General features: G+C 28.5%; 2 protein-coding genes across 2 annotated transcripts; one reads left to right on the top strand and one right to left on the bottom strand.

Annotated features, from left to right (window-relative positions):
- Positions 1 to 28,383: 28,383 nt before the first annotated feature.
- LOC132919378 (protein lozenge-like) lies at positions 28,384 to 56,901 on the bottom strand. Its single transcript, XM_060980956.1, has 3 exons — positions 55,823 to 56,901; positions 37,027 to 37,440; positions 28,384 to 32,028 (listed from the first exon to the last, which is right to left on the bottom strand). Exons 1-3 carry the CDS (start codon positions 56,175 to 56,177, stop codon positions 30,719 to 30,721), a joined length of 2,079 nt encoding a protein of 692 aa, XP_060836939.1. The 5' UTR covers positions 56,178 to 56,901; the 3' UTR covers positions 28,384 to 30,718.
- LOC132922914 (uncharacterized) lies at positions 46,416 to 47,871 on the top strand. Its single transcript, XM_060986660.1, has 2 exons — positions 46,416 to 46,851; positions 47,282 to 47,871. The coding sequence occupies exons 1-2, from the start codon at positions 46,485 to 46,487 to the stop codon at positions 47,539 to 47,541; spliced, it is 627 nt and encodes a 208-aa protein (XP_060842643.1). The 5' UTR covers positions 46,416 to 46,484; the 3' UTR covers positions 47,542 to 47,871.
- Positions 56,902 to 72,089: the final 15,188 nt, after the last annotated feature.

The following is a 72,089-nucleotide window of genomic DNA, read 5'->3' as shown; positions in this document are numbered from 1 at the left end:
TTCGAGTGTAATTGCAGATGTACCTCATATTTCTATATCATCATTTTTAGTAAATGATTATGACATGGTTTATTATTAATTATTTCTAACATTATTTTTAAAAGCTAGTTCAACCTAGTTACCTTTGGTTTTTTGTTTCATTAAGCTTACTTTTATATATATTGTAAGCTTAAAAATGAGAAAATGAGTTTATTGGCAAAAGGCTACTCTTTCTGATGGGGTAGCTCCTTTGCGAACTACTTATATTATTTTTCCAAACGGCCGGCTGTTTTTCAGGCTTATTGCAGATAAATTAAGAGCAGTTAGGACTTTTAAAAACTAGAATTATTATATAGTAATTGTATTATTTGTAGACAAAATAACAAAAGAATTATAATAAACTTTATAATTAACAATTATATTTATTTAGTAAAGCTGTGCATTATAAATAGTACAGTTTTTGACTATTATAATATTATTATTAATATTTATTTATATTTATAGTATAAACAAAGTAATAAGCATATTACCAATGTCACTAAATAATTAATAAGAAAAAAAATACATAAATAAATTTATATTTACTTTCTGTTACATGTTGTTTTTTTGTGGTATTTTGAGTTACACTAGTACACGACACATTGTTTTTCCAACAAGCGCATCTATTTGTTTAGTACGATGTTTTTCAAAACATTTTTAATAAATAAAATTAATAGTATAATAGTCAAAAACTATACAATAATATTCAACTTTATTAAATAAATATAATAGGCACTTGTACATACAATAAATATATTTTTTATTTGTACAAGTAATAAATTACTATACAATTATTATATAATAATTATAGTTTTTAAAAGGCCTAAATACTATTAACCTGTTTGCAATAAGACTTAAAAACAGCCGGTAGTTTAGATAAACAATAAGTAGTTTGCAAACGGGATCACCCTATTGGAAAGGGCTTAGTCTTTTTACAAAAAGACTAATTTTCTAAATGACTTACGACATATTTATATTATTTATTATGCATACAATACATAGTCTATACATTTTGTATAACTACTAAAATATTGTAATTGTATGTATCGTGTGCCATTATATAGTATTAAAATATTGCTATACTTATAATCAATAATTTTTGTTATATTTCATAAAGCGTAAAATTATAATTATTGTTCTTAATCTTATTCTCCTAGATACGATGTAATTAATTTTTAGTAAAAAGGAAAAAATTATGTACATGCAATATTTTTCGGTTCATATAAAAAAAAAACATACTTCGCCATTCGTAGAGATTTCTATTCAAGGGTAACATTATCCCTTCCAGGGTTGTTCATTCATAAATGTTATTTAAGGATCAATAACTGCTGGCATTCACGTCATCAAATCGTGGTTACCATGGGTACTTGTTGCGTGTCTCTTGACGTCAATGGTATCATCATTTACGTCACTTGCAAGTGGAGACAATTATGAACGAACCTATAATCTTTATTTAATTTGAATTCAGATTTACAACAATAATTAAAACATTTTTTTTTTCAAATAATTTTAGTATAAAATTTACCTATTGATGTAAAATAATTGCGCATTATTGTGAATTGTAATAAAATACGTGAAACGATGGGAAGAATTATAGTTAACAAAATATTCGAAAATCAATTTTTTAGTAATTAAAAAAAAAAATAAATAATGTTTATTAATAAGATAAATAGTGTTTAAAGATCTGTTTAAAGAATCTTGTACATTCAGTCCATGCACATGATTTATTCGTGGAGGGGATCATAAAAAAGTATTTAATTTATATTAATTTGTTTAGTTAAATACAAATTAAAAAGTGTTTACTAAAGTGTTTATTAATTATGGTTATTCTATTATACATTATACTTCAAGAGTCTTGCAGAAGTAAACTTCCTTTTTATTCGATAACACTAATAGCTGTTAATGACTTAGATGTAAAACAGGCATTGGGGAGTTTGACCGCATACCCATTGCGCACGGACTTGAGTACATTAACTAAAAACGAGGGAAAGTAGGTAACCACTTTGTTGTACAGTAGGTGTCGATTATACCTCGTCATTGAGGAGTAAGTCACAGTTATGTAAGTCTATTACATTTTAATTCAATGAAAAATGTCATTGCATTATACAGAAAATCAATTATAAAGACGATCTGTCAGCTTATATTATACTTTATACTATCTGCAATATATTTTATTATATATTTATATTGCTATATTAAAAGTATATTTTTTCTTTAATATTAGTATAGTATACGGTAGGTTGAATTAATTTTTGCCGAGAATATATTGCATTTGTAAATTTCATTAAAACCAATATAAAATATAATAATATATTTTAAACGTTTCAAAAATCCAACAAATAGTATTTTTAAATTACAACAAAATAACTAAAATTATTATTCTTCATTTAAATTTCAAGTTAAAATGTTAATAAAATAAATTGCGCTTATATATAATATTTTCGAATTGAATTGTTGGTTACAGTATTAACTATTTTTGAGACATCTATTATTAAATTTTCAAGAATTTATCAAGAGTACAAACATTTATTTTGAAAATAAAAACAAAATAAAAATGTCGAATATTTATAAATAGTTCAAAAAGAATTAAAATATTTCGAAAATTATACCATGTGTATAAAAGTATAATATAAATCTCTGGGAAAATTTTAAGTATTTATGGTTAAGATTTTGAATATTGTAGATAACTTGTTTTATTTTTTTAATGATAAATCGTTGTTTTACGCTTACATATCCATCTATAACATTTATCATCTAAATTTAAACCACATTATACACTTATAAAAATTATTTGTAGAATCACGATTAACTTTTTTTTTAAATTCCAACAATAAAACTTATAATTAGAGATAGGATGTTTATGACCTAATAAGTATAAAAATGGCCTTAAAATGATAGAAAATGACCAAAAAAAAAAAAAAATATGAAAATGACATAAATTTTATTTTATAATTTTCGTACAGAAAATTTAGTGAACATTTATATTTTAACTTTTAAGTTTAATTTACAGTAAAAAAAATATATAAAATTATTAAAAATAAATTAAAAAGTAAAATATGAATAAATATGTCAGTTTTCATTCAACTAATAAGTAATAAAGTAATAATACTTGTTACAATAAAAACCTAATAAAATTATTTTTTTGAACAATTCATCAGAATCATAAACATTCAAAAATTATTTTGTAAGTAAAACTCATACAATTTTTAATTTTATCACTCAAGGTTTTGAATATATAATACAAGATTTCTTATAAATTTATATAACTGAAAAAAAAATAAAGTTTATTGTGAAGCCACATAAATTTGGACAAAATTGAATACTTAAACGTATAATAATGATTTATTCGTAACCATTTTTATTATTTTGTTATCATTCAGAAAATAATAATCATATAAACTCAAAACATTTTAAAATACTTAAATTATCATTTTAGATTATTTATATAGAATATAGATAATTGAAATTTATTTTATAACTTTTCCAACTTGACCTCCTAAACAATAAATTAAAAATATATTTACGAAAAAAATTTTTTTTACTTAATCTACCCTATTTGATATTCACGATGAAGTATAGTATAACACATGATTCGTATTTATTCAAATTTGCATATTTATACTTAATGTTTTAATTTTAAGATTATAAATTGTACATATATTTATTTATTAAGAAAAAAAAAATAATAATTTTATGGTAAAAATATAAAAAACTTAAATTTGAATACCTGCAAGACCTAATTTTTAATAAGTACTTTTTTTTTACAGATACTTAAAAATCTAAAATATTGATATGCAGAATTTTAGATTCTGATCGGAGTGATGAATGTGTTGCTTTTACAATGATTTATTTTTTTTGTGTATGTATATTGTATACATAAGGTTCTTCATAAGTTTTCCAATTTGTATTAAAAATAAAATTTCTACCGAAAGAACAAATTAGTTTTTTATGAGTGTTTAAAGTTAAAATTTTACGTCATTATACATATATTTACCAACAAATAACATTTCTTCTCAAAGAAGTTATTTTTTAATAATCGATTTAGTTCTTTACTATTGTGTTAATTCTACAGGAACATTGATAATTTTTTCCTTATAATAATTTTTAGTGGTATATAAATACTTTGGTCAGATGCTTTTCTTTTTGTTGAATTTAAAATTATTTTCGAGGTAAATTAAGTGGTTAATGGTTATTCATGGATATATATTATTTCACATCGAAACATTATTCGCGTTAACTAATATGGCATTAACAAACCAATATAATGCTATTAAATACTTCGTTACGTTTGTAAACAAGATTCGTAAAAACATTTTTATCGTAAATTTAACGTTTATTTTTTAAAATACCTTTGTTAAAACCTTTTTTGTACGAGAGCTTTTCAATAAATGCAATTCAATCATTTATTTTAGTTAAAAGTGCAGTTCGTGTTAAAATGCTTGAAAGTTTAATGCTAAATTCCACATAAGTTGTTTTTACATATAGGTATAGATAAAAATATTTAAAATACATTTACACAATTTATTTTTTATAAGTGTTTGAAGTTAAAATTCGAAACTTGTTTTGCAGTTCAAAATTTATAAAATACGTAATTTTTATAATTAAAACTCAAAAACTAAAAGCAAAATTTCTCATAAGTAGTTCATACTTAAACTAAAAATTCTAAAAAATATATAAATATAAATTTTTTTTATAAATATTATATAAGTTTAAATTTGGACCAAATCGCATATTTAAACTACAAATAACGCACGACATTCATTATTTTATTATAATTCAAAAACATTATTCGTGTGGTCAAAAAATTTATATAGCGTTTATAATTATCTTTTAAATAAACAATGAAATTATCAAATCTAATTTTTCCGATAAAAATTAATTCAACTTACTGTAATATGAATAGTAAAATACTAAAATGAATTATTTCAAGAGCAATATCAAAAAATATAACATGAAATATACTTAGTGATATAATACGCTGGTATTACTGTCTTGGCTTAGAATCATTTTTCATATACAATTATATGTATATATATATATATATATATTATCGAATTCAAATTTAACATCACAGTGACCCACTTTACATCTAACGTAGGTATTTGCCTATTTATTTCATAATGAACCGATTATCGCGATTATGCGATTATGGCTTCTACAAGGCCCGGGATCGAGGCATACCAGTTGCTAGTGTGTTTATAAATGATTAAAATTTTTAATTCAACAATTATTAATTTTTTTTTTAATTTTTGAAAAATTGCCTACTTAATACCCCTTAAAAATGTACATGAAATCAGATAAAAATTATTATAATACTATATAAATTTCGTACTTTTGCTTATATTGGTATATATCTAGTATTTAATCAAATATATTGTTATGTTTTTTGATATTCCTATATTAGGCCAAGTAATTTATTTTATTGATAGTATTACAGCGTGAGTTGATTAATTTTTTCCGAAAATATTGCATTTGAAAATATTTGTATTTTGTTTAAAATCTAATAATAATTTAATAAACACACAATTTTTATATCTCTACGAATAATATTTTTGAACTATAACAAAATAATGAATATCATTATTCTTAGTAATATATTATGTTATTTCGTTTAAATTTAAATTTAAACTTAGTGTATAAAAAAAAATTATGTTAATATATTTCTTAGATTTTTTTTTTGGTTTCAATATAAGCTACTTAAGCGGAACTTAGTGTTGAATTTTTAAAAATTTTCAACTACAAAATAATTTCAAAATGTTGTCATAATATGATCAAATGCTTAAATAATAGAATTATTGGTGATAATAGTTTAAAATGATTTAATTTTAATTGATTTTATGACACTATAATTGAAGCTATTAAAATGAAAGTTAATCCTAGTTTATTTTAAATTAAAAATAGTCATATTTTATCATTATAAAGGAATATAATATAGTCAGCATATTAAACATACGTGATTAGTAGTCAATCATTTAGATTTTAAGGCGTTAATTTTTTTTAGATACATAATTTATGATTTTTATTAATTTATGCTTTATTTCACTATCGAATTCATTTTTTCAAGTAAATATTATTTTTATTAGACAAAATCTTATTTTAATATTTTTTTTAATTTCGTATTGCATATTATTATAAAACAATATATATTTATTTTTTTTTTGTTCATTATTTTAACAAAAATGAATTAATTAATTTATTGATTGATTCCTGATATTTTGCGATAACTTAATATAACTTAAAATAGCAATTATTGATTTTTAAAATGATAGGATGCATACGCATACTATATGTATACAAAGTTGCTTATTAGTGGACGCGTATATATCTATGGTAGTGAAAATCATTAAAATATTAATTTTCGACATTGATAATTAGTTAGGTATCGATATTATGTTTTTGATTAATTTTAAAACATAATGTGTTGTACATAAATAAATATATATAAATATATTTTTATTATTATTATTTTTTTAAATCAAGACAAACCATTTAATGTGGGTTTAAACTATATTTATGCATACAATGGACAATAAGAATACTTGATCTACGATTTTAACAGTCATGATTTGCTTGATTAAAGAACTCATCCATTAATGAAACTTCAATGTTGATTTACAAAGTATCATTGTCATAATATTAAAGTAGGGATTGACATTATCAAAATCGTTTTCTCCTTAATCTCTATACAGCACATACTTAACAATATAAATTTATAATTTTAAAGTTAAAGAATTTATTTATTTTTATTTTATCACGAAATTATTTTAACATAACTATTTACGTAATTTTTTATTAATTACTACTTTAAAATTGTTGAAATTAATGATTTTTTATAAAAGCGACCAGTTGCGAAGGATAAGCTGTTGATATTATTATGTTAAAAACATTAAGAATTCAAACATAGAAAAACGATTCTTTTATATAATATATTCGTGGGAAAGATGACAGTCAAAGCTAATGTATAAAAAAATACTAAATAATAAAACTATATTAAAAATTCAATTAGGTGGTCCCGTCGTTATTATCGTGACTAATTATCGACGTCTTTGAAGGAGGTCTATTGTTATCCATTTGAATTTTGGCCTACCGAAAATTGTTTATTGTTGGCTGGTCCACGAGGGCGGTCCGATAAGGCCTCTTACGAATCTAGATTTCTTCGTTCTCACGATTCTCTATTATATTATGACAAATCAGTGTACAAGATCAAAACTTTTTTTTTAGTCTTTAATCAATTAAAGAATTTACAAAACAAAACAATTTACACGGAAAAACAAATCAAAAATTAGAATTACCTATTTTAATATATTATTAGTTAAATTAAATTATGAACTAAGAGAATACGTACATATTTATCAATCACCATTAAAAGGTTAAAATAAAATATATATTTATTTCAGAAATAATTGCTCTGTATCATAATACGATTCAAAACGTGATTTATTTCCGTACGCCTGTGAACAATATGTCACTGTATCACTGCATTATCGCACGCATAAAAAAATTGTTGTCTCCTGATGGACAAGAGATGGCAGATAGATATATTTTTAAATGATGACCTTTGTAATACTATTAACAATACAAACAACAAACCTATAGGTTCAAGTTCACCTACAGAATCTGATCTAAACTAAAACTATTATTGACACTGATTTAAACAGATATAGATTAGGTACATTATATTTTATGAGACGAAAAAAATTTCGCAACTGGTTCGCATAACCGATGAATGCCTAATATTATATTGATTAATTACCTGACAAAATTCCACGCCCATTTGCCACCTTCTGTTATTTTAACAATTTTCAATGTTGACCAAAATTGTTTTTATTTACAACCGTTTGAAATTGTTGTATGGTAGTACAATAGTCGTTTTTTGGCTACTCTTGTCTTTTAACCAACGATAAATTAAATAGAAAATAAAATGACCGAGAAATAAAACCACTGTGATGTGAGCCATACAGTGAACACACTTTTATGACCCATTGTGACAGGCTGACACGAAACAAATGGGTACTGTAAACTGTTTGTATTTGTCGACTTTGTGTTCTGAGAGAGTGATATATGACATGTCTGTTAGAAATAAAATAAAAAAGGAAAAAGGCTTTAATCCAGGCATAAAAAAAATATAATAAAATTGTATACCTAGATAACAAAAAAAAAAAAAAAAATTATGATTAGAATAGGTAGGTGCAGGTATTCAAAAAGAGAACAGCATAATGACAGTAACATTCAATTAATGCTAGAAACGAATAAGGAATTCAAATTTAAAAATGGTTTATAATTTATCTTTTAGAATCGTATAGAACTTTTAAAAAATATATACAAATAAATACCAATAAATATATTCATATATATATATATATATATATATATATATATATATATATATATATATTAAACTAATTTGTCCAAGAAACGACTTATTGAATATTTTTATCAATAATGAGTTCTAATTTATTCATTTTCGACAATATTTAAAATACCAACTTAAAAATATGTAAATTGGTTATATTTATGAATACCTAAAAACAAATTTAGTTTAAACGTGATTAATGTAAGCATCTTTTTTTTTTTTAATTTGTCCTTGTTTTTCTTCCCAAATTTAATATATATCTAAATATTATATTCTGATTTTAGATTTTAGTCTACATATATATAAGAATATTGTAAAATAAAATTTATTATAGTTTTAATGTTTTGTACATTTATTCAGTAATATGATACATTTTAGGAATACTTGAATACATTTAAAAAAAATACGGGATCTAAAATTGTTAATGATTACTTAATTTTATTATTTTGTTGTGTTTATTACATATTACTAAAATATTAGAGATTGAAAGCAATGTTACCTTAAGTTTTAGTAATCATTTAAATAAGTATGGTCTATTATTTTTATCTAGCTAAAAGTCTTAAAATATATTTATTATAATTTATTAGTTATTACCATGATTCTAAACGACATTTTAAACTTATTGTAGTTAATAATATTCTTTGAAAGTATTCTTTATTGTAATATTTATTATATATTTAATCTTTAAATTTAAGAAATCTGTAATTATTTTTATTTAAAAAAAAACAGTGAATAATATAATATCATAATATATTTATCAAGTTATTTAATAATTGATAAAAAACAAATACTATTAACACATCAAGTGTTAAACTTTAATATGTATACTATTATAATTCTTAAAATGTTCTATAGTATATACATCATACATGTATAGAACATTTCCTTAAATTAAGTACGTACTACGTTTATATAAATTTAAACGTTTATAGTAATATGCTATATTACTATAATCTTATGGTAGTATACGTATATTTTCAATTTATATTAGCATTTAAAAATAAACATTTATTTTTAGTTTTTTTACAATGTATATAACATAAATAGTAGTAAAATCAAAGTATGCAAGTTTGAATACTAATAATCTAATAAAATGTGTTATTTATTCAAAGATTCAATTGCTAGATGGATACATTTTTTGGTTTATATCTGTGAAAAATACACATACGCACACACACACATATATATATTAGCTAAAAGTGATTATTTTATACTAATTTGATTTTTTAACAATCTAAAAGTGGAAATTGGTTACAATAAGAATAATCGGAAGAGGAATATGAACATTAAATTTGTTAAAATTTTTATCTAATTTTTGTTTGAAACCTTGATTAAGTTGAAAATGATTTAACCTTGATTATCAACAGGTAAAACTGTTTTCACTTGACCACTTAGACTATCTTTGATTTTTTTCCATAAATGTTAATAAAAAATGCTTTGCTCAGTCAAATAGGTTAAAAATGTATTATAAAGTTGTATACTAGTTAATACTGGAATAAAAAAAAGTTAACCATGATTCCACAAATATTTTAAATAAAATATAATAAAATAATAATGATAAACAAAAAATCGTCCTAGTCTAATAATGTTATACTAATACGAAAAATATTTACTTTAATACGAATATCAAAAAATATATCATGAAGTATTAAGTATACAGTGTAATATTGACAGATCGTCTTCAGAATCGTTTTTTATATGTAATAATTTATTATTGAAGTCAAATTTAATGCATAAATCATAGTGTCTTACTCAATGACGAGGTATTTAGAGATACTCGACACCTACTGTACAGCAGAGCGGTTACCTACTTTCTCCCCCTTTTTATAAATTGTTTTAATTTTTTTAATATGTCAATAAAAACGGAATATATTGAATCGAATCAACTAAATTATTACTTTTTATACTTAGCTCCATTCAGTATTGATTAGTCTTTAAATCATGATGAAATTAATAAAAAAAAATCCTACTCTGTTCTGTTTTTTACACTGACTTTTTATGATTTTTAATTTCAAAATATCAGATTAAAATCGAAAAAGCTTAGTATAAAATCTTATTAATCTTAAGAAAAAATCTAGATAATCGATAATTTATGTATATACATATATTTCACACCTATATATTGATACATTTTATATAGTTAGTAACTATACACATAACTACATACGAGTGGCATGATTGTAATTTGTTTTTGATGAAGTGTACATTAAAACGGTGTTAATACAATAAAACCAAAAAGTAGAAGTGAGTACGTGACAAGAAAAAGGTAATTATTATACGTATACCACAGTTTATGTAATATTATACTATTTTATTCATTATTTGTTTTCTCCGCAAATGTATAATAGTTAATAATATAATACATATTTTATAAAATAAATATTTTAAAGTAATAATATCAATGCACGATATACCACATTTAATCATGTTAACACGTTTGAAAATTATATGAATTTTTGAATTCTTATTCTTATAACCCTGCAAGAACGGACTCGATTAGATTTTATTTTCAGCTCATCTATTTTTAGAGTGAGACGTCAAACATTTTATTTTTCGTAGGACGAGCAAACTTGGTGGTTTGTTTGGTACCCATTGACCTTGTCTTTTATATCTACTAGGTTCATTTTGGCACTGTTCAATAAATTTCCATAATATTATAATGGTTATGATTCATTGTAAATTAATATTAAATATATACCTATAAAATACATATTTCAGATTCTCAATGAAATTATGAATTCATTGGTTTTTTTATTGTACACTAGTGTTTTTTAAATTTTAATTTTTTCTATGAGCACTAGAAAGATACTTGAAAATATTTAACTAGCTTTACACACTATTAAGATACTGTATGGTCATTATCTCCTGTTTTTTATTAAGTAATTTTTCAATATTATTAGTTGTTTAAAAGAACTTAGATTAGATTAGATTAGGATAGTTTTATTTTCTTTAAAATTTAATGTTATAAAAGTGTATAGTGTGAACTGCTTATGAAACAATTTAAAGGTCCTATTGAATTCTTTTATTAGCTTTTTATATTACATCATACACATCTATGTATAATAATATTTGTATTTAAATCAAAGTATCCACATATAATATTGGCAAGGACATGGTGTGTGAAATTATCAATTTGTATTATATTGGTGTATTAGTTTTAAAATATTTAAAATTTTCAAAAATAATATATAAGTATAGGTAGGTAATATAGTTTAATTTACTATAGAAACATGTTAATAAAAGAAGAATCTAAATAATTTAAAATTTAACTTTCAGGTAATATATTTTGTAATTGTAAGTATAATATTTTAATTTATATTATCTTTTTATTAATTATATTAATTTTTATATTATGTATGATTTAATTTACATGTACAATACGCATTAATGTAGTATATACATAAAATTGTAATAGTTGTATAGTTTGTTGTCAATTATGTTGTCATATAATGTTTAAATATGATCGAAAATAAGGCACTACAGTTTCCATCACGTAAATGTATCTTATTTATTTGAATTCCGCCCAAAAAATCAAATTAGAAGTAAAAAATAAAATATTTAAGATTGTATTTTTTTCTCTCTTCAATCTAGCCTGCAGAAAACTAAAATAATCTCCATACGCCTGTTAACCCATTATTCGGTAATAATTTAATGGGTGACCAGATGGTCATCACACCTTTTGATGGGACCCAACTCTATACACATGTATATATCTATATGTTACATGTACATTGTATATATTTTATATATATTATATATATATAACTGTATATTATATACACCGGCCAGTTTAATGAGATGCAAGGCCACTCCTATATGTGTATATATGCGCCAGGTTCTCCGCCACCTCCTCCACCTCACCGCCAGTCTTTTTTGTTTCGCTTGTCTCCTCCGTCCGATCTTGTTCACCCTGAACAAAATACACGTGATTTATATACAAGTCTATACGACGTTTTAAAAAAAAAAAATTATATACTTATATATGTATATACATAAACAATAATTCGATTAAAAAGACCCTCCCCTGACCAACAAATGTTTGAAAAACGAGGATTTTCACGATTAAAACGTCTATCACGACATCTAAGATGTAAAGAAAACGAATGATACATTGTAAAATGTGCTATAAGTGTTAAAACGGCAGGTTATTGTGATTACCGTAGCCGAAAATGTAGTACCGGATGGTCAGCCTGACCCCGGAAGGCTATATGTAGTGTATAATATAGATTGAGGAAAAAATAGAAATATTTCGACTGGATTATAAACACGTGAAGAACGTCTCGGAATGTAAAATTATGCCCATAATAATAATTGACGCTCGTCTATAGTAGATTACTTCAAGACTAGAGTTTATATTTTTGAAACATTTTGTAATAAAAAGAAATTTAGAAAATAATAATAATAATAAACGTTATAGACATGATTATCTGACTAAGAAAATAAAAAAGCATAATAGGTATAAACTATTTTATCACGTAACCACAAAATATGATCTTAGAGAAAATGTCTTATTCCTATGAAAACCTTACAAGTTGGGATATATTATTATTTGTTTATTATATATTATTATTATTATTTTTTTAACTATTCGAATCAACCTGCCATGGTTGTGGTTGAATCAGATTTTAGTCCAAAAATGTTTAAGCAAAATTGTTGTGTGATATAATTAAATAATAACACATAAACCATAAAAAGTGATACAACATTTTAATTGGATTATTATAGTAGTTTTAAGCTCTTCTCCTAGAGTATCAGAAACTGTATTATTGTAATAAAATTAAGCATAAATCTTGAATCACCTATCTTACGCAATAGGTTTGTTTTCTTTTAATATAAGCCTATATTTTTGTTTATAATATACCGTTTTACCAGGTAGTTGTGTAGTTGTGTAGTCGTGTACTAAATATTAGTTTCATGGTTTAACTTTAACCACATAAATTGTTGAAGTTTTAACCTTCTGACTTTTTTTTTTAAATTCTTACTTAAATAATTATAATAATTATAATTTTTTTTTTTATTACAGAATACAATTTAAGCTCATGAACAAATATAGTTTTAGAGACCTACAAATATTTTTTTAATATTATAATTTTGCTGTTTTTTAATAATTTATTGATTTACTTGTTATAAATATTTAGATTTAATGTTAAATAAACTAATTATTTATTTGGTTATTATGTCATTGCTTTTAATGTTTATTTTGTTATATTTTTATGAATCTAGTGGGCCAAAAATGTGGCATTTATAAGAAGCATTTGTATAATAATGCATAGTAGAGGATTAGAGTAATTGAGAAGTGGATAAATTCTACTACCAATTTTATAACACATATAAAATATCTTTCTTCGTCAAAATTTTGCACTAATTTAAATAATGGTAGTTAAAAAAGAATCTTTAGTGATTAATAGCCATAGGTTATTATTATATTTTAGATTCTGAGTTGGACAATGAATGTATTAGTTTTATAATAATGTATACATAGTACTTAGTAAGTTTTTTTTTATTGAAGGTTTTTTATAGTATACAAAATAATATTTAAATCTTGATTTTTAAGGGTATAAGATTCTAGTAAAAAATTTGAACTGGTTGGTACCAGGAGGGAAAGGGAATAAATAAAAAGTAAAAACTTCAAACTATTATAAAAATGGAATATATACATAGTGTTGATTTTTGAAAATATTTATTTTGTTATATTATAAAAAAATTAACTAAAAATGTATTCAATTTTTACAAAATAAATATTTATTTATATTTAAATGTAATTATTTATATATATAATAATAATTTATTCATAATTTTTTTTTTAAATTTATTTATTTATCTTTTAATTTATTATGATTTGGTATAGTTATAGAATAAATATTTAGTGTATTCTGTTAAAGCATTGTCAATGTGTACTATGTTAAATAAATAACTTAATCATTAAGTTAATGAAAAATAAAAAACAAAATTCTGTTTTGTTAATTATTTAATATTTTTGAAGGTAATTTTGAATTTTTAAAATTTAAAATGGATACTCCGTATATAATAAATATCAACTTTATTATATTTTTAAATTAATAGTTACTAATAGGTAATATACACTTATATTCTATGATGAAATGAAAACTACTTTTTTATTACTTTTAGAAATTAAAAAAAAAATGTAAGCACTATATATTTACATACTTTCATTTACATTAAAAAACAACATATTGTGTTGACATTTTATTTTTAACTTATATTTTATTAAGCTTTTATTACCTAGCAAAGTGACTTCCGTCGGGGTTTTTGTCTTAATAATCACATCTTTGAAAATCTTGGACTTTACGTTTAGAAAGTACAGTCAATACTTTTAAATTGCAATTGATTGTGTTACATATAATATATAATTTTATACAAACATAACACTAACATATTCGAATCATAAATACTTAATCATATACATCACCACGTGATTTTCAAGACGTACGTGTTGTTAACACATTTTTTTTAAATCACCGGTGTATTACCAATTTACCATGCAAACGTAATGCTAATAATGTTGGCATTATTCACTTAAAATGTTTTTGTATGAGTATGCTGTTGATCACGTGTGCCTTTCGAAATTCTCAAAATCCGGTCATACACCAATGTATTATTTATAAATATATATCATGTGATGTAGTTCATATTTTCACCTGTAAAATTGAAATTATTAGGTTACATTAGACTTTTGATTTATCGACTAAGATAAATATGAATGCATCCCTTAACACAATGTATAATATGTTCTAGCCATCGTCTTCCTCTCGAAAAAATTACTTGTAAACGACACAATGACTGTATTCGTGTAGATATAAACCAAGTACCTAGTGTCATGTAAATTCTTGTTTTGAGTGTTGTAGCCTATTCAAATTTTGAAAAGGTCAAACACACAGTGCACACCCTAGTTTGTAATAGTACTTGATATTAAGACTTTATAAAAAAAAAAATTATAAAAACAGCTTGGGATCTATGGGTGTAGACCGTAGAGGGATTATCGTGCACCGTACGATGTCGTTTGCATTGTTGGTGGACCGGCTCAGTCATATTATTAGGTGGCGCGAACGATAAATTAAAACGGAAGCCTTCTCTCAATTCTCAACCCGTTGTTTTCTTTCTTTCTCTCGCTCACTTGTATTATTTTCAGATAAGCAGCTTAGGTGTATTACAATTTATACCTGGCACAATGAGTATAATATATAAAAAAAAACTCGAATGTTATCGATTGTCCATATTGTTCAAGACCGAATCAAGGAATGTATATAACATACCTACTGAGCAATTAAATACGTATACCTGTGATAATATATAAGTATATAGAAACTGTTTATAAGGTTTATAACTGATCATAAGATTGGCAAGACTTATGAGGCCATCTGCACACAGCGAGTAAATATAATATTATGTATTATATTCGAATTGCACATTTGAAAAGAATATATTTTAAACACGGTTCAATTAAATTAAATATAATACGAACAAACGACAAAAAGTTATCGAAAAAGGAATTTCATATATTTTTAATATTATATAATATATAATAAAAAATGTGTAAAAAGCTTATATAAAAATAGTTGTTAAACATCATAACGTTAAATAAACCAAAGTTTATTGTTTGTTCTTTTTTGCAGTGGGTCACCAAATAATGTGATATAATCGTAGATATCTGCGGATGTAATGCCAAATTATTATGCTTGCCGATAAAATTATTGTTGTTCGTAATATTCGAAAGTATGTTGTCGAAACGAAAGTGGTCTATAGTCTAAACAGTATTTAAACGCGACATTCGATTTCAGAGCTTGTATAGGTACGCATATATATTATTATGTATACCTAGGTGGGTATAGTACTAGTATTATAATATACATATTTACATATATATTTGTATTGGTATTATTTATGTATAGGGTGTACTCCACAAGACGACATACAATTATATATAAATACAAGACGATAACGTATTACAACGCTCGTCCCCGACCGTCGAACGTTATTAGACTGCAGCACCGATACGACGATTTAGGTTCTAAAGTATCGTAAAATGACACTGTCTTTTACGGATGAAAATTGTATGTAACGAATAAAATACGCAGTGAGACTTAACCCGACCGCCGCCGCCACGTATTATATACATAACACAATATAATATTATAATATTATTATCTCTCCTCCGTACACGAGTGACTTTCTTGCGGGCGTACGTCGTCGTCGTCGTCGTCAGTTTCTAATGGTGTCCGGGGTCGTAGGTCACGGGCGGCGTGTACGACCGATGACGGCTGAGGTCGCGGCGGTTTGTGGCCGCGATCAGAGGGGGGGAGGAAACGGCTGCGGCGGCGGGGAGGTGGTCGGAGGGGAACGCGTAGAAACGGCGTTCATGAATGAACGCGAGAACGGTCGAGTTTTGACGGTCTGCGGTAGAAGTGGTTGCGGCGGCGGCGGCGCGCACACGCGCTTCTTCCGACCGAATAGAATATTATATTAGATTTTTTTTTTTTCGACAACGCGCGCGCCGTTCTCGTGAATGGAGAGTCAGACTTCTGACTGACTGACTGACTGACTCGGTGGGAGCGCGCGCGGCGCGTGGCTGCGGCTCTCGGAATCTCTACTGCAGCTATAGCTGGTATATATTGCCGATAACGCGGCGGCCGCGGGCACCACCTGTATAAGTGATGCAGGTACACTATATATACACGTATATAATATCGTGTATATCGCGCTATGATGCTGTGACGCTGTGCGGCGCGTGCGTGTACGACGGGCGATGGAGTTTTATAACAGGCCGAGGCGGTTCATATAAATTTAAAAAAATAACAATAATAATAATAATATTAATAACGCCGTGTTGGATATAGTATTTCGTGATAATAACATGTCAATAACGGTGGTTCACAGATTATAATATTATTAAATATCACGTACATTACCTGTTGGTGTTTTTATTTCGCAGGATGTGAGGTTACGGTATGGGCGGAGGGCAACGACGGAATACACAATATTATAATATAGCTAATATAATATTTTTGTAATTATATTTTGTAAACAGGGCTGGGCCAGTTGACAGATTTTATGTAGCCGGGTAGGTATAGTTTTAAAGATTTCCACAAGTTAATTAAAAGTTAAAATTTAATATTTTCTTAGATGAAAGTATAATAATGTGTATATAATGTTTTAATGCGACCTGACCGGACGTTATAGCAAGTAGGATATTTTATGTATTGCAACGATATAAAATTAAAAATCGTTACGCAAAAATATATAATTACTTAATATGTGTTTTATGAACCAACGTTTAAAACGACATTCTTATTAAAGTGCAACTTTAATGAACAACGTATTGTGTACTGCCTAACCTATAGTAGAAAAGGTTATGTTAACCTCTACCTTATTCCGTCATTACCTAGTCATATGCGACATTATGAAACTGTAGAATATTTACAAAAAATGAGTTTACTGCTGTAACAACTATATATAATAATATATATAAATACATAGTAGAAGAAAACTTATTGTGATATTATGTAAATTAAAATTTTAAATTATGCTTTCTTCACATGGAGTCCAATCAATTTTAAAGTTACAAGTAAAATGTATAATTCAAATTAGAATTTAAATGAAAATATTTTTTTATGAACATTTTCCAAAATTTGTATTACAATAGTATATTACAAACCGATAAAATTGAAAGTCATTTTCTACAAAAGTATTTAGTTTCATCTTTAATTTTGTACTTCTTATATATACAGGCATGAATGTAGAAAACAGGTACTTACCTTACATATACGCGCGCAACAGAATTCTCTGAAAACAATAGCATATAATGGTACATACGCACTACGTATATTGTATATATATAATATATATATAGGTATATATATATATATATATATATATAGGTATATATATATATATATATATATATATATAGGTATATATATACCTACATAATATATTAATATACATGTATACACTAAAGATATGTAAAGGTGCAGATAAATAATGATAATAATAATAAAGAGGTCGTCTGGGTCAATCGGGGAGGCGCACAAGGCACATCCGGAGCAGTGGGACACCACCGCGGCGGCTGTTCGTGACCGTCCAATATTTATAATAATATGTACTGTACTCCTATGTGATAAATACGCCGTATTATAATATAACAACAACAATAATAGTAATAAGACTCCGCAACATCGACAGAGTACTGAGTAGGTACTAATAGTAGATAATATTATGCGTATGTTATTATTATATGTCATCAAAGTATTGTAGTTGTACTTGTTGTACTTGTACTTAAGTATATATGGGAGGAGTTTAAAATCGTTTAATGAAATACAATATGATTGATGATATTTAATCAAGTAATAATATTTTTAGCGTAGTTAGATTATACCTAAAATAACTGAGGATATCAGTAAATCTTTTATATATAGCTATATATTATTAAGTAATTTAGCTGGTTTTAAATTCAGTACCTAAATACTATTTTTTATCCGATATCCTCAATACATTAAAATATACATACAACCATGTAGCATGTCATATGATTTTAAAAGCCTACAAAAAACTGAGGAACTTATTTACCTGGTAAATTTAATTTAGGAAAGAGGTTATATTTAACTAGTAATTTTAAATTTACTCGTAGTAATAGGGTATAGTTCATCTAATAACTATATGCAGGAAAAGTTTTGATTATATTTTTAGTTTTCATAAATAATTTTTCAAGAATCAAAATATCCAAAATAATAATTTATTTACGACGATTTTTTTTTTAAGACATAACAACTTGCTATTTCAGTATACTTATTTTTGTATTGGTTAACATTTTATATTCAATATATTAATAATATCAAGCGGTTATTATTTTCTAGTGGTAGTATTTGACATTTCTGTATAATTGTATTAAATAACCACATAAAGCTCTTAGTTCAAAATTAACCCAATGTATTATACTTTTACAAAATGTATAATAAATTATTTTTTTTTATTTCCTTAATTATGGTTATTGATTTATGACATTTTGGTTTTTAATCATTTACAGTATTTTTATAAATAATTTGTATATCTTAAGAACAGCAACATCTAATACATAATATAATTATAATATACTACTTAACTATCAAATGTTTAATATTTAGATAATTATAGCTTTGCATTATTTTCAAGTAATTATAAGATAATATCTAATAAATATTAAAATATTATTAACTATTTATATGTGCCCTAAAATAATCATTAAATGTACATATTTATTATTCAATGTTTTAATATGAATAAATTTTTCATTATAATTATGATAATGAACCTACTTAATAATATTAAAATTATACGCATAAATTGGTAGTGGTCCATGGGTTGAGAAGAATTGGGTTAAAAATAAATATTTCAACTTTTCGTACTTTTCTTAATAAACAAAAATATTAAACACAGAATCAGTTTTTGAAAATTGATTTTATTTTTTTGATATAGGTACCTATTTAATAATTCAAAAAGGTATAATCGTAGAAAACTAGTAATTTGGAATTTTCACCAAATATTTATATTATAATTTATTAGAAATTATGTAATTTTTAAAATATTCTAGCACTTTTTAAGCTAAATAGACATTTGAAAATATCAACTTTTTCATTTTTTATTTCAATTATGTTTTTATAATTTTGTTTCAAAGTAAAAAAGTTTGAAAATGTAATATGCGGATTTATTAATTGTTCTCAAAAAATTTAAACTTTCGAAAATAAAAACTCACGTATTTTTGTTATTTTGCTTCAAAATTCTACGTTTACATTCAATCATGCATTATTATTAATTAAAGAAAATACAACATATTTTTTAAATATTTAATTTCTAACCATTATAATATTGATGTTTAGATCAAAGGGACTCAATTGAAAAATATGGTTCGAGGCTCGTCGCTGGAAAATTCTGCAAGGACTGTATACTTTTTTAATCGTTCAATCAAATGATCCTTTATAATATTTTAGCACTCAATCAGAGCTATACGTATATATTATTCATAAATATTTTATTAGGTACCTATTTTATGATCTCGTGATCAGTTCATTGGTAATTTAATTCATGGTACATTGTCCTTGCAATCAATTAACCAGTATAAGTGTAGAAATTAACTATTGGACAAACTATGTCAAACTATGTAATTAGGAATCACATCTTAAGTTACAATAAAATATAAAGTACTAAACATATTGTTGTTAATGATTTACCGTAATTTTAATATGTTTTGATTTTTATTAGTAACTTTTTATTCTATTTTATTGCAATATATAGATAGTGGTCATTTTATACTATTATTGGAATATTAAAAATAAGCGCTTACAACATAATAGTAATACACTTTAAAATTAAAATTTGAATTGATATATTTTGTACCTGAAACCTAATAAACTATGATACTTAATCTAACGCAGTAGGTATAAAAACATTTTAGTGTTTATTGTTATTTTAGATACACCAAATCTAATAATAAAAGAGTTAACTACGACTGAATTCGTACAGTCCCGAAGCTTAAAATAAGTTAAATTTGAAGGAGTAATGTATAGTTTTATTTGAAAATGAAAATGTTTTTTCTTTTTGGTGCAACAATAATTTATTTTTATTTACGAATAGCTGTCCAACATAGAATATGTTATACATACTATTTTTAAATTAATGTTGTATTTTATTTTTACTAATTTTCTCTGTTGCATTTTGTTAAATTATTTTTTATATTTTTAATTTTATGTCGAGTGTAAGTTAGAATTGTCAAGGTTTAATTATAACTAGATTCAAGCTACAGATGAAAAACTTCAACTTTTACTTAAAAAAAACTTAACATAATGTGCAATTAACTTTTATTTTATGTGATTTTTTTTTAGATACGATACTGATATGTTTATTTTACATCTACTGCAGTCTACGTATCCGCAAAAAATAAATATTAAGTTAGAAGTGAATCAAACACTTCTACACAATAATGTTAAAGTATAAAGTTTTGCTATCTTTTAGTCTATGTTTAAATATTAAACGATAGTCTATAGAATATAGATGATAAAAATGATAATGTTATTAAGATCCCCAGGTGGATAAATCACTATTATAATTAAAATTAACTTATTTTTGATAGGTATAATATAATTCCTATATACCTACAATTAAAGAATAATAATTATCATTATTATTATTATAGCTTAAATACAATAATTTATAATTTTACATTTTAATTTTACGTTTTAGCTGTTGATATAGATGAGGTAAATATAAAATAATACATAGTTAATTTATCCATATTTTATTATTTATAAATTATAACCAATTTAATATTATTTCAGGTAACAGTTGATGGATATTATCGATCAGGAAGTATAAAGGATACTTTTAAAATGTTAGTACATTCAAGCTTCAAAGACTCAATTCGTAATATGCCAAATAAATGTAGTAATTATTGACGATAAGTTCCAACGGAAAATACATTTGCTTTACGGACAATAGCAACCCGACATACTACTTGACAACATTTTGTACAATGCAGTAATGCACATCCACGTCAAAATGTCAAAGCAAAAAATAATATTTTATGCAGTTGAAAATGTCAAGCATCAATTTTATGCTGCAATAAACAATATAAATTAATAATTAAAATAATAATCAAATATTTCACGGCAATGGCATCTTATAAAAATCACATAAGATAATTGTATAGAATGGCTTCTATAATAAGGCATAATTTAAAATAACGTTAAAATGTAATACATTGCAGCTGAATAGTACAAGGGTTTCTATAGAATACTTGGATTTCCATTGAATTCCTATAATCTTCATTACATTTCCGATAATATATATATATATATATATATATTATATTGTATTTACACACATTGTACAATGATCGAGAGTGCACAGATACACGTCCGCACAGTACAGGTAATTGCAAATCTGTCGCCAACACGGGGAGAGGGCGTAATGCGTTCGGTTCAAGGAGGACTAAATTGGTGGGGAGATAGTATATCCGTAGGCGAAGTACTACAAATTGACCGGACGTATCTGGATCGGGTTTTATGGTAAATTAATGCTAATGTAGTTGCATGTTTTGCCCTGTGTATAAAATCGCGCGCGCGCTCACACACATTACCAGTGTATGATGGCTAGGCGGGTACATGTTGTGCGTATGGATGTGTAGACGAGAACTACTACAGAGGTGCTATAAAAATCTCGACGGAAAGTGGACTTTTTTTTATTTTAATTATTATTATTACTATTATCTACTACCAGTGGTGTGCATATTGCAAGCACACGCAGTATAACGGCATCACGACCTTTTATTTCATTCTTAATGAGTAATGACCCGCACAAACCAAGTGACTTTACGACGATTATTTCTGTATCGTTTACTCATTCACTTTCTCGCTCCTTCTCACTCTATCCTACCACAAATTATAGATACTTGTATCACGATCGGTAACAATAAGTAGTACGGTTGCTGGTCGGCAATTGAATACTCCGCCCGATATTGATACAGGTAATAAAAATATCGTTTGTTTTAGATTTGGTTAGCTTTATTAACGATACTACGGTATCAATTACAACAATTATTTATAACAAATTTACCACGGGAAATCTGTTTATAATATTGTCCACGCTATCATAAATATGATGTTAAATCCAAATACTTTTGCCAAATAATAGATATAACATAGTTTTTTAAGTGTCTCGCGGGGATGCCGCATTTACACGCTATACGAATATTACTTAACTAGCGTGCAAGATTTATTTGATAAATAAAAAATATATATACGTAAAAATCCTAAACTTAAAAGCCAATAATATAGATATATATTTATGGTTATGATACTCTTATATGGCATAAAACTCTGGAATTCTGTAATAATCTCAAATACCAATAAAATACATGATGCATGTTCCAAGTGTTTCAAATTATAAAAACTCTTCGTACTGTATTCTCGCAATATCTTACCTCCACGGAGTATATATGAACCTATCAAATTAATAAGTTATATGATTTATCAAGTATATAACTTAAAACCTAGCTCACGTAAAAGTTGATGTGATTTAACACTAGACTTCATTTTTAATTTTAGTAAGTACAATTTACGAAGAACCTTGTAACACATTTATAACCATAGATAGGTATTAAAATTAAAAATGTCATGTATTTTAACATTATTTAATTATTATTTTCCTACAACTGAACTATATATTATTAACACAATAACTATATAGTGTCTAGTAATACATTGAAATTATTAAAATGTAATATTATTAATATTATTATGAAGATATATAATATAACAGTTACATATTTAAACATAATGATTACATTCAAACATCTTTATAGATAGGTATATAACATTATTATGATGATGATCAATTATTGCGTTTGAAATTTAATTACAAGCAAGAATTATATAGGTATACCTAAAATTTCTCAGACATATAATATTTTTGGATTTTATAACATTATAAGTTTATCTATAGGATTCATTTTAGTATTTATGCGTGTTTTTATTTTGTTTATTTATTAATTTCTTTATTAAAGTTATTTCGTATTTCTTCAGATTTTGAATTTTACAACAACAAAAAAAAATGTATTAATAACTTATTAACCAACATTTTATTATTTTTTTTAAAATTTTAATGATATTCATAAAAAATTTAATACTCAGATTTGTTAAATTATTATTGTAAGTAAGTGACTACAGTATCGTTTTAATAACATTATGTTTATTATGATTGTTGGAAATCTATAATTAATGTGCTGATATTTACAATTTTTTTTTACACTGGCTTCTAGCAGGAATGTCTACACCGCTTTGTATACGTATGTTGGAATTTCGAGTTAAATTGAAAAAATAAATAAATAAACAACACTACAAGAATCTGTGGCCGAACAATTCTTCATTAGCATATTCAGTAGCACTCGGTACACAGGATGGTGATAAACTGTTGTTTGTTCAGCTATCATGTGTTGGTCTAACACTTCTCCTGTTACGCCTTCGATGTGGCCCCCGTAAGTGTAAAAAGAGAAATAAAGAATCGGTGAGTGTGTGTGTGTTTGTATGTGTGAACACATATTGTAATCGTTCAGACACCTCTTGGGTAGTCGATAATGAGCAAACACACCGAAAAGAAGTCGCGAGTTGTTTTTTTTTACCTTTTTAATGGACGTTCTTTTTGGAATTATTTTTAAACACCGGAAACGAGACGTTTACATCGAGAAGCATAAAATTTACGATTATTATCTTGACCGTACGATGTCCTCAGGTAGTATATAAAATCAAAGCAGCCAGCTCGACCGACTATAATTTCAAATACTCGTATTGTACATAATATATTTTGTTTAAATTCTAGTGTCCATCCAATACAATCTATTACACTTAAATCATAATACATAATAAATTAAGATTATTCCGTTATAATATTTTTCACTATCAAAATATTAATAACTGCTGATTATTATTTGTTTTTCATTTTTGCGTGTTCTTATAAATACAATTAATTTTTTAGCTATAAAAAAAATATGATTTGAAACAAATACATAGTAATAAAGTTTTTAAACATTATTTTCATACATTCATAACCACTATACCTGCGCCTTGCAATTAAAAAATGTCTTTAGATTTTATCACTGACGATTATAATAGGTACATTCAATTTTTTTATCACTTCTACTAGTCGCTGTATTACAAAAAAAATAATTTAAATTGGTAGTATTTTATTATATTGACAAGCTATAATAAAAATTTATCTATATAGTAAATATACAATTAAAGTGTCCTCATCATATGGGAATTTCATCTAGGCGATTTTTTGTTTCGAAAGCGTATATTAGTGGTACTATATTAGTCATAGATTAATATTAAAGTACTAGCTAAATTATAATAATAGATTTGTGTATAACATATGCGGGCGTATGATGTAGGATATTCTTGTATACAGTTTTACACATTATGCATATTATGTATCATAAACTCATAAATTCATAACTAAAAATATAGAAATATAGGTTTTGATAAATCTTACATATTATGCTCTCCACAAAATTAAAATTGTTAATTGTTAATAAGGTGCTGTTTTTAATTTTTAAAAATCAATTGCAAAAACCAACTAAAATCGATTTTTATACCATATTATTTTTCAAATAAAAGTAATAGTAGGTAAATGTATAATCTTTATAAGCTCATCTATGTACATCATACATAGATTAAAAAAAATATCTAATCTAATTTAGATTGTAGGTACTTTGAAGAGGGTTTTCACAATAATTTGATTATTTAACATTAATTAAAGATATTTTAAGTTTTCGAAATTTAAATTTTTTACTAGGTCTTTAAATTTAATTATTGTAACCAAAATTCCAACATAATTATCATTTCTATAATAGATTTAATAGACTTTGAAATTCTTTGCATAGGTATTGGTACATATTAAACGTATATGAATTAAATATACATTCACGTATAAACTGTGTTCACTTGTAATTTTTAAAATATTCTATGAAATATATTAGAGATGAAAATCTTAAATATTTTTAAATACTTATTCTATTAGAATTTATTAAAAAGTTATGGCTTTATATAATTTATATTGATTGCATAGAATTAAGTTCAGAAAATGTAAACAGACTTAAATTTAGTAAAATGATTAGGTATTGACATCCCTTAAAAGTATGACATATATAACATTGACATATCTTATTAATGTATATATACTATATAGGTATACTCGATGACTTAATGATAGTTTGACAGCTTTTATCATTTAAAAACGATGTCTATTGTCTCTAAAATAGGGTCACTATACTCACTATATATAATCAAAGATACAATTTAGATAATTACAAAAATATAAATATAGTTTTAAAAATAAACATTATTTATACATCAATTATAAGTCAACAAAATAATTCGCGTGCAATAATCTTATCAGATAATTAAAGTTAGTTTACTTCAAAGCTTTCTAATTAAATTTTATTTAGCACTTTGTGATGTGTTTTAAATGATTTAAGTAAATGTTTTGGGAACTTTTTGAGTATGAATTATAGATTTTTAAGGACTTATAATTTATACTACGTTAAAAATGTTAAGAGCTATACTGGAGTCATACTGTAAAAGTAATTATGTGAAGTTCTAGAGAGGTTCTGAACACTGTTGATAGATCATAGAGATTTGCTGTATGACACAAATATGAAAGCACGACATTAACATAAAATTAAGCGAAACCAAATAAATACTGACCACTGTGCAGGCACAGTCAACACTAATAAAACCAATATAAGTATTTATTATAAATTAAATACCTATATATTTATAATTAAAAACAATTTCAATATTATATGTTATGCAGTTTTTTATTGTTGAAAATCTATTATTCTTTTATGTTAATTGAACATTACGGTACAAATTTACACAAAAGATTTTTTTTACTTTTTAACATAGAGTGTGTTTTTCAAATTGGCATGTTTTGGTTATTACAAATTTATTTACTATGTTTATACCTACTAAAATTGTTTCATAGTAAAACATAATAATTGACGTACCTACGCGGTAAAAACGCATAACACGTCTTTAGTTATTAATGATATGTAAATATTATTATGAAACAAGTGGAGTACTTACAACTTTTTATTTATTATACTTACCATTATAATTGTTAAATATTATATAACAATCTTCTCGTTATACCTGTACGTGTACATGTATTAACATGTAATGTAAGTTAAAATTTAAATAAATACATTTTAATAGAATTACTATATTATGTCCATTGCTATTATGAGATGTAGTAATAATTTTTTCCGCGGCAACCGATTAAAATATAATAATCAATATACAAGAAGGAAAATATATAGAAGAAGTGTTATTGTAAGTCCAGTCTTTTAGCATGCCCGTAGATATATGATAATTGCGACGAGATGTGGCCGTTTCATTAACTTTACTCGACCATTGTATTATAAATTTAGATGTCAGGGATCAAAGGTCTCCAAGGTCTTATTCGTTCAACCGGAGCTTATATTCTATTAACGTCGCTGCAACGAACGATGGTTTCCGAACCGTAGACTTTTTCTTGTTTACCGCACATTCCGCCATTGCTTTAATGAATGTCCTATTTGCGCAATGCCCGAACACCAATCGATAGTGTCTCCCAATAAGTAATAACTAATAAGTCATGAATACACTTACCTTTTTACATCTTCGAACACGTTATTGTACATAATATTATGCAGTAATATTTTTGAGATGTTTTGGCGAGTGACGCACAGCTGGTGAATATATAATATTATTATCATATAATATGATATTTGTACGCATTTATAAAAACTCTAATACTGACTGTATAGACACTCTAAACGGCGATTACCTATAATATTCTGGTGTAGTAACTGTAATGGCCTGAGATCACAACTGAATAATATGACTCAATTGTTCGCACGCCTAAAAAAGTGACAAATCGTTAACATTGATACGACGTATTGCGTTTGTCTGTCGTAAAGACATGTATGTATGAGCAATGAGTATACAACTGTTATATAGTCACCGGTCATGAACTGCAGTGCGTGTTGTCCAATATGGTGGGCCCCACAGTCACGTCTTCATAAAAGTATTATAATACTATATAGCGTCTGTAGTATTATACCCTACTCGCGTTACATGTGATTTTGAAACGATGACCAAACACAACCATGACAATTGACAACTACATAAATCACCGCAGCGCCACCATTGACAATACGATTCGACGTGCCACATTTAACGTCCAATACACTGCACATTATAGGAGGTACATATTATTATATTATACTTACGTGTTATAAGTTATAACGACACCGTACACCGATATACAATATCATGTATTCATACGTGTAACTGTATGCATTTAAATATTAATTATTACGGGCGTATTATTAAAATAATAATAACTGCACCGAGCATTATTATAATAATATATTATATATAAAGACAAACGAGTGTGTGTTCGGAAGAAAATAAATATAAAACAACTTTTTTTAGTTAACAATTTTACAGACATTTATTTTTTTTAAATATTGTACACATAAAATATAAAAAGAAGAAAAATACATGTCAGTCAAAGAAGACAAAACATTAGACACTTAAAATATAATATAATAAATATTATAACGTCTATTTTTAATTTTTAATTTTTTATACAAGTAATAAAAGTAAAATAATAATATACACTTATACATAAACATCAAACTTCACAAACTAGATAGAAAAATCTTTTAATTTATAATAACAACGATATAATGTAGTAACGTTTTTTTTAGTATATATATTTATATATATGTATAATGTATATAACAAATGTTTGGCAGCTCAAAAATGGAATAATTTTGCCTGCCATGTGCTTTGAACGTGTCAATTTTAAACAAATTTACTGTAATATATAGATTGTCAAATAATTTTAAGTAATAAATACATAATATTTATAGGAGTATGTACCTATGAGTGAGCATGGAAAACGTCGTAGCTAAGTTTATTTTCTGTTCTTAAAAAAAGAAAAATAAGGATTCTCCTCAATACGTAATACTCTTTTGCCAATCTATCGGATATTTTTCTACACCGGTGTGCATTATATCATAGCGCAGACAAATCGACTGATACACCATAAAGTTATTATCTATATTAGCTATTATCAGTTGTATATCATCTTATTTGTGATAATTATTAGTAGGCAGGCATAACTCACATCCGATGGAGAATTTATAGGTCTAAAATCGAATTATTATAGAAGTCATAAAATATGGTAACAATAATTATTTGAAACATTTTTATGTAGGTATTATTGTACTACCTCTACCTCTTTTATCATACGAATAAATAATAATAAAATTATTTAGATCAGTATAGGTCGTATTGTATAGACGAGTGCGCGATTGAAAATATTCTTAACACGATGTAATTATTTTTAATTAGTAAAGAAAACATGAATTGGAGACACTGAGTTATGAAATTTAAAATGGTAGAAAATAGAGACATAAATACGAAATGACTATAATATAAACCCATTGAGCGATTTACCATTTGTTGTACAAACGTTCGTATACAGATACAAAAACAAGCTATTATTGTATAATACAAAAAATACGATTAACTTACAAAATGACAAAATGTAAGACACCAATGAATGAATAAAAAAATAAACAACATTAATTATTTTATACTTACAGTAAAACACCTTAACAGTAAGTTGTTAAATAATTGTTAATAGTTTTCAGCGTTTTTTTTTTTTTTAATTTAGAAATTATATAAAATGCTTTTACCGAAGAACAAGTGGGTGTTAACAGAAACAGAGATTTACAAAAAAATGTACTAAACCTAATTTTGAGTAATTTACAGAAAAATATAGGAGAAAATAAATAAATAAATAAATAAATAAAACGAAGTATTAATTCATTTTTTTTGTGTGTACAAAAATATGTCTTTTAAATTTTATTAATTTTATAAGAAAAGAATTCGTACCGTTTTAGCCTTCAAATTTAAATTTTTCCGTAAAATAAAATTTTCAAAGATTTACCAGTAAAAATATATGTTGGAATGCAAAACAGGCATACCATAATAATAATAAAAATGAAAATTACAGTTATATTGATAAAAAGCAAATAAAATAAATGCAAAAGATAAAACAATACACACTAATTATGCTAAAAATAAAAACCTCGGGATATTCTATAGCCCAGCGGAGTATTTTAGCAAGGAATGTATTCGTGCATTACATTTTAATCGTGATTTAATCAGGTACTTCGATGAGTTTTGTTTCCTCAAACCGACACAATTGCTATAAATCTGGGAACCGGAGCGAATTAATATTAAATATTTTTTCACACAACATGAGAAACGCGGCTTAACTACGGAATACATTACTATAAACATTACGAATTCACCTATTTGGATTGACAGATTTATAAGTTTCACACATTAGTGAATAAGTAAAATACCTGTTGCGTTGTTAGATGTGATAAGTCCTTACTACTTGAAAAGTACACGAACAGTTTTAAATTACTCTACGATGGCATACTCTACATTCAAGATGATCCCACATTAAAGATACAAATCGTGTAGCACCAATAATTATTACAAATATAGTTATGTCCCTGTTTTGATTTTGGCGACATCATTGCCGACGGTATAAATACTCTGTAATCCAATAATAATGATAAGATAGGCATCGTAAGATGGAGCGACTCATACATTGGTAGTGTAACTAAACATGGTAACAGTGGTTTCTTCCGTGCTTACCTTTAGGTTTTAAGCACCCTAGCGCATGAAAAACAAATAAAAGGGAATAAATAAAGACATATTTGCATGATTGCGTCTACATGTGACCAGTGTCGCCGGTTTGGAATCCCATATGATGCATATGTTGTTGCGACGATCCTTGTTGCTGCTGATGCTGTTGTTGTTGCTGTTGCTGTTGCTGCTGCTGCTGTTGTTGTTGTTGTTGTTGTTGTTGTGCTAACAACGCTGCCATTTTGGTTTCTTTTTTCGTCCGTTGCTTCAGATGAACTTTTGCGTGTCTCTTTTTTTCATCGCTCCTCGCGAACTTGCGACCACACACGTCACATGTGAACGGTTTTTCGCCAGTGTGTGTTCGAATGTGCGTCGTAAGATGGTCAGATCTGGAAAACGATCGCATGCATATACGGCACTGGAACGGTTTTTGACCCGTGTGTATACGGATGTGCCTTGTAAGTTCATCCGATCTGGAAAAACGACGGTCGCAATGCTCCACTGGACATGCATATGGTCGTTCGTGCACCGGCGTCTTGCTAGGTCTGTTTGGGTATTTTCGGGGTTTCACTGGCACTAGCTTCAGCGGTAGCGAAGACTGCTGGTACACTTGCGATAGTATTTCGTGACCTTTGCTTGTCGACGGGTTATACTCGGCTAGCTGGACGCTGTAGCCACCCTGCGACACGCTCGACGAACCCGGTGACTGGACGTCCACGTTTACTACGTTGAACTCTTGCTTGGGAATCATTTGTTGTTGTTGTTGAGATTGTAACTGTTGCTGTTGCTGCTGTTGCTGTTGTTGTTGGTGCTGTCCACCGTATTCGACCGGTGAGTCCAACCAATGGTATTTGTTCACTGGTGATGACTGTTGTTGCATCATTTGACCACGGTTGTGGTATATGAGATCTTGATCGTTTCCAGTCACTCCGCAACCGGCGTATGTGGGTGGTGCTTGTTTACCACAGTCGATACTCATTCCAAGCAATTCTACTTGACTTTGTTGAGATCTGTCTTCGTAGTGAGGACTGGAGCTGTGGTATGAGGTGGGCGTGCTCGACGGTTGAGGTTGGAGCAGGTTGAACAAAGGTGGAAATATGTTCTTATCTGGGCTAGGCAAAAGCCAAGATGTGCTGAGGTGGTTGTTATTATTGTTATTTGAGGAACTAGTTGAGCACGGAGCTGTTTGCATAGGACTATTTGTGGAGAACCTATAACTAATTCTGGACTGCCCTGATGGTATGCTAGAGTTAGTTGTGTACATGACGTCTTGACCGGCATCGTCCTGTTCCGGTTCACCTCCGATGGCTTCTGTTTTTAATTGAAGCGATACCTCTAGCTTGTGTTCTATAGCACTTCTATTGCTACCGTTTTCATCAGTGTCTTGCAATGATCCTGAAAAATAAAAATAAAAATAATTATATATTTTTTTCTATGAATATTATATTATGTTAAGTTTTATAACAATTTATCGTGTTTTCACACTTTGCAAAGGATCATATTGGTGTTAAACTAAATAGTTTAAAAAAAACTTGTGACACGTGTTGGCTGGTGATTATTTTTCGTATAAAATTTGGATTTCTGCCACCATTCCACATTATACATTTACACGTTTAATAATAACTACGTGCTAGTTATATATGACTACAGCATGAAATACGAACACCAAAATTTCACTGATTATTGCAATCCATTACCAGACCCTACCTTTATTCATTTCGGACACACATATTTGTCAGTTTAAATTTTATATTTTGATATTATTTTATTCCACGCCATATTATATACTATACTCAATAGTTTTTCAACGCTAAATCGAAACACATTATACTAACATTTACAAAAAAAAAAAATGTTATTATAATATTATACGATAATGAATTATATTATATTTGTTATTTTGCTATAAAATATTGTGAGGCACAAAAGAGGAAACTGTATTATATAGAGTAAAATGATAATAATTATATGCGATAAAGGATTTTAGCTAGTATTAATATTTACCGATAATTAGTTTTTTTTACGATATCGAATTTTTGATAAATATTCACAGTGATGAATAATATTTTTGGACATTAGAATTTGTAGATGTCGTGTATACGGCTGTTTGTGGTTTTTTTTTAACGTGTGTCACATATTTTTCGGATTATCTCGACGGCGACGACAACTGGTTTATGCTGATGGCGAATTTGTTACTTTTTTCTACATACTTTATTATCCCGTCGTCTTTTCAACCCATTCTAAACTATGTAACCATTGCAACGCACGTACATTATGATGTTGAGCACGTATACACAACTGAAGACCTTATTAGAGACATTCGTTAATCCATGAAAATCCCGTAGGTACACAGTATAATGTAATATAAAGATAGAAATAGTAATAAAAATCTTTTTCTGAGCCAAATATTTCAATTTTTTTTTTGCATTCAGGGCTACACAAACACTCGAAATATTGTTGAATTATTATTATTAGTTATTTTTTCTAAAGCAATTGAAATGAAACAAACTGCCACGGTTTTGTATAAAATCTAGACATTAATAACGTGAACAATAAATAACGATTGTAATTGTATAACATTTATATTTTATATAAATTAAAACAACACAGATCGAAAATAGTGAGTCTAAACAATTATAACTTCTGATCAATGTTTATATTAAGTAGTTTTTTTAGTATTGCGTTATTGTTATTTATAAATTCTTCTGAGATTCAATAAAAAAAAAAATAATAATAAAACAACTGACCCAGTGGTTTGTAGACTATTGGGGATCATTATCAAGGCACCACATGCTGAGTGTTTAGTTTTGTTTTTTTTTTTTATATAAATATACGTATATAAACAACGCTGCCACAAACTAGAATACATTATTTTTATGAAAAATATTAACGTGCGTATATATAATGTAGTATTATAAATCGTCCGGTAGAACCATGGGATGCCGAGAGAAAGCAAATGCCGCGACATTTTTTCTAGTTGGTCTTGAAGTTTTTGAAAAAAAAAAAAGTAAGAACAACATAAGACAACATAAGACACATTGGACGTTTGATGTTATCGCCGTTAACGATTAGCCCTGTGAATTTATCCAACACGCAATATGTCTCATAAGTTCTTCTAATACATATACAAATGTTTAGAATGCAATCAAATGTATTTTTTTAGGATTTAATTATTTTTATTTATGCAAATGCGTGATAAAAAGGACGTTAAAAAATGTCTACAAATCGTTGAATAATTGTTACTGTTAATGCCGCAGTGATATATATAACTAGTAATACACGCACATATTAAAACATATATATACGCGTAACAACTATATAATTATATGCATGTATATTATATTAATATATATATATATAACTGTTGTATATTTTTAGGTTTATATTTCTATAGTTTACTGCAGGTTTTAAGCACAACAATACAGGAATATTGTAATATTATTGGTCGACTGCCAGATATTAGACGAGGTATGTTAATGTAATAGGTACCTATAAACTTTTTTAATTTTAAAATTAACGCCATTCTCCCGGCAGAAGAAACTAATTTGTTTGAACTAATGCTTTTATATAATTTCCTAATGTTTACTCAAAGATTTAAATAAACAGATTCTAATCATTAAAAAAAAATAAAAATAAAATGTTAAAAAGCAAAAGTTTTTTTGACACGCGCCATAAAGGCGGCTACTTGGCGATGAATGTATACGTTTTATTTAGACACACGGTAATTAATACTTGTATTGGAACACGTGGATTGTACATGGAATTCATTTACGCAATTGAAAAATATTAATTTATTGCACAAGTTTAAGAATGCTATTGGTCGTAATAATCGAACGGTCGGTGCACGGCAATGCATATATTATAATTATTGACTGAACGCGTTATGTATCATAAATATTATAATTCATTATAATTCAGATTATCATAACCGTAACGTAAATCGACGGACACACATTCCACGTAAATATAAGTATCCAATACAACGTTTATAATTGAAACTTATATTATTACATATCATTATTACTTATATTAGTCATATTATATTATAATATAATACATTAATAGCTATGTATTATATAGTAGTTTACGTATTATTGCAGACTAGTTGAAAACACTGTTGTGATTGGCGTAATCTAAAAACTGACAATAACCGTTTTGCCTAGGTGTTTTAATGGCGTTACGATCGATTGTATACAATAAAATATGTACTTTTATTTTTCGCTGAGTTGCAAGCGGTCGTAATAAAAAGTGAAATCATTTCTCGTCAACTATATATAACGACCTCGTCAGTCGGCTATACAGGGGTCGGTTACGTGCGGGTTGTGCGTGAACGTGGCAGGTGGGAAAGAAGGGGGGTTATGTCCGGGTAGGAAGAATATTGATTTCGACTCCATCGCATAACCTTCCAGGAAAAGCAATATAACGTATGCAAATTGTAATTTATAATAGAGTAAAATATTTTTCTGTCAAATTTCCACACACACACACACACACACACACACACACACAAACACTCACATTTATATATTGTATGTATGAATAAGACAACGCACCATGGCAGCGATACTTAATTAACGTCTGAGAACGTTAATAAAATAGCAACTTATCGTTGTATTTTCTCCAAATAGTTGTATATTATATTGAATTATATACGTATTTAAGTTCACCACCCGCCTCTTATCGATTTTTTCCTGTAGATTCCTCCTGACGTTTACCTAACCGTCAATTCACAACGCCACATATTCAACGATCCGTCCCATTCATGCGGAGAGTGGCAAACACTATCAATACAATTCCATTATAAAATATTTAAGTCCCTTTCATTCGGGCCGGGTGGTATTGATCCACCGGCAGTGGCGGTTCGCACGCAATGCCACGGCCACCACCCTCTAGATCGCGCTCGAAACGCACAAATATACCACAGCATTCCTGGTAAGTCCATTCAACTTGGTACAACCTATGTGTCCTACACAACCCCTGATAACCTTTCTCCGCCTTCACCACCGCCATTGAAAATTCAATCCTGCGCGAGCGTTCCCCGGAGCGCCGGAACATCGAACGCTTTGCAATGACATCAAGCCCACGATGTGGTTTTCGTGTATTTTTTTGTATAATATTGTTATCAATATAGGTTCTATTTCCATAATTTTCAATTCTCACATAATATTTATTTATGGTAGACTGGTTAAAATTGAAATAGGTACGTACCTAACCTGTATAAGTATATAGAATATAAGCCACGTAACTATACGTAAGAGAGTGACAGTGAAAATATATGGCCATGCCTAGTCGTGGTGTACATTTAGAATATTATGAATTGGTGTATCTACGTTTAATATCGGAGCTGTGGGGTGGAAACGAGAGGGAAATATATTTCATTCACCTTCTTGGCGTGCCGAGGTCACTGCGAAATCGATGAACGACTACTAGCGCGGGAGGGTCACCGACACCGCCCGCCCTGTTCAGGGGGTTATGGAAATTTTATTCATATAATATTTCATTCATGTATACAATATGAAACGAGGTACCAACAACAATGTTATAGCGCCTTAAAAATTAATTATAATTTAAAACCAAGGTGGGATAACTATACTATACACGTTATATTGTAAGTTACACGAAAATAGATTATGCAAAATTTCTGATATAAAATAATAATTAATTAATGACATTTTGTAAGTAGGTACTTTTATTTTTATTTACCTATAGACTCGCCTTATTTTATATGATATGTACTTATGATAGTACTTACTTAGAATAATTTTTATTGGAAATAAGGCTTATAGGTGCATATAAATACATAATTGCAGGGTATTATATCGATTGAAGTATAGATATATTCACTTATCCCTAATTTTTGTACCTAATCAACATTTCATCTAAAACATTTTCACATTTTACTAAAATATATTCTTATTTTAAAATTTATAGCAAACATTTTGAAATTTTATTTACAACTTAAATTATGTTTATCTGTAGACAAAAATTTCTTGGGCGTACTTGAATAAAATTATTACTTATAATATTACTTTTTACCTATTTCATATATGAGTATACAGTTAATTATTTTGTCGTTAAACCCATCTATATTATACCTATATATAATATGTATATATGTATTAAAATGATATATAGTGTGAGAAAGTTTTGTTTTGTTGTAAGATATTTTCACTCCAAGATAATACTTATAGTTTTATTCTCGGCGTTTAAAATAATTCCGGAGAAGTATAAGTTAACTACCTATACTATTCGGTTTGTAATTTTTAATAAACATTTATAAATCGTGTAAATGCGAGGGCCTTATTACTATACATCTACTAATCCTACATATTTATAGTTAATTAAACAATAAAATATGCGAGTTGAGTTAGTATTGCTAGTCAAGATGTGTACCTGTTATGAGTGGCGGTTCTACGACTGTGGACGGGCCGAAAAACGAAGGTACTTCGGCGCTCGTTGTGACGGGCGTGTTGAGATCGGTGCCGGCGTTTCCCTGTGCCGGACTGTGGCACGCCGAGTTGCCGGTGCCGTGTCCGCCGTTGCCCACGTGTCCACCGGTGCCGGTGGTCACGCCGCCTTTGTACGTTTCGAAGCTGAGCACGTTAAAGTGTCCAGCGGCCGTGGTGGCCGTGGTGACGGCGGCCGCGGACTCGGCCAACAAGTACGGGTGGTGATGGTGGTGATGGTGATGGTGATGATGCGCATGATGGAGCGGCCCGACGCCGGGCTCGAGGGCACCGCACTCCATGATCATATCGGCTTCGGGCTGTTGTTGGTGCTGCTGGTGCTGGTGCTGCTCCGGGACACCTACGGCACAAGCGTCACGCCGATCACAATTATTATTAACAGTGCCGGTGCTGTTATTGTTGTTGGTAGTGGTGATGTGGTTGTCGTTCGCGGTACGATCGGCAACGGGAGCGCGGTCTTTTGGATCAATTATTGGGCACGGTGGTGGCGATTCCGGCGATTCGACCAGCTCGATGTCGTGGAACGGGTACCAATCGTCCGGCGGCGGCGACCACGAGCTGGGGGCCAGGGGCACGCGGATCACGCACCTGGACAGTGCCAGGCCTGAGCTGGGGGGTTGGCGCGTCCGGTGACAAAAACGGCGACGAGCGAATAAACTTATTTTAGTAATCGTTCGTCCAGACGATTACCGACGGCGAGCGGATCAACGCTTCAGGCCGTACGCTTAACGCGTCTTGTAATTTTATCGTGATAAAATATTTATAATGTACAAACTGTGTGGAGAGAGAGATTCGCTGCAGGCGTTCCTCCGGTTTAGGCGAAAAACCAAAAAATTCGTTATTTTCTGAACTCGCGTTACGATGTCAATCTCAGAAATGCGTATGTGACGGGCGGGTAGGCGTCGACAACAACAATATTATTATAATTTATTTTATACAATAATATTATAAACGGGGGGGCGCGCGCACTCGGCGACGACGACGGTAAATAGGACGCGCGTATCGTTCGTTACTGCGATGGTACTGCGGCAACGCACATGACTGGGGCCGCTGCACTTGCACACACACACTAACAAACGTAAAAACGCACACGCACACGGTCACGCACACGCACGTGATGCTGGCGCCGGTCGACTTGTTGAACTGAAGGCGCGCGCGGCGCGTGTGTCGGGATACGCGGCGGCCGTACACACTGAGAACGAGCGCACTGCCCACACCGCGGCGCGGGGCGACGTATAAGCGTCGGTTTTATGAATGAAGCCCGTCTCTGTCCCATATATGGCAACGAGCGCCAGGCGGTGGCGGTGCGGAGGAGGCCGGGCGGACGGCGGCGAGCCGGACCAATGGCAGCGCGCCCGTAACGGTGACGTCGGCGTGACGTCACTCGCCGCAGACGACCTGCCGTACGCGCACTGGCCGCCGCCACCGCCACTACCGCGGAGATGGCGCGGTGGCGATGGTGTCTCGCCGGCGGTGGGGGTGGGGAAGGCGAGGATTTCGCGATGCCTCCCCACCGCCGCCACGGTCGTCGCGCCCCATCCGACCCCCTGTCCCCCTCCCTCCGCACGCGAGAAGTCGAGCTGCCGAGCGAAACCCTCCGACGACGACGACGACGCGAAGTCGGCGTCCCTACCGCGCCGTACGATATTATAACGCCGTTTTGGATTTCACTCGTTATAATACAAAATAATAATAATAATAATAATATATTACATCGTATTTATTAGGTATTATATTATTATTATAAGTAGGTAGAGAAGTGTGTCGTTTTATTTCTCTAGCCGCCGCCGCCGTCGATCGCGTGCGCACAGTTTCAAAAATCGTTTTATTTCTCATCGTGTGACGTCTTATATATACGTATTATAATATATTATAATAATGTCACACGATGTACCTATAATAATAATAATAATAATAATATATCACCATTCACCGCACGATACAGTCCACTGGGTGTATTTTCTTACGAACGCTGCGTGTTTTATTATTATTATTATACGCATCTGATCTCCGGTTTACATTTTTATATTCTATTTTGTCGTTGTGATTTATTTTTTTATATTTTTATATTTGCGCATATTATTATGTAATGTATAATTTAGACTCTACGCGTTGCAATACACGAGCATATAGGTATATAGGCACTTCCGAATCGAATAATCCTCAACGAATGACTAGGTACTTATATAATAAATATATATTATGACTATAGGTATACCCATGTTTAATACAACAGTAACTATACATACACCTATACAACAATATGCGTCTATATATAGATACTACCTATGTTAAGTTTGTAAAATGTATATAGCATCAATCGGGACGAACCCGATTTTTCTAAAACAGTAATATTTCAGGGTTCCTATTTATAACAATAATAATAATGTAAACCCCACCTAATGAGACGGAGTTCTGGATTAATTATAAAAACAAAAAATTATAAGTGATGTTACAGTTGTTATTGTTGGTAGCGATTAAAAAATAATCTTATGTAAATATGTTGGCGTCAAAACAAATAGGTATATATAATGATTCTGAAAATGTGTGTTGGGATTTTCTGTTAGTTGAAACTTACTATTTTTTAAAAGCATACTATTATTGTGTGTTCAAAGATTATATCAATTTAAATATTATACTTGAGTTGAGTATATGTATAACAACGAAAGTTAAAAAATTAAATGTAATTGTAATATATATATAATAATATATTATACAAAATAAAAAGTATAAGAGATACAATAAATACGATTCTTAATGTTTATGATTCTCTGATTATTTTAGTGAAAATTTGAAGGCTATTGATAACAATAATAATAATATAACCTTTTGTTTTTAATTCATAATTTTTATCGGGCACTAATGAGTAGGTATCAAGCGAGTTTCAGGGACTTACTAGGTAAAAAGACTAATGTACTCGACGTTTAAGGCTTAACCCATCGAATAATTTATTAATATAAAAAGGTTTAATACCTAAATATATACTTATGTCTACCAATCATGTATGGCTATATGTATAGTTGTATGCATACCTAATATTATGCTTCTTTACATAGATAGAATTCAATAAGTACGGTTAATATAATGCTTATAACTAATAACTAATTCATATACTTTTGAACATTTAATTTGTACCTATATTATATTATATGTGTATAGTACTATGATTAAAATATATTGATTTGATAGTATTGAATATTGATAGTTATAATGGGTATTTATGAATGGCCGCGATAGAATTATGTTAATTAATTAATTCATATAATATTACATTTGAGCCAAAGAATTTAATTTTATTACTAAATTGTAATTTAAATATTTTTTTTCAATAATGGATATAGGATAATGTTATTTTGCTTTTTATTGTATACTAGATGTTACATATTTTAATTATAAATTGTAATTAATAAAATTAAAAAAATTATTATTATGAAAATTATACGACTATGCACTCATTATGTTATGGCCAAAAACTAATGAATTATTTTTATTCATAACTATATTAACATTTTATTTTTAGCAAAGACAACTTTCTATCAAAAAAAGCACGAAAAATCTTTATTTAGTACGTATAATTATGAGTATAATATTGATTAAAACAACTCTTGAAAACTTTGTTCAAACCGTGGTAATAAATAATATATGTATTTGAATTTTTTATTTTCAACTTTATACAGGCGGATGTTCCAGTGTTCCATCAATGACGTAGATACTGCTGGTTACTCGTAGGTTATTTATATTGTCAAAAATAAACGATGTGGGTTTCCGGTGTCATTTCAAAGAAATCTCATCATTACAAGACACAATTAAAACTAAGTATGTGATGTCTTGAAAAATAAAATAAAAATATTTTTTTATAGAATAACATACTTAAGAAAAAATAGGATCTAAAAAACATTCTATTTTGGCATCGAATTATGAAATAAATAGAACCATAAGTTTATTTTATTATATTTCAGTGAAACATGAAGTAATTTTGTAAAATAAATAACACACGCCTATAATATTATATTATCATAATAGATTTTATACAATCTATAAGATTTAGATTTTCCTACCTAAAGTCTAAAACATTAAATATTTTATATTTTTCGTTTTTGAATTTGATATTATTGTATTATCCATGTATTTAAGTACTTACATCGAAAAACTAATAAATTATTTCCCTAATAATAGTGGTAAACGGGAGTTAAAGCAAATTCGTATAATACCTACATACATATTTAGTGGCTCTACAATTTACAAATAACTCATACCACTCATACCAGTCATACCTATATATTAAAATTTTACCTAAATTGTTTCCTAACTAAATCAATAAAATCAAAAGCAACATTCTACTACAACATTTAACATTTTACATTTTACTGTATATCACAGAGCAATGAAGTTAGTTAAACCACGATGAAAATTAATTTTCATCAATGCGGAATAATTTCTATACGTGATGTTGTATATTGTGTTGTTATAATACATATAGCATCTTTCGAGTGATTTGATTAACAAGTATAGTTATTGTTCTGAGAACTATTGCATATTTCATTAAACTTATATCTTCTATCTATTCGGAAAGAAAATTCAATTAATTATCAAGTGAATTCATTAAAATGTCTAAATGACAATTCATTTCTTGAATTCTTAATATGTGTTAATAGGTATAGGTATATGAAATGAGTCGATGAAACTTCTACTGGAACATGACGTATTGTTTTAATATTTAATATAAATCAGTTAGGATTTAGAGTTTTAGAATATATATTTATATTTATATTATCTGTTATACATTATCTATGTATTAATATTTAACGTTAGACGATAAATACAACGTATGATTGACGGAATGTGGCACCTATATCACGAATCATAATATTATCGTATTTATATTGATAGAAAATCGTTTTATCTTACTATAAAATATTAAAATAATAACAAGTTATATCTGTTGGCGGTTGTTATGATAGGTACATTTTCTCACTAAAAATGGAATGTGATGTATTTTATAATGAACAATTTTAAACCTAATATTATAATTAAGTATATTGATTTGATTTATTTTCAATGCGCTTTTCCAAACAATATTAGATGGTAGGGATATACTATATATATAATTTAATATATTATACTAGGTTCTACTTACTTTTTGTATTAATCCACGAGGTGTGTTTTACACAATTACTATATACGTGGCAAAATCAAGAAGTAAAATTGTATAACCATTGCGTAGACGATATTATAATATTATACGTACATCATATATATGATGTTTAATACGCAAAATATACCTATATTCATATATAGTATATACGTTTTGTAAACGTTTCTGACAAACGCAATACCTATATTCATACAGGTGTAATAAATAAAGCTAATGCCATTATTATAGTTCATATACTAACTCCTACAAATACCATAGTATTAATAATAATTAATATTATTTTCGTTGTACCTATGTACAATATATTATTATGCCTTTCCCCGATTTCCCGACGCATCCCATAACCGTTGTCCGAGGAACATATCCTATATGTATGTATACGTCCTACTATTATATTATCGTTTGTGTTCTGTTCTGCAGTAATATATGTTATTATATTGAAATTGTATATTATTATTATTATAAATATATATATATATATACACACACGATGGTGGAGGTGAGATCGGAACGCGCGCTCGTTATAACGGATATATTTGTAGGTCAGTACAATACCGATATATCGGTCACTCTGCCAATACAACAACACGACCACACATATGTGTATAATGCGACCTACATAATATTATTATTGTGATCGTGTGTTTTTTTTTCTCGCCCCCGAAGTTTTACGCTACGCACATTGCACATATATTTGTGTTTGTGCGTGTGTCGTGTTTGTATATATAATACATATTATCATCGTAACATACGCGCGATAGTGTATTGTGGAATTCGGACGGCCCACGGAATATGGTCTTCTAAAATTAAGCTGGCTAACAGCCCGGATCGGTTATTTTGAGTACGTGACTAAGTCGTGTTAGCTGTGTGAACAAATAATAAAAAAAAATATATCGCAGTTATATTTTTTTCGTTTAGCGCTTCGGTGATTCACATTTTAACTTTTTTCGTCTATTCAATATTGTATATTCTCCCATTTATGTATTACAAGATTATAATTTCAGGTAGACACCTATCTTCAATATGATGTATTTAGTCCTATCAATAATATTGTGTTTATTTATGGGATTTGAGTATTTCGCACACGATTTCACTAATATGTACTAGCTTATTGTATATTATATACATTTGTTTAGAGATTAAACGAATATTATACCTAAGTACAGCATTATTTTGGCTATTTTGTATTCTACCGAATTCAGTAATTGTAGAGTGGTAGGTACTGCACACGTGACACAACAATATGTGCACACACGAGATCTTTTTTCATTCTTATCGGCTATGAGTATAAAATACTATAACATAATATTAAACGTAATTTACAGTATATCATAATTCATATATTCAAATTTATCATACACAATATATATTATGTATCTGCGCTTTGAAATATTTTTCATTTTTATTTTACAATTAATAATATATTTTATTTTTGATACAATTCTTCAAAGTTATACTGTATCATATAAATATCTATCTGCGTGAATGGTTAAGACGTCTTAAGAAGTAATTAAACATCATTATCCTTTGATGTCGTTGTTTTAACTATAGCTATTTGAACGAATTATCTTATGATTTACATAACACTATTATTGTGATGTTTATTTATGTTTTATAAAGTTTATACAATTTTTAAAAAAAATTTTAAAGAATCTATAGCGAATGTTTTTCGTTATTATTGTGATAATCTTGTGTAATGAAAAATATATAATGACGCAAATCTCTAAAAATATACAAGAATCTCTCATCTCTGCTTGTACATTGACGTCTTCTGTTTTAATTTTGGTATCAAGATTTTTTTTTCTTAAAATCTACTCCAATTGTTTACGAAGCTTTTGCGTATAACGCAATATAACGTATAAGTAAACATGTTTCAAATTTCAATCAATCGAAAACAAATATAAAGAAACCCTGAAAAATCTTTTAATGAACCTTATAGAAGGGAAACCAATAGAAATATACTGACTATATTATAATAGTAATAATATACGCATGGATTCTTGAAAATATATACTTTTTATTATACTTTTTTTTTTTTTTTAATTTGGTTTGGGTGCGTTGAGTAGCACTATATATAATATAAGGTTTGTTAGATTTTAATCGTATGATTTTTTTCCTGATTATTATTTTATTTTAAATAGATAAAATATATTTTCTTTAATTACCACGAAAGATTGTATTATATATTTTTATTCTACTGCATAGTTGTCGAAAGGAGTGAAAACCATGCACTCATAATACGCATTAAAGCGTTTACAATGATAATAGTAATAGTATTTTATATACACGATAATATAATATGTAATAACGTAATAATGACTGAAAGTTTTATGTAAGAAATCGTTTATTCTTTCTGATATTCTTTCATAACTCGGAATTACATTAAAATAACTACATTTTTCCTTTGCATGCGTGTGTACTGTATGTGCTATACTACATAATCCTATGTGAATATTACATGAAATCTAAATGGTGGCAGTTGAATACGAATTACACTGTGTCATGACACACACGCGCATTATACACAATCACAATAAATTTATATATATACACATAAGCCAATGTGCCATATAAATCGTTTATATATATATATATATACGATGAGCCACCTCGATACGAAATGTACCTTTTTATTTTTTCATCTTTTCATTTTGTTGTCTTAGTCTCTCAGCTCGCATAATATAATAATAATACGCATCGGTGAGTAATAAAATATAATGGATTTTATCGGGTGTCTTATATTATATATTCTGCCGTGCAAAATTGTAAGATATAGAAATTCTTTTTGACCCCCCCCCCCCCGATTTCTCTGTCACACACTCTCTCACTCACTCATTGACAACTCTTCGCCTCCCGGTTTCTCTTTTTCTTCAGACCAACCCTTCTTCCCATCAGATATCACTCCTAAATCTTTCTACTGTTCCAAAGTATATACATACAGCGCGCAGTAAATACGATGACTGTATATCTGTATGTATTTGTGTACTATAATAATGTATATATATATATATAAGGATATAATACTGCACGTGCAAAACAGGCACCGGCGGGTTACTGCGCGAAAATGATAATAACTCTTCGCGTTTGGCCACCACTGCGTGTGTGTTGGCGCGCGCGTGTGTATATATATGTACCTATACCTTATTATCGCACCAGACAATCGGCTTTACTTTATAGGAGCTGCTGCTTAAACGCGATACTCGGCGCAGCAATATTGTCGTCTATACTCCATACGATGGACGTCCGAGGATAGACTAAGCGTTTGTTTTGTATAATATGTGTTTTATTGTTCGAGGTAAATTTTCTTTCGAACCATTGTTAAAGGCGTCTGTTCGGCCATTTCTCACCACGTCCAAGAATATGATATATATGACGCATATATATATATATATAATACTGCTGCTGTATATAAGTATAAGCACTCGACGATCATCCACGCCAGACCTCTGCGGGAATAATAAAAACGACCAAAACCGACATATTCACGATATTCACCGACATCGATAAAATAAAATATATAAATATTAAATACTGTTTATTTGACTCCTCTAACTTATTCGTAGTCGAAAGTTAACAATAATAATAATATGATTATTTGACCTAGCCTGTTTTGCACCCTCAGAAGATATTATAGCCCATGGATGTTTATACCGTAGTTTTAGGTTTGCTTATTCTATAAACTAAAATTGTATTATATAGGACCTATATAATACAATTTTAGTTTATATATACCTATATTATTCATTATATGGTATTCATTATATATACATACAAGCATTAATGTACCTGTTTATGTATAATAATATATTATTTACCATAGTATTTTAAATTGAACAAATATTTTAAACTGCAGCTATAATATACGTTTATATAGTTATTTGTTAATAACGGTATTTATCATCTATATTCGTGAATTATTTATTTACTATTAAGTATTAACTATATTTTTATATATTTTTTTAAAATTTAAATTAGAACTTTTTGAAGATTATTTATAACTATACAAATTATTTATAAACTTAAGTTTATTATTATTAAAAAAATTAATACATTATTAGTAATATTTCTATACTTTTTTAAGTTTATTAATAAAGCAAAAGACTAGCAAATTTATCAGTTTTTTTAAACTTATTAAATGATATATAAGAAACAACAGTCCGGCTATAACGCTCAATGTGCACGCACGTAGTTGCTTATGAGTTCCGTTATCGCGTTTGCCGTCCGATAATATGGCAGACAAAGTCCACGACACCGGTGGCGGTCCACTCCAAACGTCTATGCCTAACAAACGTAATCTTTCTAATTCGTCAATTTCTCCAAAAGTTGCCGATAAAAAACCAAAAATATTCGTTACACCTAATCGGTTTGCTGCTCTGTACTCCGAGGATTCTAGTGACACCGTATTTATCACATCCACCAACAGTGCATCAGCTTGTAACGAAAAACCGGGTCCTGCAAATCAAAGTATCGAGCAGCCAACGCTCGATGTACAAGACGTCACGCCACGGGCTCCACCGTTTTACATCTCCAACATCTCAAATTTCTCCGCTTTCACAAATGTACTAACAAAGATAACTGGTCCTAACGCATTTACCTGTAAGTCCACTAAATCATACCTAATCGTTTATCCCAGGGGTGTATATAACTACAATACTATTTTGACTCATCTCAAGGATACTGATTCTAGTTTCCATACCTTTCAAGCTCACGTTAATCGCTCATTCAGAGTCGCAATACGAAATCTCCACCATTCCACACTGTGTTCGGAAATTTCTCTGGCTTTGTCGGAGGAAGGACATTCGGTGAAACAAGTCATTAATGTCAAAAATAAAAATAAATGCGGTCTCCCATTATTTTTTGTTGATTTAAATCGTCAGAATAACAACAATGATATCTTTAATATTACTTCGCTACTTAATACCAAAGTTATAATCGAGAAACCTCATTTGTCCCGTCGTGGTCCACCACAGTGCCACAATTGTCAAGCCTTTGGCCATACCGATAACTACTGTCAACATGAATCTAGATGCGTCAAATGCGGTGGAGACCATCGCTCCGAGGACTGTATCAAGGATCGAGCTAGTCCAGCCAAATGCGCGCTCTGTTCTGAGGTCCACACGGCCAACTACAAAGGATGCCGTGTTTATCAATCCGTTATCAAAAAACGCACTAAAGTGCTCACAAGAGTCTTGCCAGTCTCAGATAAGCCCCCGTCCATTCACACCCGACGCAAAGGAGTACCTAGGACTTATGCAGAAGCAACTGTGGGCAATTCAAATAATTTAAACTCTGAACCTATTTCCAATATTATATCCCAATTTATTACGCAACTTAATTCCCTCTTTACTCCATTGATTTCTCTTTTATCCTCTCTATTAAACACATTACTTTCTAAGAATACCTTATCTCCTTAATTGCAAACTTCGCGAAATCATAAATATCTAAACTGTTGTTATTAAATATTCTGTGATTATGTTACTTAATCTTAATTGGATACGAAATCATTTTCTACCGTCTATCATTATTTGTATTAATCAGATTTATTATTATCATGTTTAATATTATTAATTTAATTGTATACTGTAATTGTCGAACTATAATAGCTGTAGCTGAAAGTTCTAAATAAAAATAAAAAAAAAAAAATATAAGAAACAAAAAATATTAAAATCAATTTTTTTTTATTAAGTTTTCATTATTTTACATAACTCAAGAAAGCAAATGTTACATCTACAAAGGGGAAAAAAAATCCAATCCATGAAAAAAAATTAACTTGTATAAAAAGGAAAAAAAGCTAATTAACTAACAAATAATAATTTTTTTTATTTCAAATGAAATTCAGTTGATATATTTTTTTTAATATTTAAAAAGAGTGAACTTTGTCAAATGTAGGTGGTCTAAAGTAAAGAAAATGAGTTTACAAATAACTATATTATGCAATTAAAAAAGTTAAGGTATGTCTTAGTTGCAGAGACTATAGAGATAAATGGAGTACTATTACCAAAGCTCATATTATTAACTAGGTATATGTAAGAATTACACATAACTTTAATGATTTTATTAAAAATATCAATTTCTTTTAAAGTATATAAATCGTATAATTTATTATGTTTAAAAACATGCAATAATATATTGTTATATTAAAACATATTGTATAATAATATATTTGAGTTAGTATATTCAAGTATTTATAACAATTGAAAATTTTGTTAAGACAAATTGATGTACAGAAACAAATTAAAACTGAATAATTATATAAGTAAATATAATCATTACATATAACTTTTATATTTAGGTCTATATATAGTTAAGTATATAGGAAATGACATTTTTATATTTGATTTTTACTTAAAGTATAAAATTAGGTGGAAATTCTAAGTCGTACAAAATACGTCATAATTTCTGTTAATACTTAATGGATTATAAACAGTTTACATATTATATTATACGTATAACTCAGGATAACGGACCGTTTTAATATTGAATAAGATGATAAAATAGTAAATATTATTTTGTATAAACTATTTTAATAAAAACCATATTATAAAAGAAAATAAATGAATAAATTATAAAAGTGCTATACAAAAGAGGACAAATGCGCGTACACTATATATCGTATAAATGGATGACGTAGGTATCCTTCGTTAAGAGGAAAACTGTTTTGAAAATATCATAATACAGTCTTAGGTATATAAAATATTACCTATTATTTTTTTCACGCACATATTTTGTCTACAATTAACAGTACATATATCTATATATTATATCAGATGTCATTCAAAGCAAATAATATAATGTATACGTATTTCACAAATTGTGTTCGTTGTGTGATGTTGTTTGCCCTAAGCATATGCACACGTGAAAATCGCACGTGCATTTATGACAGCACATCGGCGGTACCGCGGGGAAGAGGAATTAAACCTACGTCATCGGATGATTTATCGCGATCAGTACACCGCAGATGAAAATTATATAGGTATGTATATATATATTTATATAGGTACATGACGTAGTTTTCGCGTACTCTGACTAGCGAGCAGAGAATTCACAGCATTCTCTTGCGATGCTCTAAAGTTTAAACCAATATACAATATATTATGTATAGGTATAAATATATATATATATGCACCGTCGCATTTTATTATCCGCAAGCTTTATGATTGACGCGGTTGTCTATATATATCATATAGTATATATATATATATATATATATACCGCGCACATTCAGTGGCTAAAATACGTATATTTAAATATGGCTTTCTTTGTTGTAACCGCGGTTATATTGTGATATTACAAATATATATATATATATATGTAGTAACGATTTGATAAGTAAAAGGGAACTTTTTGACATATACATATTATAATACGTATATACATTCGATTAATATAGTTTTGTTTTTTTATTATATTATTATTAAATAACAGTTTAATATCGATTAAGTCGTTGAAAATAACTAAACAATGCGTGTAAGAAGTGTACACATAGAAATCTTATTCACTAAAAATATTATTATTATTATTATTGTTATTATTACGGAATCAACAAATATTTTCACCTAATTAAAAAATTTGATGGATGATGGCGACTCGCGCGGTTAAGCGAACACACATACTAGGCCGCAAGGTCACCCTCGGACGCGTCTCAAAATCGTTCAAAAATGTCTGCGCACGCTCTCGAAATTCACCCCTCGTGCAGACAGTCGAGCATCGTCCGCGCGCGCACCCACCTCGGAGGCGGCGGCGGTCGTCGGCCCCGCAGTCTTTGATCGTCGCCGGCCGTGCGCGTCGTCCTCACATAATTATTATATAGGTATATCGTATTATTATGTCGTCCGTGTGCGCACGCGCGCCCCGTTTTCTCGTGAATGGGCCGTGACGTCACGCCGAACGTGTGCCGTGGCGCGTGCCTTGCCGGGTGGCGGCGGCGGCATCGGCATCGGCATTTGCCTACACCGCAGCCGCCGTTTTCGCGGTCACGGCCAACAAAGGTCGACCGCCTCCCGATTTTCACTGAGCGGTGGCGGTGGCGGCGGTCGAAACGGCACGTAAAGTATTTCATGGCGGCGTGCGTGGGGCGCCCATTGACTATAATATTATGCCGTATAACGGTATGTCCCGAAGGGTATTATTATCACACCACCGCCGCCACTACCACCACCACCAACACCACCAACAGCAGCACCACGTCATTGGGTCATTCGTTTTCGACCACTCCGGAGTCCGGATCGATAATCAGTTGTATTTTTTTCTCTCTCGTATTTTTATTCATTATTTATTAATTAAATTGTTTTTCTCGTAAGCAAATTATGTGCTTTAACGACAAATTCAACGGTCTAGTAATACAATATTTTTAGTGTTCTACACACTCCGAGTATAGGTAAATTATAATACTATACAGTCGGGGACTGGAATTTATATTATTTCTGTTCGATTATGATTTCAGTATTTCGGCGAGTTGAAAAACCAATTGAACAATTTACATTGTTTCGTAACAAGTTTCAACATACATTTATAAATTACGACAAATAAAATAACAATTCAAAAGATCAAAACGATTATTAAAACGAGGAAAAACATAGGGTTCCTTTGTAATGCGTAGGTAATATTAAAACATCATTTCCGATTGGTGTTGTATTTTTAAGTCCTTGTGGCTTTGGCGAGGTTCCTGCGTGTTCTAATATTTTCAGTGTCTGAGTATAATGGTATGTAAAATATGCATTATTGCTAGTCCTGATCGATTGATTGGTCAGTATAAACCGAAATAAATAATTGTGAATGTCATATACCTAAAGGTACCTCGTCATCGTATTAATAGTTTTGAACCACTACGCTTCAAAATGTCGACTTTTGTGTGTCACCGCGGGTGACCAGAATAATATGAATATTAAGCAGTAATAATAATAATAATGACACGTTTCAAATATTTCATAGACCTAGCTATGGATAATATTTAATTAGAATATATTAATAATAAATTAATAAATAATAACACAATAGATATCGATCGCCGCAGCGTCGACATTGGCATCTATGCTGTGGTGCTAAATAACCGAGACGTGTTTTACATTTTAATCAAAATTAAGAAAAAACTTTTTTTAACAATAAGTAAATTTGTTAAAATAATATAATGTGATTGATAAAGTTGAGACACCATTAGAAAAATTGTTATAAATATTTAAAATTTTAAACAAAATAAGTATATATATCTAGGTACATAATGTTTCATAAATTTGGTGTTCTTATTAATATTTAATCTTTAAGTATATGATTCTAATTGGAAAATTCTTCAGTAGATTTTTGGTTTCAGCTCTCATACGACTTATTTTGTGATTCGTCGAGTTTCGGTTGGATATTTAAAACTTTAATTTGTATAGTTTGTGACTGTTGGTTACGAGTAGCATAGTTTCAAAATTGTTAGTGTTCTGATAATTTATAAGTTTTTTGTTTATTTTATTGGTTCTGTCGTTTAGGTTTAAACTTTAAGTTTGGGTTTACAACACTCTACAGATGGATGTAATTGACATATATTTTAAGCCATAATGGCAATACAGTTTATACGATAGTATTACGGCTACTTAGAAATAAGTTCATTGTGTCAGGAATAGGCAAGTTAATTTTTATATTCTATGTATAAAGTGACTATAATAATTTATAAGAATATCATTAGTTTTTGCTTTATCATCTGCCTGTAACATGTGTTTCAAAGATGGTTCATTCATAATCCAATATATTCGATTCATATATTACTCGACCAATGTGTAAATTATTAAAGATTTTTTGCGTCTTGTATTTTATAATTTTATATTATATGGGCTCAAAACATTATTCTTAGATCAATATATCTTCCATTTAATATAATAATAACTATACCAAATAATAGTATATAATATTATTTATATAATTAAATTATATTATCATTGTATTCCTATTCTTGATTAGTAATAAGTTGTTCAAATTTATATGAACTCACGAAGAACGTATATTAATCTCATCGTGTGTGCTTATAAAATACAATATTTTAATTTATTTATATAGTTTATATACACTTTAAATCCGGTTAAATAGAAAATTCCGATTGATATAGCTTCCTGTTGATTGCAACATGTAATCATACATTTTTAACATGGTCACTATATTTTATTAAATTATTGTTTCATAAGTATTCTACATAAATGCTGTGGTATCAACTAAGTACCTAATTTTTTACCGATAAAACATTTTATCCCCTTTATACATGTTTTCCTATACACGCGCCATAATATAACTTATCTAACCTATATTTTAGTATCATACTTAATATATATTAAATTATTATTCATTACCATTAAATTAAATAGGTATACTAATTATAATACCCTAGCTGGCCTAACCTATGGTCATTTGACACTGCTAAAATAACAATGATAAGACTAATATATAGCTACTATAATATTATTATAACCATGTACTTATTATTGTTACGGAGTACAGAATTGTGTAGACTACATAAATGTTAGCGTAGATAATGTAAAATAATCAACTTTTCTTTTCTTTTAACTAATAAGTAGTGTCTTATGATTTTACCATATAGATACCCTGAGAAAAATATTCTTTACATTTTTAATTGCTATTCAACTGCTTATTATTATTTTTTTTAAATATGACATACATAATTTATGTAATTTGGTTAGTAAAATTAACTTTTTACTGACCAAGATATACATAAATTATCGAAATTTTGCTTTATATAGGTATACGAATACTTAAACAAATTCGTTCACATAGTTTTATTGTTAATGCTTAGGTACTTAATTGTTACGTTTTAAATAGATATTTATTCTGCTATATTATTTGGCGATTTCATTATAGTATGGTTTTTGTTTTATTTTTTTTTTTGTTGTAGTACTCAATTATTCGTATGTTTATAGTTTTGATAATATTTTTTGCTACCTCTTCAATTTCATATTTTAATACATGCATATTACTGTTCATAATAATTTTTTGACTAAATTATGATGCATTCAATGTAGGATAGTATTACTTTTTTCAAAAGATTCTTAGTAAAAAATGAACTTTTCAGTAAGATTTTAATGATCGTCTCGCTGTTTTCTTCTCTTGACAAAATTGTTTTGGTAAACGTATCTCAAACAACCGGATCGAAATTATATTTTTAATTAACCACTATCCGCACTAGGAAACACTATTAAACTGAGTACGTAAACCGATTATTACAGTGCGCCTCCGATTATTATTATTATTATTATGTCGCCCACTCGGGACACCTTGGGTTTACTGGCCCTCTCTGATCGCAATTCCATATAAAGCTATACACGGCCATACCTGTTTTTTCTTTCTTTTATTTTATGAACGTTTTGCGAAAACGACATGTTATTCTAACTTTAAAAACCTTACTCAGGGCCTCCAAAAACTGTAGGGTTCCTCTCTATATTATAGAATAATGAATTCACATCTAGAATACATTCATCCTATTGGTTATAATATTATTTTTAGAAAAAAATATAAAAGAATTTTCATAAATATTTTCAATAGTTGTGTACCTACATGTGAGTATTTTCCGATTTTTATAATTCGAATATTAATATGAACAATAATTATTATTAGGTAGGTATATTCATTGTTTTGTTTGAACAAAAATGTCTTGCACACTTGAATGGGCGGTGAAATATAATTTACTTACGTATTCAAATTTATGTAAAGCCATGTTGTGGTGTCCATTTTAGTATATTCCACTCGTATAATAAATACATCAATATACCTAACCCCGTAGAGAATAAAGCGGTAAATCCTATAAAAATTGTGTTTACAAGTGTGGTTATTAACGAAATACCCAATAAAAACGTTAGCCAGTTACAAACTTTCTCTTTTTTTATTTTTCAATAATGATTTAAATTGCAATCGATATTCTATTAACAATATTATGAATTTTAAATAATCATCTCAAACTTTTACTATCGAATTTATTATACATTATTTATAGTTTATACCTATACCTAATGATGTATATTATATACATTAACACCATTAAAATACATATATGCATTAAACTTGCATCGATAGCGTATAATATAGGTATATACTATGTATAAGTAGAAACTTTTCCGATAAAACAGGATGAGTGCGAAATTTAAAATGAATCGATTAAGTTCTGTTTTTTATACGGACAAATTATTTTCGATCAGAATAAATTAGTATTTAATTATAGATATACTCGTAATTTACATCTATATCTATACAGCTAATGTGGTGGTGATTTAGAATATTTTAGATCGACTTTGTGCAAGTATAGTTTACCTACAAATTAAGAAGTAAGGTCTGATTAACATATGCAATTTTTAAAAAAAGGTTATTATTTCTTTATTATTTTGAAATGTATTCGATTTTGACATCCGTAAAATCTTAAAAACTATATGTTTCCAATAGAGCTGACTCATCCGGTTAACGTGAAGGAAAAAAACAAACTAGCGAGTACACCCGCCAGCGGTTTCAGAGCTATTTACAAATCGAAGTACACTCACCGATACCATAATCAATTATAAATACCAGTAATTATAATTATGTTTTGCTCGTGCGCACGTCTGTGGTGTACTTATGTATACAAGAGCCCCGAAGGAAAGAATATACGTAAAATATATATAATGTAATGCGTACGCGATGTTATCTGTATGAGGAAATTTCTATCAATCAGAACACACTATACACAGTCTGAGATAAAAAGTCCCTCGAGCTAATAACCGCCCATAACGATTGGCTTTTAGACTTAAGTTGACAGTGTAACGGATTTTATGGTTTAAATAGCCCTTAACGTGTTTTAATAGTTCTACATAATTTCCTATTATAAGAGAATATTATATTATATTTTATATTTAAAAAAAAATTATTTTTAAATATTTTTAAATCTTGATTATTTTTTATGTACTTACCTACTATAGTTACGTAATCACACGAAGTTTATTTTCCAACATCATAATGTATGGAAAAATTGACAATTTAACATTGGTTTTTAGAAATGTATTATTTATATTCACTATAAATGGTAAACTGTTAGATATGCAATATTTTACTTATACACTATTTTACTTAAATATAATTAACAAATCAAAACTCTATATACACGGTAGAAACCCTAACCATCATAACCACAGTCCTCGACCGCATAAAAAATTCACCTAACTCGAGTTCATCTAATGGAAAACAAAGACCCAACAATCTGCGCTTTATGTGGATGATAAGTGATCATCTTCACGAAATACATAAGATGATCCTAAGACGAAACAACTAATAAGGTGCAAACATAAAATAAATATAAACTTTAATGGAGCTGCAATAGTACTAAAAGTTTTGGTAGACTCCCATTCGTTATTATACACGTATTTATACATTTAACTGTAACGCGCGTATCGTTTTATCAAGTACATTCGTCATCGTCGTCAACCGCCGTGAAAACCGCGCGCGCTTTTCGGGGTCGGGTGCTGAAGGGATAAACGGAGGGGTGTGCGAGTGATCGGGTTCGGAGGGATGTTAACGATGGTCGTAAATGCGTATTATAGCGTATAGTGGTTGTACGTACCTGTTGCGGCTGTGCTCCCACCGCCACCGCCGCCACCACCGCCGTCCAACCAATCGGCGAACAGCCAATCGTCTGCTGTGACTGCGGTCGTGGTCGACGGATCCCTTCCGTCGACTACCACGACCGCCGGCGCCGCCGCCGCCGCTACCGACGAAGAAGACGCGGCCGCAGCCGCCGCAACCGTCTGAAGTCTGTGCAACGCTCCGCTGGTGACCGTGGCCGTGGCCGCGGTCGGCGGCGGCGGGACCGCCGGCGACGGAGATGGCGGCTGCCCGTCACCGTCCAACCCCCGACGTCGTCTGTTCCGCAGCGACTTGCGTTCGCCTCCGCCGTCGACGCCAACATTCTTTTTCATAGCCCGCGCAACTTCGCCGTCTCGCGGTGACCACCATGGCCAGCGTCAGCTGCGCACGGCGACGCCGCCGACCATCGGGTACCCGCGTCCCGTATATCGGATAGACCGCGCGTACTGCAGTGTTCCAACGAGCGGCAGCCGCACGAAACGTATGTTCGCCACAAGACTCCTGTATATTGTTGTCGCGGGTCGATAGCGATACAACCGTACGGGGAGATATCTCGTGTACCGCGACCGTACGAGAACGCACCTCGTCGACCGACCCGACGAAAATTCGAAAAAAACCAATACCTAACGACGTTGCGAACGAAAACCGCGAGCGCGTGCGTGACCCGGCGTTTACGTCTGCAGCGGCGAACAGTAATGCGGCGGGTGGGGGATACCGCACGAAGAAGATTCGAAACTCACGCGCGCACGCACGCACGCACACACACACACACACACACTTATGCACTTGTACACTTATGCACTTATTATAATGTACGTTCCGACGACGGCGGCAGCGGCGGTGGTGGGCACCGCGGTCCACACGTGCAGGAATACGCGACGGACGAGATGATAATAATATTATGCGAGATGGTCGCGTTGCGCGCGTGCATGCGGACGACCGCGGCGGCGGTCTGATGACAAATACGCGCGCGATATTAATATTGTTATTACGTAGGTACAGATTTCATGTGTGCGCGCGCGTCCGCACCTGTTGGCGTTCTGGTCGCCGTCCGGATAGGGTGTGCGCGCCGAGGACTTTTTACGCGACGGCCGGTCCTCCGCGACGGTTAGGTACACACGCGTGTGGCCGCCGAACGACCGGCCGGCCGTTGCCTATACGGCGCGACCGGTGAACGGTGCCGCCGCCGCCGCCGATGGTGTCTGTAGGCGGAAAAACCAAGGCAACAACTCCGTAAATGAAACGCGCGGCGGCCGTGTTTTTCGTCGGACCGCGGGCGTACGGCGCGCTGACGTCACGGTCGTGTTCACCGCCGACGAGCATGACGTCATGCGCGCGCGAGTTTTGACGCGCCCCGCCGATGCCGCGCGACTCGACGTGTGCTGTACATCGCATATAATATAATATAATATGTATACTCTGCACATCAGACCGCAGTCCACACTATACACATGTCGCGAAATCGTGTGATAGGTACATTTGTATATATCGGACATCATTATGTAATGATATGATGATAACGCGTATTGAGATGGGTTCTATAGACGATAATACGTCGTCGGATCGACGTGTGTCCGTTGATTTGAATGTCCTGGGATTTCGGTTCATTTTGGTTGAAGACCATAGGCGTGCGCAGAGCTGAATTTCGGGGGGTGCCTATAATTTTTTCGGGCCCTTTTCTTAATTTGGGCCCTCTCTTAACAAGACGTGTACCTACATATTTTAATAAATTATAATGCCTGAATAAACATTACTTAAATTATATCACATATTAATCAGTAGTATTACTAGTACCAAGTTATATAATATTTTTCATTAGATATAGTTGGATCTAAAATCTATTTTCAAGATAATTGCAATAAATTTTATTTATTATTTTTACTTTTGTAGTCAATAACATCTAGCTGTTATAATCATAATAAGTTTTACCACGCAAATTTAAAATATTTTAAGTTTTATTATTTTTTTTATCCCAAAACATAATTTTTTACAACATATTTTAGAAAAAATATCATTTTTATTCTAGTAACACTAGTTAAAATATGGACCCATATAAATGCTATAGGACTTAAATTTTAGGGCCCCAAATAAATGTCGAGGGCGCCCAGGCACACCCGGAACCCCCGTGCGCACGCCTATGGGTTGAACTATATGGTTCAAAGGATTTCGCGAAACTCGGATTTCTGTAGGTCTGCCTATATAATATTATGTAAGTAATATGAAAACGAATGTTTGATTTCCTCGCGTGATGTAATAACTATAATGACGATATATTGATACGTGATTTTTACCACGTGTTGACGTGTTCGCGTACATTGACAATACTTCGATCACTTGCATTTATATTTAACTACCTATACACGGCTTGGTTGGCATCATTCTCGTTAGTCGTATTTACACGACAAATAGCACTATTTTTTGGACGTCAACTTTTATAAATTTAAGTATAGTACATAAAAAAACCAATCAATCATCTGTTGAAATAACAGTGTTAAGAATATAAAAACAAGATTATAAGTATTATATTTTACTTCGAAAACAGTTCATAGTCAGATGTTTATATTTTGAGGTTTTTAATTTTTCTTTCTTCATAAATCAGCATTAAACGTGCATAATATTATTTAAGTGAAAACATAATTAAGTTAAAAATTTTTTAAGATGTATTGTAGCTTAACGTTTAATAATTTATGTAAATTTGTAGTTTATTTAAAAATATAACTAAAAAGTAAAAATAACAGTCGTTTCTGCATTATTTACAATGTATGTGTTAACATTTTTAAAACGGGTGATGCAATGCTTAGGTAAAAGTCGTTCAATTCTTTAAATGTTCAAAATGACTTAAATATTTTTTTATTAACAAACATTAATTTAATAATATAAAATATCATATTACTGAATTTATTACAGGTATGTTTTCAATTTTCGATTATGATAATATTTAATGTATCTTACGTAAATCATTTAATTCATTTACGTTTAAACATTGTATTTTAAAATAAAACAAAGTAAGAATATTGTTTGAATATATATTTTTTTTTTTTGCAGTATTCTATATTATCTTTATACATTTCTTCAAGCGTCTAACCTAACCTAACCTAATATATCCTATAGTAGTATAGTAGGTATTTAACAAGAACGCGTTCACTGCAAACAGTATTCTGGCATTCAAAGTTTCCAACTACGTTTATTTTTAATACTATTATTTTATTAAATTTTAATATTTTTTTTGTAAGTCATTGTTGCGTATAATTTAAATTATGTTTTGGTTTTGTACAAAAATTAAAAAATAATTTTTTTAAGTAAGATTCCTCCCACCATTATAAACAATACATAACAGTTATTTATAGTTTATATTATACATAAGAGCTGAGAATTACCATAAGCTTTCCCCTCTGTTCATCTTCCTTACTCGTTCTATTCACACCCGCTATTCCTATAGCAACTAAATTACGTAATTAGGTTAATAAAAAACAACAACAAAGATCATATGTGATTGCTAAAACTAACAGACTTAATAATGATTAAGTTATTAACAAGTATAACATACATAAGCTTCGAGAAATTAGTAAAACAACAACTATTATACAATTTTTATTAACATAAATGATAACGATGATAATTATTATAATGTAGTATAATGAGTTGGAAACATATATAAATAACTAATTATTATTTATTATGCTATAGACTGTGAAAAACCATATGAAACCGTTCATTTTTATAGGGAATTTAAACATGAATGTTTGTTTGAAAAAATAAAAATGCAAACATACACAATATTTTTATTCATTTAGAATGTGAACGAATTCATTTTTTCGACGAACGTTTTGAACACGGGTTTATCCTATATAAATGTGCAATGAATAAGTATATATCTAAATTAATTAAATAAAACTAAATAAATTTTCCAGTATATGTTTGGGGATATAGTTATTAGGTAGGTAATAACATTTTTAGTACACTTAATAAAATATTTTATTATAAAGTCAATATTTTACTTGTTATACTTCGAATGTAAAATACTAATCAATATAAATTATATTTACGTTATCAATTTAATATCATTATCAATCAACTGAAAACTTGTCTATCACTGAGTGTATTATTATGCATACACTGTTATATTTCTATAAGGGTACCTTAAAGCTTTAAAATTTAAATAATTGAGTATGTAAATCGTATAATATAATACTATAAAATATAAAATTATATTTCAGGTAATCATAATAAAATTGCAAGCTAACCAGGTTATAAAGTAAATTTAATATAGTTTTAATTTTATGAATATATATGATATATTATTATTCATGTTGATCAGGATAATCATAAATCATTTCTATTTAAAAATTGTCAATTCAAATTAGATGTGGTTTAAACGTGTATATTATTTTCTCTTAAATGAACGCGTAGATAGTGTATAGAATCAATAAAATTATATTAATAAATAATCGTCTCGTTAAAGCAATCTGTCAAAATGTTACATCAAATGTTTTTTTTATAAAACTCAATAATATTATATATTCCAATTTCATTATACAGAAATCGAATACAATCAAATACATTTAGATCCAGATAATTGCTGAGTAGTATTTTCCACACAGAGCCTCTTCTGCTGTCAATTAAATAGGAAAAAAAGTCCAAATAATATAAAAGTTCTTCTTTTTACCTTCAAATATTGTCATTCCATTATTATGCTCTAAAATAATTTATTATACTACGAGTCAACGACTAAATGAGTGATGTATTTTTATAATATACTAATCTAAACTAACACAGTTTAAGACTAACAAATTTTATAAACTATGTTTTTATTTGTTTATGCGTTTTAAAAAAATTTTGTGGTAATAACAAATAAATCAAATGTTTGACGACTGGTACTATAGATGCCATTTAAGTTTCAACGTATAATTTTTGTCAAAACATTTTGAAATACGTATTTAAGATATATTACAGTCGTTATCCTCGCTTATGTAGTTAAGTAAAAGTGTTTTGTTTGTCATTTAAAAAAAAAAAATATTTTTATATATATAAATACCCGTTTAAATAATGATTTCAATGGCTGTAGGATTCTGGTCAATTTATGAATCTTATAAAAAGAAATAATAAATTATTTTAAGGTTGAGCCATTATTTTTTTTTAAATAAAATAAATACCTATTACTTATTTGAAATGGTAATCTACGTTTTTTGTATTTTAAGCTAATTATTTAAAATATAATGAATCATGCATATAGTTACTATCGATTATTGAACTATTATTAATTTCTTATTAATGAACATTTTAAGTTCAGAAACTTTCAAAATAGTTGATGACTATTTATATGCTCGATGTATAAATATTGAAATTTATAAATAATATATATTTTAACCTATGTTATAAGATTAAGCATTTTATTGTCTGGTAGAATATATAGTATGTTAAGTAGTTAAACTGTATATTGTATAATAAAAAACAATATTTTTCTCAATAATATAATAAATATCTAAAATAACCAACATATTTAATTTACAAGTTGTATTTAATCGAGATATGGATAAACATTTTACTTTTACATTAATTTAAAGTCTACATAGTTTTCATTTTGTTACATAACAAATTTTGAAAAAAAAATTCAATCAAATTGTATCTAAAATACACGTTTTTCATTACATTTTTATTTATGATATAGACACCACACCTCTTGAATACACGCCCATTTGGATTAACATGCTAAGGTTTTTATTTTTATAAATTGAAACTTAAATTATTTTATCTTTAGTATATTGAAAATTTTCTGACATAAAATGTAAAATACTATTAAAGTTAAAATTGTATTTTTATATGTATAAATTAAATGTATTATTAACTTGCTTTGACAGTTAAACAATATAACTAGATAAACACACAGTGACTCTATCACGGTGAAATAGTATCTACCATATTATAATCTTATTATTCAAGATAATAAGAGTAAAGTGTACTTATAAATATAAAAATATAAAACTATCAAATTATTACTTAATATATTATGTATATATATATGTAAATATATAATTATTAATTATACATATTGTGTTGTAAATAAAAATTAAACTAATTAAACTAATGCATTTATTATAAGAATACAACATTATCAATCATGTTCCCATAAGTTTATGTCATATTTGAGGACAAATCATTTTAGATTACACTATTTTTGTATTATACAAAATTAAAGTGTTGTTGAAGGATTTGCGAAAAGTTGGCAAGTGAAAATGACATCGATGAGGTGTCGTGTTAAATGATAATAATGATTGTAGTAATGATTGAAATGTGCTACTCACGGTGTACTTATTAAATAAGTAGCACTAGTGAAAGTTGAAACTCGAAAGTTTAGTTAAATATGCACATTGTTAGTTGTCATTTCGTTTATGTGTTATTAGAACAAACAAATAAATGAGGAAAAGGGGTAGACAATGATTATTTTATTCTGTTTAAAGTTATATATAAGCTTTTTTGTACTTTATTTTGATTAATTAATAGGCAACAAACAATAATAAATATAATCTGCCAATAATATGTATCGAGAAACTTATAAATGTGCAGTAGTCAGCTATGATTTATATATTATATGCATTGGCTTGATAATCCTTGGTTTTATTTGCAATATTCTTATAAATTTGATTAGTTCACAATTTTTCTCATATTGATACATATTTTTTTTTTATTACGAAAAATGAAAGTTTTATAGTATGACTACATGGACGTAGTTTAAAATATTAGATTTTATTTTAAACTATAGTCTATACTATTTATTTGAATTTCATAAAAATAGCGATTTTTTCAATGATGAAAAAAAATTAAAAATGTATCAATATTCCTATAGATTTACAATGAGACTTAAATAAACAAATTTAATTAAAGCTAAGAAAAATTATTTATTCTACATAGCAATCATTTAATGCTAATTGCTCATTATAATAAAATAATACACGTTTTTGGAAATTATCACTTATTAAATTGTTTATTTTTATAATGCAGCTAAAAAATCATATATGTTTAAAATAACCTAACCGAGTTAACTTTATTCCAAGCAGAGTATTAGAATAATAACTCATCAAGTTAAAAATTTCTTTAAAAACAAAATATTCATAATTTAAAAATAACAAACTTTAGTAGCTATACAAAATAATACAAATGAATTTCTGGAAACATTCCAAGATTATGACAACACAAAAAATACTTAGTTTTGTAATTTGCAATTGTTTTAAATATTTAATATTTCTTAAATTATATCCTTTTTATAATCTTGTGGAGTTCGGATTTTTGATGAAAATATAAATTTAATAATAATCTTGAAAATGTGTATATATATATATAAAATATTGGATTGTTGATTCATTGAAAGCAAATGTATTGGTTATTTAACAACAAATAAGCAATCATGATATGTGAATTTTTTATTATTATTAACTATTAGTCTAAAATAAGACGTTCCGAGATTATTTGTTGTTTATTTATGAATATTGCATTGATAATATATTAATAGGTATACAATTATTGTGTATAACTCAGTAAAATCCCAAGTAAAAAAAAAACCGAACAAAATTTCGTCAGTACTCAGCTATTGACACTAAAGCTTATCAGTATTTTCAATTTAACACTCCATTGTTTATTAGTTTAAGTTGTAATTTTAGAACTCTGCATTAATAACAAATTTGTTTTTCAACTATTGCTCAAATATTATTTGTTTAATCAGTTTAATATTTGAATAATATATTACGCAAAAATAACTGCAAGGTGCGTAATAGTACTGCCTATTATATTATAGTATAGCTTAACACCGATTCATTGCGCATATGACGTGATATATATACGTATTTATCATCTGTGTTAAATTCATAATAAAAACGTATTCACAAAATGAAATACGTTCAGTTAAATAAAAATATAAAGTAAACAGAACGAAAACAATGTACACAAATGTATATACTTTAAAAGTATAAACGTGTACTCGTATATCGTTCACGTACAATTCTATGTAGATATAACGTGTAACACTATATATCTAATATAGTAATATACCTACATATATACATAGCAACTCATTAAGCGCATCAAAGATATGGAATTTTACCTATTGCAGCTCTATAACATTATTATGAGTGATTTTAAGGTCATTATTTTATGAATGGAAAAATCAGAATTTTCCGAACTTTTGTCTCTAATTTGTTTTAAAGTACAAAGTAACAGAATTTGATTTAAAATAATCCTCGGTGTCTAAGACTTTCCATTGCACCTTATTTTTATGTACCTCATGCAAACACTAACTATTTAGCCAATGAACCACTTATAATATAGTTTCTTAGTTTTATATTATTACTGTTATTTATATAACAGTAATCACGTATTAATATATATTGTTAAATTTTTACGCTGTACACATTTTTACACAGTGAACTTAGCTCGTAAATAAGATAAAAATAAAATAAGTAAAATATAAAAGAAAAATTATTATTCGACATTACTTAGTTATACAAGTACATATATACATAAAATAATCAATATATGATTATAAACCATTTCTACAAATGTAATTGTTGACGTTTTTAAATCGAATCTGGTTTATAATTAAATTCATATTATATACCTAGTTCAATGATTTTGACTATTGTTATTATTTTTCTGTAGATAAAAAGGTCTAGTATGTAAAGTGTATTGTACAATATTACTATAGTAATAGGTATTATCATGCACATTTTAACTTACAATTTTTAAGCCACTTGGGTTTATTTACATAAATCCGTAATCGTAATTTTTTTATTTGTCTACCTAACGAGTATTTATTGTTATATTTTATCAACTCCGTCATCGATATGATATAAAATGTCTAAGGAAGTAAGAAGATTTAATGTATAATGTGTTTTATAGAACATTTGTGGGAATATGCATTAGTTGCGGTAGGTATATAAGAATGGGCTTACATTAAATTTAGTTCCACTTAATGTGATCACTGGCTTATAAAATAAACCATTTATTGAAATTAAAAAATAAACCAAATAATACGTACGTAATAAATTAATTGATTGTTAGAATCGTTCTTCACCAGATAACTGAATCTTTTTTTATGAATTAAAATAGTAAAAACTAGAATATAAGTACGTCAAATATTAAAAACAAAACTATTATACCTAACCTAAGCGCAATAAATTATCGATGATTTTATTTATTCATTGTATTTTTTTTTTTATTCCTAATTACAATATAAGTAAGAATAAGTGCTATATAGTTTATAATAATACATTTTAATCTAACCAGTTAATTGTATAAAAATTACTTGCATTCGAAAAATGTACTTTTGAAATAAACCAAAAAACTATTGTACCTATCTTTGTCGTAAAAAATAGTAAAAAATATATTGACTTTTGCGGAATCTTCGATGACAATATGCGTGAATTATATACTCCAATCTACGAGTCCTTGTGTGCCGTTTATAGGTTTAAAGTTTATACATAATATGGCAAATAGACGACGTCACGGAATACACAAATGACATGTCGGTGTTCACTCATTCTCTTTCTCTCTGTATAACCGATGGAGTACACAGTGTATATTATCAGTATATATGTATACACAGTACGCGGTGTGAATGTCAATTATCGCGTCAATCTGCGGCCAATATTTATTAATCCGACGTCTATTATTTCATATACGTCTACATTTTTTTTTTGCCTTTCCCCTCTCCCATCCATAGATATATAATAGTACACCATTTTAGTACTATGTACAGATTATTAATCGTTATAATATTATATTATTGTGTTTACTCCGTATCTACACTTGTCACTTGTTATACAGGGTGTATATTATTATATATTACACACATGCTATATTGCACACGACATACAACTGCATATGGTGTTCTAAATATTTTTATACTCTTTAATACTCCGTATTTTACCTATCTTTCGACGAAGTCATTTGTTTAATTATGTTTTTCGTTTTTCTATAGTTGTCATACACGGAATCATATATTATATAATAGGGTTAAGAGTAAATACTGTTTTCACGAAATATGTCAATTACACGTTTATATATTATTTGGTAGGTGAATGGCATATATCTGGATCCCGTTAATAATTATTATCGTAGAATACCGCCATTGTCAGATGCCACTTATTATGACTACAACCGCTGACCATCGCAGTTTTCTGTGTTTTCCTTACACGTGCGCCTTTTTATGTATATTTTTGGAGAAAAATTTACTATATATATATATATATACAAAAAAAGCCCCAATTACCAAATCACTTGTACTAAATCGTACAGGAAAGGCAAACACAACATTTGATTTTTCTTTTATGAACGTATTTTTATGTTTATGTATATATTGGATTCTATAAAATGGATTAGTATTAAATTTAATTCAATATGATGTTAAAGATACTATTTAATTTTAAAGCTGAATATTGTTATTCAGTAAAAAAGTACATTTTTAATAAAGACAACTTGTTATTGCATTTTTATCAAACGCCCGTGATATAAAAATGTGAAGTTACTATTTAGTAATCTTAAATACTTATTTGTTATAAAAATAAGTTAGTAAAGTTCTCCCTTGTACATCAATATAATTTGTTTAGTAAGATTTCTGGGTATACAATGGTCTTAAAAATATGGCAAAGTACATATTTTTTATTTCGTACTTAACAATATTTTTAAAGGTATATTATGTAACTTAACCGTTACATGATAAGAAACGTAGATACTTATAATAATGATTAATGATATCATAGTATAATATATTCTAACGAAAATAATTATATTAATATGTGATTAATCAACAATCTAACAGAAACTAATTTATATTTTATATCACAAAAAATGTAGTTTAATATAAAACTTTATTAAAAATACTAGTACCTGTGCAGCATGTATGAATATATATTTTTATTTGAACACCGTGAAAACGTGTCAGTACATATTTTAAATGCATAAATAGAACGTCAATGTTTCTTTTTTTATTATTTATATTTTATAACTGAAAATAAGTTACCACAGACAATGTCATTGACGATTGACTATACATATTTACATTGTGCAGCATATAACCCATTAATGAATAACAAATGTTTTCTATAGTATAATTATTGTATTTTAGTTTATTATTTATGAAAATTTCACCAAAGCTCTAAAAAATAATGAAATGGTTACAAAATAATAATATACTTGTACACTTTCCAATACTGCACGAATTTATTTAGTTCTTTTGAATAAAATATCATCCATGCGTTAACTATATAATTTATAATTCTATTGCTGTGAATTTCTATGCATTTTTAATCTTTACAATATAATAACAATAAATATTACGTAGATATGCTTAGTGCTTATGTTAGCACCTATTGGCTATTAATTATTATAAGCATTTCAAATAAATCAGGTGCAAAAATTCGTATTTACCATATTTTTTAAATCCAAGTGCTTAAAAATAATCGCTTTCGATTAATATTAGAATATTAGCTATTAATTGTTTTTACTATAAGTTTCTTAAAATGAAGAAAAATCATTTTACCTCGTATAAGACCTTGTTATTATTATAATAAAAACTTATAAAATAATATAGATATGGCTATCATTTATAGAAGACACATATTTATAATCTAAGACGCTGTTAGTGATCTTGGTCTTACTTTAACTGTTAATTAAAACAACATTCATTATAAATATGGATGTTACGCAAAAACATGGTTTTATTGGCATGTAAAAAAAAAATGACGGAGGTTGTTTATCATCGATACGAGATGGATCGTCAAGTTGATTTATCTTTTAGTGCAAAAAACTATTGTAGTTACATGTCACGGTTATGTCACAGTTCTTTTTTTATTGTATAATATAATATTTTATACAAAATTCTCTAAGCATAGTGCACGGTTAGAGATGTTAAATAAAATATTATAACGTGATAGGTATTTCATTTGAAATATTTTGCGATGTTTTAAGACTATTATGCCATTCAATCATTTAAATTACGTATTAACTTTAATTCATAATTTGGAGAAAGAAGCCACCCGGTGATGACACTTTCAAATATTTATAATTTAAATACAGATTTTTAAATTGTGGTACATACTTATTATAAAAATTGATATAGTAGGTATACCTACACTACACATACATCACATAAAGTAAAATTTTATAATACACCCAATTGTTATACTCCTTTATAGAGTGTATTTTAATTCTTTAAGCTTTTCAATAATGACTACACGTCTATTATTGTATATTTAAGAATAAAGGTCTACCACTCTACAGTATATTATATGTAAATTATATTATAGCATCAATTACTTATATTATACGCCTTGAAAGGCGGTTTTGGAATTTATTTTTGTTCAATAGCCGAATTCCATCTATAGATTACCAATGCAAAAAAAGGCTGTTAACAATAAAGCTATTTTATAACAATATACACGAATAATTTATATTGTGTATGATGTGTAAGTACAATTATTGCGGTTACAAAGGTCTTGATTTGTATGGATTTCGAAAATACCACATGAATTTTAGCCCACGCCAAGAATTATTATAATATGTGTATAAACACACACAATATGTTTCTATAAAGGCAAAAAACAATCAATAGATATAAATATTATGTATAACATGAATTTATAAATATTATTATGTTATAAGATAGATAAAAAATTGTCCGGTGATCAGATCATCTATTTACTTGTTGCAGTGAAATCGTTGTTCTCTCAGCTTATTAATCTAGGGCAATTGCATTCGTGGTATAAATAAATATTTATAGATAATGTCAGCACGACATCCACCGCATGCACGCAATAAGTTTACCTATGATGTTTAAAAAACGCATTGCCGCTAAGAGCCAAAGCTTTACGCAGAATAGCTTGTGTCCAAAATATTTTTTTTTATACTTTGTGAGATTTTGTAGTCGCGCGTTAAAAATAAACAACCAGGTTTAGAAACGATGACGGGACTATAATATTTTCGTCACTGGCAATTTTTACCCCCCTCTTCGTGGCCTCCCCTCGTAAGTTATAAATTTCTGTGGCGTAAATTTAGAACATAATAAAAATCTTATGACGTCATAGCTGTTGGTGAACTTATCCCGTGCTCTTGGCCCGCTGGCAAAAATTCATGTGGACAGCGGGGCAGTTTAAAATTAGTTGGCCGCACTTTCGCTCGGGTTCGTTTTGAATATTACTTTTGCAAACAATTCTATTATTAAATCGGTTGTTATATACTTATTTAATGCATCGTGTTATGTATAATACGGATAATTGAATACACACATATATATATATATATGTACATATTTTAATTTATATTATGTATTATAATTTAATATTGAAATGTCCGTAGTTGCACTATAGTAAAATAATAATATGCAATAATTGATAACATTCTATAGTGGTATCAATATTATGGTAATTATATCGTTATAGGTATCTGGTGAATAATTATTTACACTATACAGCTACAATAGTTATTTTGAACATTGTGTTAAATTATTTTAATCATTAGCATTTATATTAATTTACAGTACTATTTATAGTTAACTAAAATATATATATATTTATAATTATAATTGTACGGAATCAATAATATATTTTCATAAAATTACTTCCTTAATATTACTTTTAAGATGTACATAATGATTGATCGCTATATATTTTCTTAAGAAATGTTGAAATAGTTTTAATTTGATTTGTTTTTTTCCTTATGAAAAACCTATAAGCGATAACATAATATTTAATGTTTATGAGACATACATAAATATATCAATATTATTAAATGATTTTACGTGGTTAACAACTTTAACGACGTTATTTAATGAACTTTTTATAAACATTTTTATATCTATTAATTACGTTAGTAGTAGGTGTAATGGACGCCAAAAACAATAATCGGAACAATTATATAATTTCTAAAATAATTTCTTTGACTTTTTAATGTTAGTAGAACTCACGAGTAGGTACCTATGGTAGGTATATGGAATAGGTATGGACGCTGCAACGTTTTACGACTGTTCATATTGAAAAAAAAATCTATTGAAGTCGAGTGGGCTTTCGTGTTATATTCTATAGGGTTAGGGAACGATTTATTCGTGAGGTCGAATAAAAACATGTTTTGTACACGCGGACTTGTTTTGTTTTTCTTCCGAGTTCAGACACGTTATAATTGTTTACACAATATTAAAAAGCATACAAATCACCGCAACAAAGATGTCATCCCGCGTGTGTCCGTCTATTCATTCGCCTTAAATAATTCGAATAGGATTTATGTTGGATTTAATTACATATTATCTAAACTAGCGTTTAAACGTTAGAAACGGACTGAAATCTTTATTTTTTATTTATTTTTAATGTATTTTATTTTAGGCTATTTTAAATGCCATTCTCGAATAATTTATATTGTTAGTAGGTACTAAATATAATATATATGTACACCTATACATACATATTATTATAATGTCCATATATATATATATAAATATCTAAAGTTGCAACACACTGTTTGTCTATGTTAAAAACCACTATTTCTACAATAAATTGTGTAAAAGAAATTTCCATTGAATTAGGTATAAGCTATAAACCTATATATAACACGCATTTGACTTAGATTTCACAGTAAAATTAATATCCGTTTATAAAATTATAATATCGACAATATCGTATATAGAGCCAGTCACAGTTAAGTGGTTTTTTCTTTTTAGTTATATACGTGTATTTATTGTTTTTATAGCCATATAAGGCCCCATATAATAATATTATGTCGTATATGTAAGGATAATAGTTTATTACAATCATTATACATTGTTTCCGATTGAATAATCCTATTATATATTATGTTTTAACAATCAATACATTTAATGAATCCATTATGTTATTATACTATAATATATTTGCTTAACGTAATTCAAATTGTAATCTATGATATTTTTATTATTAAATTATTTTGATGCAAATTATGTAAACTAACTTAAGGATTTCAATAAACGGACGTTTTTTCCCCTCTTATCTATATGTGAATTTAAATTAATAAATTTATCACACTGCTTATTATGAGCAATTTATATTTATTAAAAATTATTATTTTAGAATATAATATAGGTACTTCATTTAGAATTAATAATGACTTGGTAGAATACCACATCAAAATATACTCATTATCAGATATGGTAATATGTTCGTAATACGGTTGTATATAATTATTTTGCAATTTTTTTATTTATTTATAATTCCAATAATAGATTTACCATTTATATATACCTTATTATTATTATAATTTGCTTGTAATATACTTGCACTATATTCAAATATTTATTAAACACACTTAATAAAATCAATGATTTGGATGAAATTAGTTTTTATTTAAAATTAGCTATTACCTAAAAATTATTGTTGTTTAGGTAAACAGTAAAAATATCAATCTATTTCAATAAAATTTTAGTATACTATTGGATTCCCGTCGATAAAGTGATAAAATTCAAAATTACATCGTCGTTATTCTCCGTTTATATGAATCTAACAATCCATCATCAGTTAATAACGAGCGTCAATCACACGATAAACTATAAGACACCACTATAGATAGTATAGTATATAATGATTAATGAACTAGGCGAGACAATTATGAACCTGCCATCATAATATGAACATGTTCCGAATTAATTCAGCTTACTTTATGTTTTTATCTGCTCGTGAGTTATAATATAATATCATGTTAGTACAATAATACCTTAATTTCCAGTAGCCATTAGGGATATACACACGCGACTTTATATTTCTGTTATTTCAATATTTTGCAACTAATATTAAAACTTATCTACTCATCTATTACAGACACCATATACACCAAATTATACAGACTATAGTCACCTATTTATTGTTTCAAAATTACGATTATCAAAACCACTCAGTTAATTAGAAGAAATCTAAAAAAATACTATACACGAAATAAGTAATAACTACTGTCGTAAGATATCTAATTACGTATTGAACATATATATTATTTTTTAGTATCATACTGTTCAGTATTCGTATTGATAGGGACCACCAGGATGTTGTTAACGATAAGCGAACAGGAAAACTCCACAACGTTATCCTCCACAAATATATATATATATATAATATGTATATTATGTTATAATACTACAGATAAAATGGTTATGCATATTTAATACATGTTTCGGACAATCCAATCGATATCGAAAGTTTCCGTTTTGCAGTACGTGACTAATAACATTCGTGTACATTTGA

Source organism: Rhopalosiphum padi, chromosome 2 (genome assembly GCF_020882245.1).
Source record: "Rhopalosiphum padi isolate XX-2018 chromosome 2, ASM2088224v1, whole genome shotgun sequence".
Classification (NCBI taxonomy): domain Eukaryota; kingdom Metazoa; phylum Arthropoda; class Insecta; order Hemiptera; family Aphididae; genus Rhopalosiphum; species Rhopalosiphum padi.
The sequence above is the reverse complement of the archived record's forward strand: the minus strand, read 5'-3'. Positions and strand labels throughout refer to the sequence as shown.

What these genes read in the sequence shown, in the direction of transcription:
- LOC132919378 (XM_060980956.1), bottom strand. Translation starts at nt 56,177, where the DNA reads ATGAAAAAGAATGTTGGCGTCGACGGCGGAGGCGAACGCAAGTCGCTG. An exon ending in TGGGAGCACAGCCGCAACAG is followed by an intron (nt 37,441 to 55,822) that starts GTACGTACAACC and finishes CTTGTGCCGTAG; the next exon opens with GTGTCCCGGAGCAGCACCAG. An exon ending in AGAACCGCCACTCATAACAG is followed by an intron (nt 32,029 to 37,026) that starts GTACACATCTTG and finishes TTTATTTTTCAG; the next exon opens with GATCATTGCAAGACACTGAT.
- LOC132922914 (XM_060986660.1), top strand. Translation starts at nt 46,485, where the DNA reads ATGGCAGACAAAGTCCACGACACCGGTGGCGGTCCACTCCAAACGTCT. An exon ending in TGGTCCTAACGCATTTACCT is followed by an intron (nt 46,852 to 47,281) that starts GTAAGTCCACTA and finishes ACATGAATCTAG; the next exon opens with ATGCGTCAAATGCGGTGGAG.